This window comes from Suncus etruscus, chromosome 1 (assembly GCF_024139225.1).
Source record: "Suncus etruscus isolate mSunEtr1 chromosome 1, mSunEtr1.pri.cur, whole genome shotgun sequence".
Lineage (NCBI taxonomy): Eukaryota > Metazoa > Chordata > Mammalia > Eulipotyphla > Soricidae > Suncus > Suncus etruscus.
In genome coordinates this window covers 48,016,032-48,088,120 of record NC_064848.1, presented here as the reverse complement: position 1 = coordinate 48,088,120, position 72,089 = coordinate 48,016,032, and the positions used below count along the sequence as shown (strand labels likewise).

General features: G+C 37.9%; 2 protein-coding genes across 2 annotated transcripts in view; one reads left to right on the top strand and one right to left on the bottom strand.

The window, feature by feature from the left end:
* The first annotated feature begins 19,401 nt into the window (after positions 1-19,401).
* On the top strand, positions 19,402-48,031 carry HACD4 (3-hydroxyacyl-CoA dehydratase 4). Its single transcript, XM_049769388.1, is given in 8 exon segments — positions 19,402-19,439; positions 22,127-22,230; positions 25,466-25,593; positions 32,597-32,709; positions 40,070-40,097; positions 40,099-40,177; positions 46,406-46,531; positions 47,908-48,031. Coding segments are annotated over 8 exon segments (699 nt in total). The 3' UTR covers positions 47,991-48,031.
* Positions 48,032-56,026: 7,995 nt separating this feature from the next.
* The window catches only part of FOCAD (focadhesin), a 326,609-nt gene continuing 310,546 nt past the window's right edge, over positions 56,027-72,089 (bottom strand). Inside the window, 7 exon segments of the mRNA XM_049769400.1 lie at positions 56,027-56,191; positions 58,732-58,807; positions 61,067-61,318; positions 62,680-62,777; positions 65,280-65,457; positions 69,205-69,294; positions 70,090-70,341. Coding sequence (XP_049625357.1) covers positions 56,118-56,191; positions 58,732-58,807; positions 61,067-61,318; positions 62,680-62,777; positions 65,280-65,457; positions 69,205-69,294; positions 70,090-70,341 — 1,020 coding nt within the window. The 3' untranslated portion in view covers positions 56,027-56,117.

Genomic DNA, 72,089 nt, shown 5'->3' with positions numbered 1-72,089 from the left:
AAAGCAGGCACCTCAGCCCTTCAAGTTCCTAGCTGACAAGAATACATGTAATACAATATTCAGTAATACAAATAAAACAAAATAATATTTATACTATATTTCACTTCTATGAAAAAAACATGTAAAAAGCCTAGAATCATTGAAATAATAAATTTTCAATAAAGTTAAAGTGAGCATCTCTAAGGAAAACATTTAGAATAAGTATCTTTGCATGTTTTTCTTAATGTTTGACATGTTTAGTAGTAGGTAAGGATTATATAACATATATAAATTATGAAACATTAACATACATATTATATATAGATAAAGTACTGACAGAACTTAACAATAAAAAAATCTAACCTCATCAAGAAATAGGGAGAAGTAATGAACAGACATTTCCTCAAAGGAGAAATACAAATGGCCAAAAGGCACATGAAAAAAAGTTCCACATTACTGGTCATCGGAAACATGCAAATCCAAACTACTATGAGGTACCATCTCACATCATAGAGACTGGCACACATCACAAAGGATAAAAACAATCAGTGCTGGCAGGAATGCCATTTAGTCCAACCTTTATGGAAGACAATATGGGTATTCCTCAAAAATCTGGAAATTGACTTCCCATATGATCCAGCTATACTACCCCTAGACATATATCCTAGGAACACAAACCCACAATACAAAAAAAATGTTCTGCATGCCTATATTTATTGCAGTAGTATTTACAATATCCAGAATCTGGAATAAAACCAGATGCCCTACAACAGATGAATGCACACAATGGAATACTACGCAGCCAACAGGAAAGTGAAGTCATGACATTTTTATTTTCATGAATAGACATGGAAACTCTTATGCTGAGTGATATAAGTCAGAGGGAAAGAGATAGACACAGAATAGTCTCACTCATCTATGGAATTTAATAAAAATAAAAGTTATTATTGTAATAATACACAGACACAATAGAGATGAGGGCTGGAAGGACCGGCCGTGAATTTTACCACAAATAGTGGTGATTGCAGTTATAGATAAAAAAAACTACATGTTCAGGGTGGGAAATGTCCCTGTACTATAAAATGTGAGGGCCCTTATCCCTAGTAGTAAGAGTTTGTTTCTAACTTAAGATTCCCCCCCCCTTTTAGTATGCCTATGCAAAAGGGAATGGTGCCACATTACATTGTTGGTGCATTTGGGGGTATACAGGCTATACAATCTCTGTGCTTGTTTTTTACCTGAGCTTTTATCCCAAGCAGGACTTTTTCTTTTAAAATTTTATACTAAGCAGAACCAGAACAAGTGAAATTAACAAATATAGATAAATAAAATGATAAAAAATTAATAGTTAAAAAGGATGGAGGAGGCTACCTATTTTTTTTAAAATAAACACAATAAGAGGTATAACACTTAAGGCATTAAACAATCAAAAAAATATAGGGCCGGTGAGGTGGCGCTAGAGGTAAGGTGTCTGCCTTGCAAGCGCTAGCCAAGGAAGGACCGCGGTTTGATCCCCTGGTGTCTCATATGGTCCCCCCAAGCCAGAAGCAATTTATGAGCACTAAGCCAGGAGTAACCCCTGAGTATCAAACAGGTGTGGCCCGAAAAACCAAAAAAAAAGAAAAAGATAGCTATCCCCATTAAATCATTTGAGACATTCTTGCATGGGGAGGTCTAGAGCACATTTTTACCCCACACCGTAGTCTTACTGAGTTTGAGAAGTGGTTTGCAGCAGTAAAGAATCAGGTAGTGACTTTGGACTGGGGGTCCTTCTGGAGCTGAATCTGGTAGCATGCAACCATTTAGGGCTGAGGGTGTGGGGAAGAGAAGAAGGCCACATAAAATGAGTCAGCAGGAATAGTGGTTATAGCATCTTGCTGGGGCTCAATATTTGGGACCAAGAGGCTGTCCTTTCACTTTGGGAGCTGAATAATGGCTTATTGGGGCAGGAGGTCAGACTCGGTACCTACTGAGTTAAGAGCTGAGGTTAAAGAGGGTTAAACAGGGAGAGATAATGAATAAGGTTGGAAGGTTTGAGAGAATAGAGTTCTAAAGGGGGGAGGGATAATATATAAGAGGGGCTATATACACTGCAGGCATGAATTGTTTACAATATGTGGAGTCCATTGTATACAAACTCATGCCCAGACACTAGAGACACTAGTTGTTATTGGAGGCCTGACCATAGGATGGGTCTGAGCATTTAAGAAATAATTGAATTAATAAAAAATAAATAGTTAAAATATAGTTTAGTAGATAAAGGAAAAAGGAAAAAGCACAAGAGGTAAAAGATCAAAAAATAAGTGAAAGAAAAAGAGGAAAAAAAGAGAAAAAAAAAGAAAAAAATTGAGCTAGCATCTCAAGGTTGGGAGGTTTTCCATTTCTAAGCACTTTATCAATGACAGTGAAGATCACAATTTTTTTAAAACCTCTTGCTTTTAATAGTTCTAAAGCAAAATGATGTCACATATATGCACATTATCCATTATGCATATATACACATATATGTAAATATAAATAAATTTATATATATAGGTATCCTCATTAATTCAACACATATACTGTGTGATAATCTCAGACATATTTCTTATTTTTTTGTTTGTTTTGTTTTTTGGGGGGTCACACCCAGTGGTGCTCAGGGGTTACTCCTGGCTCTGCACTCAGAAATTGCTCCTGGCTGGCTTGGGGACCATATGGGATGCTGGGATTTGAACCACCATCTGTCCTGGATTGGCTGCATCAAGGCAAACACTCTACCACTGTGCTATCTCTCCAGCCCCACAGACATATTTCTTAACTTTTCTGCAGTTCAGCCTCATCACTTTGAAAATAAGCTACTAAGATAACTTTTAAAGATACCTTTTAAAATTTAATAAATGTGACATTATATCTGAATTGCTAGCACAAGTATTAGCCAAATGTTAGGTATTGTTATCATTGGTTGCATTAATTACTTTTACTATAATAAAGGAAGAACCCTAGTTATAATAAAATATATGATACAAAGAAGAGGAAGATTGAAATTATTTTTGACATACATCTGCATTTATCTGCAATATCAAATGTAAATGGGCCTTCATGTTAATAAGAAGGATAAATATCTTGATAGGATTAAAAACCTCCATCATTAGAATGTTCTGGGTACTATCAAAGTAGTTTTTAATACTAGAGAATCATCTTTTATTACCATTAGTAAAAAAAACAACAACAAAAAAAAACTATTTGTGTCCAAAAGTTGAATAGAAAATAGAAACCATGGCTTAAAATGCCCCAATGAAATAAGCTCATTTCATAACAGTAGCTTAATAATGATTTCATTAAAGTGTTTATTTCAGTAAATGTTGATAGATTTTTGTTCAACAGTATTCCTTAATAAATTATATTATACACTTTTACTATTCAGAGTAATGCAAAGATTGCCTAAAATTTCAGATAAACTGCTTTTAAAAAATAAAAATAAAATAAAACACTTGAAAGTGCTTTTGAAATTAACCCCCAAATTCTGAAATTCAAGTGGAAAGCAGGGGGTTTACCAAATAATGTAATGAAGAATCATGTTTTCATGTTCTTTCATTTTGGCAGGAACTCTTGTTTCAATTGAAAACATTCTCTTACCATTATGGAAACCCAGAGGGCAATCATGAGTTAAGACCTGGAAAATAAAACTGAGAGAAAAGACTGGAACACATGTGGTTATCATTTTCAAGGCCACAGAGAAGGGAAGTGGCTTTCCACCACTAGCTAAGCAAAGACAAGCGCATGTATTACATTAACATGGAGGCAGAAAGTAAAAACACAGAGATGGTGCTTCCCCATCCTCACTCCTGGTGAAGCAGGTGCTGACTCTCTAGCAAGGACTGCTTAGATTAGGAGCTTATGTAATTTCATATTTGAGGTAAGATTTTCTGTGGTTTCTCAAAGACTCTCTGAAAAGCTCTCTTTTTCACTCTGGTTTCTCTTCCAGATCTAAACATTTGTAGATTTTAGGACTTCCCAAATAGAAATTTGATTAAAAATAACTCTTTCAGAATTTTCAGTCTTACAAATTATTTGATCTGCACATGCTTTAAAAAAAGAAAGAATAAAGGTAATAAAAATAAAGAAGAAAAAAGTGTAAAGAAAAAAGAGTAAGGGGCCAGAAAGATAGCATGGAGGTAAGGCGTTTGCCTTTCATGCAGGAGGTCATCGGTTTGAATCCCGGCGTCCCATATGGTCCCCCGTGCCTGCCAGGAGCAATTTCTGAGCCTGGAGCCAGGAATAACTCCTGAGCACTGCCGGGTGTGACCCAAAAACCACAAAAAAAAAAAAAAGAGTAAGGAAAGAATAATGATAAAATAAATAAATAAATAAATAAAGGAAGTAAAGAAAGAAAAAAATGATAAAAAGAAAGAAAGAAAAGGGGAGGAAAGAAAAATGATGAAAGAAAAGGGAAGAAAGAAAGGAAAGAAAAGAAAGAAAGAAGAGAGAGAAAGAAAGAGAGAAGAAAGAAAGAAGAAAAAAAAAAAAAAAAAAAAAAAGAAAAAAAAAGAAAAGAAAAGAAAAGAAAAAGAGAAAGAAAAAAGAAAAAAGAGAAAGAAGGAAGAAAGAAGGAAAGAAAAAAAGGAGAAAGAGAAAGAAAAGAAACAAAAAAGAGAAAGAAAGAAAACAAGAAAGAAGAAAGGAAGGAAGAACAAGAAGAAGGAAGGAAGAGAAAAAGAAAAAGAAAAAGTTAGGGCTGGAGAGAGCATGGAAATAAGGCGTTTGCCTTTTATGCAGAATGTCATCAGTTCCAATCCGGGCGTCCCATATGGTCCCCGGAGCCTGCCAGGAGCGATTTCTGAGCATGGAGCCAGGAGTAACCCCTGAGCACCGCTGGGGGTGACCCAAAAAACAAAAAAAAAAAAAAAGAAAGAAAGAAAAAGAAAAAGTTGTTTCACTTCAAAAATACGTACAGAGCCTGTCGTTATACCCATGACAGTATACTTCAAGAGTGGAGAAACCCTGTATCTCTTAGGCCAGGGGAATTTTCTTTCTAATCTCCCCAATTTTTACTGTGCCTATGCAAAAAAAAAATAGCGCAAATTAATTTTTTTCTAATTGTTTTTGCTTGGTTTTTTTTTCTTTGCTATTTTCTTTTCTTTTTTCTTTTCTTTTTTTTTTTTTTTTCTGTGCTTTGATTTATCTTTATTTCGAGACTGTGGTTAGTGTTTGGTTGTTGTCTTTATTGCTGTGGTGCTTTTCAGGTTTTTTGTTTGTTTGTTTTGGTTCTTTTTGTTTTGGGGTTTGATTTCTTTGAATTATTTTTGTTTTCCTTCCTTTTTCCCTTTCTTTTCTTAAACTGATTTTTATAGTCTCTAGAAGGACTCCTCTCATATTTTGCTTGTTTGAATTTTTGCTTCCCCTTTTTTCTTTTTCTTTTTTTCTTTCTTTTTTTTTTTTTTTATCTTTAAACAGAACCACATAACTTGAACCATCTTGTTCTGCCTCACAAATTGAGGGGGAATAATGGAGGGCACCAAGACCAAAGAGTCATATGAACATTGAGTAGAAATAAAAAATAATCAGACTTAAACATCAAAGCCAAAGCCAACTACAACAGAATCGATACCCAATCTACAACAAGCTAGACACAGAAGGGACCACTTATACTAGCAGCCCGGGGGGGCCAAAGAAGGGGTGATATGGGATGCATGCTGGGAACAGGGGTGGAGGGAGGACATTGGTGATGGGAATGCCTCTGATTCAATGTCACTATGTACCTAAAATACTACTGTGAAAGATTTGTAATCCACTGGTCAAAATAAAAATTATTAATAAAAAAATAAATAAAATAAAGATTATAAATAGAAAAAAAACTAAGTTCCATCTCTGGCACCATTTGTTCTCCCAAGTACCACCAGGGGTTATTTCTGAGCACAGAACCAGGAATAGCCCCTGAGCTCTTCTGAGTGAGGCCTCACCTATAAATATAATTATATTAATAGATTAATATCAAATTGCATGAAACAATCTATAAAATTATACATAATCATATGTGGTTACATTATATAAGACATTTTTCTAATTTAATCTGCTTTCAAACATCTCAGACTTAAATCATGCTTCCTTCATGCTCAGTCTAGACACAAACTAAATATCATAATATAGACATAGATGACAACTCATCTACCATGCTTCTCACAGTCAATATTGTTGAGATTGCAGTACTCTCCTATCTGGACCTTGGGACACTTCTTATTCCAGAAGACCAATATCAACTGATGTGAGTAAACCCCCTGTCATCTCCAATTTAGAACATAGTCTCTATAATCTTGTAATTTATAGTCCTTCTCCTGGAACATTGTTTCTGTTGGCTATACAGTCTTTGGTATATTTAATCTTTCAGAGACTTGCTTACCTCTCATCCATAAAATGGGGGTTATTTAATTGCCCTATATTGAATCTGCATTAACAAAATGTCTGTAAAGCACAGGGAAAGACTTATTTTATAATAAATATTACAATTATTTTATTATGCTCATATTAATTGTTCCGATCATAGTTCTCTCTCTCCCACAGAGAATTCTGGCCTGTTATACACATAGTACTTTTTCTAGCACAGCCCTGCACAAATGTTAGTCTCAGTCCTGACTCATTTCTTATAGTGTTCCTCTGCATCCCACTTAAGTTTCCAGTATTTACACATTTTAATCTGCCCCAGTTAAGTAAAATCACAAAACGTATTGTCTCAAAGATAGATTTTCAAAGTGTCTTGACTGGTTTCACTACTCATTGATCCACAATTTTCTACAGCATTCTTATCTTTATAGAAAGAAAATAGATTGTGACAGGCAGTCAGCTCACCTTCCCTAATAAGAGTTGCCACTGCAGGAGACGAATGTAAACACTGACTGAGATCTTCCTTTGAGACATCTAGACATTGATCATGTATCTATCTAGTAACTACATACGATGTTATCTCCATTGCAGAGACCAGAAAATTGGCATACAGAGGTTAAACAACTTGCCATATGATCTATTATCTTGGTATATTTATCAGATGTTTCCAGAGAAATTAAAGCAACTATAGATATAACTATAAATGTAAGATATAAGTATACATGTAAGTATAGGCGCAGATACATGTAGATATAAGTATTGGTATATAGGTAAAGTTAAAGATACAGGTAGTATAAATATAGTAGATTGATTCACATTCCTGGAGTTCTCTGATTTGGAAGTTCCATGATGGGTCATCCTCAAGATGGAAAATCAGAAAAGTTATTAAATCTTTCCATCAGTATCTGAAGGCCTAAGTATGAAGGTGTATGAATGGTGGTGAGAGTACCTCACCTGAGTTTGAAAGCTTAAGAACCAGGAGTTAGGCTGATGGCTGAGGCAGAAGACAATGAACATTTCAGAATGTACAGTTCTTGTCTCTGTGGTCTCTTCAGAATGAAACCCACCTGCTTTGGTGAGGGCCTATAGCTAGATTATGATGTGCTGCGCTGCCCCTCTACTTCCACTGTAATTGGTTGTAACACACTTGTATCCTAGTGAGGTCACATTCACATCCTGAAGAGAAAACAAACACCTTTTTATGGCAGCTTTCAAACTATCAAAGCAAAAATACCAAGCTTCAACATGGTATATTTTTTGGAAGAACTTACAGTTTTTTTATTGGAAGCTTTCTGATGTTCAGGGAAAATCTAACACGTATTTGTTCTGAGAGGAAGGAACCTCACTCATGAACAGCTGAGCTGGATTGCCAGTCAACTTCATGCTTAGCTTGTGCATTTCCAAAAGTCCTACCCACGTTCCTATTCAAAACAATACTCATCTGAATTTCTCAGGGTAATTTAATCACTTATTCTCCACATCTTTCTCCTCTAAAGTCTTTAAACATGCAAAGTCTCTGATGTGTAGAAGAAAATTTCCATTGATACTTAATATTCTTTATTCTCTCTCAGGATAGGTTCTTTGCCAACCTCAAAGAGTATTTTTAGGAATTAGGGTTACCTCACAGCGTTTTCAAAAATAGGCAACTGCTTAAAATAACATTAAAATACAATTTCTACTCATTACCTGACATCATGCCAAGTTGGGGGAGAGAGGCAGACAAAATTTTTTTTGAGTTTATAAAGCTTCAAGGCTGATGACAAGGCCAACATATCTTTGAGTGAGAAAGATCTCTAGAGGAATAAAAAAGACGTAATGCAAGGTAGAGACCAGCAGAGGCTTGTGTCCTGAGGGATTTAAGAAGCAGGCAGTGGGGCTGGAGAGATAGCATAGTGGTAGGGCGTTTGCCTTGCATGCAGCTTGCTCATGGTTAGATCCCCCGGCATCTCATATGGTCCGCAAACCAGAAGTGATTTCTGAGTGCATAGCCAGCAGTAACCAACCACTGAGCATCACCAGGTGTGGCCCAAACCCCCACCTCCCAAAAAGAAGCAGACAGTGTCTGTCAATGGTGAATGAAAAAAAACTCAGGAAAATGAAGGCTGGAACAGCATGCCAAGTTGGCTGTGAACAGAAGAGGATGATAAGGCAACAGCTGGAACAAAAGGCACAGTCAAAGAAGAAAGGTCTATTAGTTGTGTCTGAACATGCCTTGCGGGTGATAGATTCAATCTCTTTAATATGACAGCTGCCATGGAAAATGTAATGGTGATGGATGGATATCTAAATAGCTTCAGCTATAATTAAATTAAGTTGGAGGGGAAAAAAAGTATCTTCTGGAACACAAGCCGGAATTTTGATTAGTGTAAAAACTGGCCCATGTTCTGTTTGTTTAGTAAATACCAACTTCTAGAGTTCTAAAGCAATTTTTAAAATTCAGCATGTAACAAAAGAGTATGTGCATAAATGCAGTGTTCCATTCCTGAGTTGCCTGTGCTCAAAGCATGGCTTTATTTCTTGCTACCAGTATTTACCCTGGGAAACCTGCTTAAATGATCTGTATTCTCTCCTAATCTGTAAAAATGGCGATAACTGTACATATCTGTTGTCACTTGGCTGAGGGTGAATTAGTTCACATAACTTGTTTCATTTCAAGATTAGCAATAGTCAACCCTTGATATTTTTGATTGTCATTTTTATTTTTGTTATTAGCAAGGTCTTTGACCTTATTTTAGTTTCAGTGTTCATAAATATAAAGTTTATTCTTGTTCTGCCTGTGACTTGTTCTGAGGCCCTCACTTGGCTAGAATTAGGTAAAACTTCCCAAACCTTTAATCAGATAAGGTTTAGTCACTGTTAAATATGAGCACCTATTTCTAATAAAGGCAGCACAGTTTCAAGGTAAACTGAAAATTATTTTATACTTAATGAGGCACTAAAATATTTAGAATGAAGTTCTGCTTATTACATCTGGACAGGCTTACAACAGATTAATAAACATTAAATAAAATTTGACTGCAATATAGACACAAAAATAGTGAAAGAAATTAAAAAGCAGAAATGTTAAAATGCAGTGAAACATCCAAATTCATGTCACACATAGTCAATCTCAGGTTTTTTGTTGCGAAAAGTATGACCAGTGCAGCAAAACAATACCAAGGTTTGATGCACAAAACAGATCACAGAAGCCACAGTCACAATTTTTCTTTTCTTTTTTTTTTTAAATGGGTCATATCCAATGGTACTCAGGGGTTACTTCTGGCTCTGTGCTCAGAAATCGCTCCTGGCAGATATGGGGAAACATATGCAATGCTGGAATTTAAATTACCATCTATCTGTCCTAGATTGGTTGCGTGCAAGGCAAATGCCCTACCACTCCGGCCCCACAATTTCCATTTTTGCTGAAGAACAACACTCCTACTGTTCCTTGAAACTACAGCCTTTAACCCCTTGTCTGGCACAAAGCTGGCCTGTAATATACATATGCTGGCTTGTTGAATCAAACCAGAAACTTTAAGAATTGAAATTTTTTGAAATTCCCCTTTGAAAATTGAGAGGAATCTGATGTCATTTAAAAAAAAACAGAAAATGAAGTGGAAATATTTAATAGCTTAATAATTTCTGACAATGGAGGTCACCATTAACAAAAGATAGAAATAAAAAATCATTTTGTTAAGTATTGGAATGCACCAAAGAATTGCAACTTGGAGAATGGATTTACTATTCATGCTTTTCATATACTAAAGGAAAACAGAAATACCTTGGTTTTACAAAGGCCAACTGAATTAAAAATGGGAGGAGAAATAAAAAAGGGACATAAATAAGATTTACATAGAGGAAAGTACTAAATAAAATGCAGTAGAATACATTCATATATTTATTCATAAATAACAAGTTCTTATTTCAGAGAGTACTTAGAATGTCAGTCTAAAAGGCCCAAGACATAACAAGTTCTAGATAAAAGCTATTATTTTTCATTTAACATTTAAATTTTGTCTTAAGAGTCAGGAAAGCAGTGGCCAAGGAGATATCTCCAAGAGTTATGCATGTTGTGCATGCCAGAGGCCAGGTTTGATCTCCAGGGCCAAATGTTTTACTGAGACATCACTGGGATCCATCCCTGATCCCAGAGCTGGAAGTAGCCCTAAACACTATAGGGTGTGACCAAAAAAGAAAAAATTCAGGAAAGTAGAGAAGGTATTTACATTTGGGGAGGTTTGTTTTGGAAGGGGGGCACACCTGGCAATGGTCAGGGTTTACTCCTGGCTCTACACTCAGGGATCATTCCTGTCAGGGCTTGGGAACCCGTATCTGGTACCAGAGATTAAACCTGGGTCAGTGCAGTGGAAGATCCTAATTGCTGTGCTATCACTCTGGCCCCATGATATTTACTTTCTATCACAAATATTTTTTTAAAGATTTCTATCATGAAAATCTAAGTTTCAGTTATACAGAAAACCAATCTGCATGACTAATTTAGAATTTGATCATTTTAGAATAATTGATAACTTACTGAAAGCATAGGACAAGTTTCACAAGGCTGGGTATGTCTCTGATCACTGAATAAAAGAGAATGCAAAAGTTAAACTACATAGTCACATCAACTCTGCATTGGCATACTTCTCAAACTGGCACAGGGACACAAGAAATCCAAGCAGAAAATTAAGTAGTCTTTCTGGGCAGAGAAAACAGAAATCTGGCTTCCCTGTCTGCACAGTGGACAAAACAAGAACATCAGTTTATAATAGCTATCTTTGTCCTTTCTGTAGCTGCCTAACTAGTTTAATAAAGACAGCCAACTTGGGCTCAGAACACTCTTCATGCCAGGATTTCTGGGTGTGTTTGACTGGTATGTTGGGGGCTCTGGGCAGGACAGCTAGCCATAGACCCCCTGGGCTGACCACTTAGTCCAGGGGACCGAGATTCCCCCCCATACCAGGCGAGTCTTCAGGGCCACGCCTGGTTAATTGGGCCCTGGGGGGAGGGGTGAGAAATTCCTCCCTATGCATCCAAAAACTACAGACCCGCGCCAGGACTTGCGCCCCAGTGCGTGCTTCTTGTATTAAGAGTATTCCTTATCCTTATGTTATGTTTTGCGTATCCAGAATGTTCATTTTGTATTCTGACCTTTCCCACACCCCTACAAAGCTCTTTTTACTCCTTAACTCTCTAATCCTTCCCCAAACGTCACTAACCTATATTACTCTTTTTAACTTCAGTAGTGTACAATCCTAATCACAGACCAAAGCCGTGCATTGTGTGTAACAACCCCAAACTGTTTCAAGATACATAAAATGGACACGTATTTCTTTAAAATATTTTGTGTTTTTTCTCTGACAGCTATAATTCTTACTAAATGTTGTCTTATACAGTGACGATTCTAACCACTTTTTATCATCTCTTTTTGAGCTGTTTAAGAAGGAATTTTGGTGAAAGAGTTCCCCAGTTTAATACTTATGATTGAACCATATCATGGGAATCATTGGAATTGTTCTTATGGCCCCCATATGTGCCAATAACACCACGTGGCATTACTCCTTTTTTGCATAGGCACATTAAAATGGGAAAATACTATACATACAAATAAGATCCTATCTAATAGAGATTGGAATACACAAATCTTGTAGTACAAAGGGACCTTATACCCTGAACATTGACATAACGACCTGACACAGACCTCAGAAGAAAGGGCATTTTCCATTCACCCCTGAACCAGGGAAGTGATCCACAAAACATCCAGGCTGGTCTATAACATCACCTGGAAGCAATCCTCTACCACAGAAGACCCTACACTGCTCAGACATAGACCTACTCAAAAGAGACTTCCCTTAACACTGAGAAGACTTAACAACAACAACGACCTGCTTACAGGACAGGGCTCCCTCATTGCCCCTTGATTGTGAGGTGAAACAAGAGGACGCTCCACATCCTGACTTCAATGTAGGATATGCAGATTCCAGGATCTTTAATACAGAAACATGATACCAACAACAGAGACTGGGTGAAAAATAAAAGTGTGTTGGCACTACAGACAATGTCTTGGATTGGACGATCTAGCTTGCCTGGAGCCTAGAGTTGGTCTTGTGCCAGGAAACTTCAGGGGTAGGGTCTCTTTGTATTTAGGCCAAGGTTATTTCTTTCCATGTCCCTCATATTTTGGTGGGCCTATGCAAACAACAGTTGCCACTCTAACACCATTTTTACTGTGCTCCTTTGACTATAATCCTTAAAAAGAATCCACTTAAAATTTGAGGTTAACTTAAGCTAATATGCATGTATATGGAAATGTAAAAAAATACTATGCCTGTAATGTTTAAGGAGTTACGTAAGTTTTATGGCTTTAGATTGCCTTGTGTGCTGTTAAGAAGTATTATAATGTGTTACAATCTGGGGACTTGAGGGACAAAGTAATTGTACATGGATTCTGTTTTATTTATCTTAATGTTCTTTGGCTGAAATTTCAAAGTTAAAATATCAGCAAGTGGACTTCTGAGAATTATGTTATGGGTGATTGTCCTTCCACTGTAACTTTACCTTGTCCTCTTTCTTTGCATCTTTGTTCTCATAATTAAAAATAAAAAATTAAAATAAAAAAGACAGCCAACCCTCTATATCTAGACTTATACTGGGCTTTTATACTAGGCCCATTGCATCTGAATCTACCTCTGTTCATTCCCTTATTGTACCTCTTCCACCCCTTTTCTGCATATGTTCTCCTGTAGAAATCTTTCCAAAAACAACATACAAAACCTTTTCAAACAGAACCACAAACTTGAACCATCTTTTTCTGCCTCACAAATTGAGGGGGGAAATTGAGGGGGAAATAATGGAGGGCATCAAGACCAAACAGTTGTATGACCATTGAGTAGAAATAAAAAAAAAAAATGGGGCCGGAGAGATAGCATGGAGGTAAGGCGTTTGCCTTTCATGCAGAAGGTCATCGGTTCAAATCCCGGCGTCCCATATGGTCCCCCGTGCCTGCCAGGAGCTACTACTGAGCAGATAGCCAGGAGTAACCCCTGAGCGATGCCGGGTGTGGCCCAAAAACCAAAAAAAAAAAAAAAAAAAAAAAAAAGAAATAAAAAAAAATGATAAGACTTAAACACCAAATCCAAAGCCAACTACAACAGAATCGATACCCAATCTACAACAAGCTAGACACAGAGGAACCACTTATACTAGCAGCCCCGGGAGTGGGGTGGGGGTGGGGGGCAAGGAGGAGTGATATGGGATGTATGCTGGGAACAGAGGTGGAGGGAGGACAACATTGGTGGTAGGAATGCCCCTCATTCAATGTCACTATGAACCTAAAATACTACTGTGAAAGATTTGTAATCCACTTTGGTCAAAATAAAAAATATTAATAAAAAAAGCAAAAAACTTTTCCTCCTAGATGTTTGGCTTTTGAGTTTTATTTAGGACGATATTTCTTTGCTGCTTAATGTCTCTAATCACCTTCCCTCCTCCGTGCTTCAGAGAACATACAGACTTTGTGTTCAAACAGTTGACTGGACTGGCTGGCCTCTGGCCTCATTCTCATTTGAAGCCTTACAATCATCCTATTTGATTCTCATATAGAAGGCAGGTTAAAGTCTGTAATCATGTTATTTCTAGGAATGGAGGTGGGCAGATTCTCCTTTCTGGCTGATAGCACAGAAGCCCAAAGATAACCCCAATATTCTCAGACAGAAAAGTCTAAAATTTAACCTTAACAACGCCACCAAATTTATTCCAGATCTATCTATAGATCTTGAACAGTATGACCACATCTCAAAATTTCATAGTACCATCATCCTAGTAAGGTCACAACATTCAAATGGGAAAGTTGCATAGTAGACCACCAAGCTCAGTAAGTCTAGATCATTTCATTTGTCTTTGTTCATTAAGTACCTTACTTTTTCTTCCAATGTTTTGTCTCATTTCTTTGTTGACTTTTTTGTTGTTTCTGGCTTGCGTTTTGTCTTTGAATTCATCCATACGATTCTCTATGTTTGTAATTCTGCTATTGTGGCTTGCTAGCATGTTTTTAGTTCCCTTAGTTCTGTTTGTATGGACTCTCATCTTCTGATAGAACTCTTCTTTGAGTAGGGTGAATTGTTCGTCTATGGATTTCTTAATTTCTTTGGTTATTGATTCTTTGAATTCCATTGCTAAGACATTAAATGCTGATTTTAGGTCTTCATCTATTGAGTCCATGAGTTCTGGAGTGCTTGGAAATCTGTTAAAGTTTCTCTCCGTATCTCCAGCTGTTGATGTCTTCCTTAGTTTCCCCATTGTTCTTTGCATAGGGCAGTGGTTCTCAAATAGTGGGGCGCGCCCCCCAGGGGAGGCGCGAGACTCCGTAAAGGGGGTGTGTGTTTGACCTCAGCAAACACTGTCATAACAAGCTAAACCTTGTGTTTATGTCTCTATATGTCTCTGGAGCTGAGAGTTGCTGTGTCCTGCTTCAAATCCCGCTTCGAAAAGCTGCGCATTGCAAAATGTGCTCATTGTAGCCATTAATCTAGACATCACCTCTGCTTAAAAAATCAGCTCAAATTATTTTATATATTTTTGTTTTTCAGGTTAAAATATTTTTAAATAAAGATCCTATTTACAGTCACGCAGGGGGGCAAAAATGTTTTCTTCTTCCTAGGGGAGTATGACAGAAAATAATTGAGAAGCACTGGCATAGGGTGAGTTGGGATGTTGGAATTTTGAAGTTGTTTTTTGTTTTTTTTTTCCCCTTTGGTTTTTGGATCACACCCGGCAGTGCTCAGGGGTTACTCCTTCCTTTATGCTCAGAAATCGCTCCTGGCAGGCTCAGGGCACCACATGGAATGCTGAGATTTGAACCACCGACCTTCTGCATGCAAGGCAAATGCTTTACCTCCATGCTATCTCTCTGGCCCCTTGTTTGTTTTGTTTTAAGTGGTCTGTGGTGGCCTGAGACCTCCTCTGCCCTGAGGCTTCTGAGTGGAATTATGGCAGCAGGAGCTGGGACCTGTCTCAGGTCTCTCTCCCTGTTAACTCACCTGTAGTGCAACCAGCACAGAGCTGACCTCTATCCTGCAGCTTCTGAGTGAGCTGCATTATGGTAGCCAAGCTCAGTGAATCTAAATAGTGGTAACATAGAAGACTCAAATAGCACTAACTACAGCTCAGTAAATCCTTAGATAATGACTTTAGCAGCACCATTGGCAGATATAATAATTATTACAAATGAACCCTTATTAACCTAAAATTTAAAATTTTCATTTGCCTTTATGTTGTAGCAAACAATATGAAGTAAATTTGTGCCTACAAAGGGGCAGATTAGAGTGATGGACAGAAAACTGGGGATACTGGTGGAGGGAAAGTCACGCTGTTGGTGGGATTGGTATTTGAACACCTAATACTTGAAACACTGTATTATTATCAGCTTGGTAAATTATGCTGTTATGATAACATTTTTTAAAAAATAAAAAAACTCTCTGAAATTCTTCTCTTTTTGGAGGTTGAGTATTTGGACCATAGATGGCTATGGTCAGGTGTTGCTCCTATAGTGGTCAAGGGTCCATGCTATGCTGGGATTAAATGAGAATCACATGCAAGACAAGCACCTTAATTCATGTACTAGGAATGTATGAGGCCTAGGAATTCTCAGGTCCTCGAAAACTTTATTTCTGCTTCTAAGAATTGCTAAAATAAAGGTGCCTAGTTTTTCTTTTCTTTTCTTTTTTTTTTTTTTTTTTTTGGTTTTTGGGCCACACCCGGTGACGCTCAGGGGTTACTCCTGGCTATGCGCTCAGAAGTCGCTCCTGGCTTGGGGGACCATATGGGACGCCAGGGGATCGAACCGCGGTCCGTCCGAGGCTAGCGCAGTCAAGGCAGGCATCTTACCTTTAGCGCCACCGCCCGGCCCCAGGTGCCTAGTTTTTCATGAAATCATTAGTACCTTGAAGATGGTAATTATGACCAGTAAGACCATCCTCTCTCAAATACTTAAGAAGGATTGAGCTATGATGTTTTTAATAAACAATCCCATAGAAAGTATACACACAGGGCCGGAGAGATAGCATGGAGGTAAGGCATTTACCTTTCATGCAGAAGGTCATCTGTTCGAATCCCAGCGTCCCATATGGTCCCCCGTGCCTGCCAGGAGCAATTTCTGAGCCTGGAGCCAGGAAAAACCCCTGAGCACTGCCGGGTGTGACCCAAAAAAAAAAAAAAAAAACCACACACACACACAAAAAAAGAAAGTATACACACAAGCAGAATAAAAATATTATACCAATGAATATGTATGAATATTAACATCAATTATATGTATCAATTATGCAATTTTTATGGGAAAAATATTTACAGAAAGTATTTATTTCAGATAGGGTAAATGATTGTATTACAGAATACTAGAACCAGATATTAAATGCTCATCAACAGATGAATGGATAAGAAAACTGGTGTATAGACTCAAGGCAATAATACTCTATCATTAAAAAGATAAATGTATGGCACTTGGAACAAAATGGATGAAACTTGAGATGATTATGTTAAGTAAAATAGTTTCATTTGGAACTCAGTAGATGTTTTCCTGCAGAAATACCCAGAAACTCTAAAGACTAGAGTTGGTGTTTAATTAAAAAAAATGGAGATTGGGCCACAGAGATAATACAGGGGTTAAGATATTTGCCTTGCATGTAGTAACTTACCATCACATGGTTGGTCACCCAAGAGCAGAGTTAGGAATAATTCCTGAATACCACCAGGTGGGAACCCAACTGTCCCATAAAAATAAATAAGTTAAAAGTTGAGCCTGGAGATAACATAGTTAAGCATTGTATATAAGAAAATATAGCTATGTGGGATGATTGTCCATATTAAAGAATAACATGGAAACAAATGGAAAAGAGACCGTTGAGGAAACATCAAGTAAAAGGGATCACCTAGAGAGACTGGAGTTGAGAAAAGTAGAACAGTTACAGAGATATAGGGAGAAAATATAAGGTTGGTAAATAGAAGAGACTAGCAAAGGAGAATGAGGATGTTCATACAGGGGCTGTATTGGTGATAAAGTGTAACTTCCTCTGGGCAGCCTTTCCGCCCTCTTCCCATATCACTCCAGTTCAGTCAGGACTTTCTTCCTTTCTCCTTGCTTTGGCCTAGACAGCAGGTTAGCTTTATATTTGCTAGTTAGACAGTTTCACCTTTGAAGCAAATGATCCTGAAGATCATTCTTCTAGCACAGGGGCCAGAGGATAGAGAGTTGGAGGAAGAAGAGAATACAGGTCCCTCACAGGGCCTGGGGGAGAGTACTATACTGCAAGGTGCTAGGAAATAGGAAAACAGCAAGCAAGCAAAACCACCTGGATAAGAGAGAGGGAGGCCAAGAAATGATAAGAGGAGAGATAAAAAAAAAAAAAAACCGCATCAAGAGGGAAGAAGATGAAACATGTTTTAAGCATGTAACACAGGAAAGAGCTGAATATGGTGAAAGCCAAGGTAATAGATAATGATGTGAGAGACAGTGGGTAAGAATTGACAGGTTATGTCTCAAGTACAGGTGTGGGGGGTAGGGAGGAGGGAGATCTGGGCAATTGGTGGTGGGAATGTTGCACTAGTGAAGGGGGGTGTTCTTTACATGACTGTAATCATAAACTATAATCATATTTGTAATCACGGTGTTTAAATAAAGATAATTATAAAAAAGGAAAAAAAAGAATTGACAGGTTAACAGGAAGAAGCGACTGTGGGGATGGGGTGGGGAGAGAGTCTCTGGGAGGGGGAGGCTTTGGCAGAAGTAGCAGAGAAATGCGGAGGTGAGAAGAGGGATGCCAGGTGAGATAAAAGGTCCTAGTGGACTAGGAAGAAGAACCAAAGACCCAATTGAGAATAAAATAGTTGTTCTTGCAGCATGAATATTGTTCTTTATTAGAGTCTCAACTGGAGTGACTTTTTTTTCAGTATCAATTTCCTTTTAGGTAAAATGAGGTTGGTACTTTACAACTGTTCCGCTTCCCCATTGTTATAGTTAAGGTAATATGTTTACCATAGTACTAAGGTTGGTGATCTTCATGTGTAACAATCCTGTGTCTTCACCACCACCAAAATGCCCAACACCTTCTAGCAATGTCCTTATGTCACTTCTATTTAGCCACTTCCTCCTGTACCTCCACATACTGCTCAGTAACATTTTGTCATTCAGGCCCAAAGTACAATTGCTAAAATATGCGGGGAGCGGGGAGTGTTTGAAAGAGATAGTATGAAGTTGAATAACTTGCCTCCTACTGGCAACTGAAGGCTGAGGTGGCTCCTTCTTAGTACCCTAAATGATTCCCTTCACAGTCAGAAGTGAGAATTGGCCAAAGCCAGGTGTAAACTCTGAACACAGACAAATATGGCTCTAAAACAAAACAAAACAAAAAACAAGCCCACCCTTTCCCCAAAGAAACAAATACCAGCATATGGAAGCAACTCAGTGTTTAAGGTGGGCGGTCCTGTGGCACATACTTGCCACTGCAGTCTGTCTCCCAGTAGAGAGGAAAGCAGGCAGTTCACTTGAAGATGGAGTCTGGGATGCTAAGCTGCCAGAGGTCAGAGCAAGAATATCTAAAAGTGTGGGGACAGCAAAAGTGCAGAAGGGTGCAGAACACATAAATGGACTTGCAAGTCTCAGGGAGACCTCAAGGACCACCAGAGGGCGGGATGCCTTATCTTTGAGAAATTTGGGCCCTTATGGAAAAGTAGTCTAGGGGAGTCTATGTTTAACAGCATCCTCTTAAAAAAAAAAAGGCCCATATTTTGGGGGTCTAAGCTTCCCACATCAGGAAGGAGACAGTGATGGAAGGAGCCAATTATTGCAAGGAGCTTTCAGACACTTTTCTGAATTGCCTCAAAGTCACCCACCCGCAGAGCAGCAGAAACTTTGGGAAGTGGATTTCCATCGCCCAAAGCACGACCTCGAGCACTTTTCTTGGTTGTTTTTTTTAAAATTGCTGACTGTGGAGGCCCCGCCCTTCCGTGTTGGCAGCAGCGGACATCGCCCGCCCGTGCTGCCCGGACCCTGCTCCTTCCCGGACCTGCCGGAGGGCCTGGCAGCAGTCGCCCATGGGGCCCGGGGCACTGTCCGCCTGGCTGCAGCCCAGGTAGGGCGCTCGGTCGAGGGAGGGAAGGGGGCGCCGCCGCAAGGACGGGCCGGGATGCCCCCGCCCCCCGCAGGTTGCGAGGCCTCAGATGCACTCCCTGGAGTCCGTGCATTCTCTGGACAATGTTTAGGACTGTTCTCTTTTTCTCTTTTTCCCCCTTTACAGATGAGGAAGTGAGGCGGACAGACTTCGTCGTCACCCACCTTGCTTTTGGGGCGGTCTCTTTATTTCTTTTCATCCCTACCCCGAGCCTTTCCCCTTTTCTTTCCAGAATACAGGTTGCAGGGTGATTTTTAGATGCACAAACGCCCATTGCATTTGCAGATTCCTGGACACAGGATTTAGGGAGATCAAGGCAATGATACATCTAGGGGGAAGGCCCCCCGGTCTGAGTCGAGCTAATCACTACCACACCCAGTGTATTCTGACGCTTCTCGGGCAGGAATTCCTCCTCCGGACCAAATATTACGTATATATTTTTCAAGAGGCTCTACATCTGCTTAGTAACAATGCTCAGAACTTTCACTTCTCTAACTGGGAGAAAACTTCATCTGTAGTGGCAAAGCCACTCCCACCGCCCTTGTGACCCCTGGAGGAACTCTGCAAACGATGCTTTTTTAAACTCCCTCAAAATGTGTAACCCTCAGTCGAATCTTATTTTAACCCCAGCTGTCCCCCCTCCATCCCCTTTTTTGGCGTCTCCCAACCCTTGCTCAGGAAGCCTGGAACCCAGCTTTGTCACTAACGTAGTCAGTGACTCACAAATGAATGGGCTGGGTAAAAAGGCTGCTGGGACACTTCTTGGTGCTGAGGGTTTCCAGGGACACACCCCTCATTGCTGCAGGTTGCTCCCAGCAATGCTGTGGGACCCTTAAAAACCAGTGATAATGGGCCCGAAGAGATAGCACAGCGGTGTTTGCCTTGCAAGCAGCCCATCCAGGACCTAAGGTGGTTGGTTCGAATCCAGGTGTCCCATATGGTCCCCCATGCCTGCCAGGAGCTATTTCTGAGCAGACAGCCAGGAGTAACCCCTGAGCACTGCCGGGTGTGGCCCAAAAACGAAAAAAGAACCAGTGATCAATGGGATCAGTTGCATGCCTTGTACCTTTAAAACCTGTACTGCGCTATAGTGGCCCATTAAAAAAAAAAAAAAAAACAGTATTGCCATACGGTTCCTGCTCTGGGCCACTAATCTGCTTTCTTTCAGTCATTAGTGAAGGGAATGATTTATCTTTGCCAAATATAGCAGGAGTCCGAGGATTTTTCTGTTTGTCTTGGACTACACCTGGTAGTGCTCAAGACTAGCTCCTGATTCTGCACTCATGAATTAATCCTGGTGGGAGGGGGATCACCTGGAATGTCAGGCCCACACACAGTGTGCCATCACAACAGGTCAGCCACAAAACAAGTGCCCTGCTTATTGTATTATTTCTCCAACCCAGTTGACCCCAATTACATCATGTATTCAAAAGCTCAAGTACTGGGCCCGGAGAGATAGCACAGCGGCGTTTGCCTTGCAAGCAGCCGATCCAGGACCAAAGGTGGTTGGTTCGAATCCCGGTGTCCCATATGGTTTCCCCCCCCCCCCCCCGTGCCTACCAGGAGCTATTTCTGAGCAGACAGCCAGAAGTAACCCCTGAGCAACACCGGGTGTGGCCCAAAAAACAAAACAAAAAAAAAACAAACAAACAAAAAAAAAAAACAAAGCTCAAGTACTAAGGAAAGGGAGATAGTACAGAGATTATAATGCATGACTTGCATTTCACCCAGACCCTTGGCACTACATATGGTCCCCAGCACACTCAAGGGTGGCCCTTGAGCACAGAACCAGGAATAGGCACGGAACATTACCTGATGCAGCCCAATTCTCTCCTCATAATATCACCCCCTGCCTGCCAAGTCTGATTACTGAGAGAACAGCTGTTTGGGATAATTCCTTCACTAGTCTCCTCTAAGTAAATCAGTTTTCTCTCAAGAGCTGCTTTTAGCAGGCTGAGCTACTGAAACACATAATGACCATACCAGGTCTCTCCTGCTATCTTCCAAGTATTCAAAGCAGTTTGCAAAGTGAGGAAAAAACTTTGTCAATGTGGAAAGAAATCAGTATCGGTTCAAGAAAGCAGATTTTGAAATAGAACTATAAGCATAAACTTTCCCTTTGAATGAAATAAAAATTTCCCTGTTAACAAATTGCATTTGCAATGCACCCTTTAAAAATCTGCTGTGGGGGATATGGCATTTGCCTTATACAAGATTGACCTAAGATCCACAGCATCCCATATGGTCTCCAGAGCTCAACTGGAGTGGTTCCTGAGAGCAGAGCCAGGAGTAACCCCTGAGCACCACTGGATCTGGCCCCAAAAACAAACAAACATCTGCTGTGGAGCCAGGGAGATAGTACAATGGGTAAGGCTTTTTGCATGTCGCAGACTTGATTTGATTCATGGCACGCACTCCATATTTCCCTGAACTCCACCAGGAGCAAACCAAATGTGGTCAAATGTTTGCCCTTCAAAAAAACAAACAAACAAACGAAAACTGCGAGTGTTTGGGGGTTATTAAATAAATATTATGGTATAGTATAATTTTCTCTTACTTGCTCAGATGGCCTATAGCTTGAAGGCTTGTGTACAATGCTGAAGATGAATAATTATGGAAGTGTTAATGATATTCCCTTGTATTTGTAGGTATATGAAGAATGCCTATCTTTTCACTTACTACTTAATCCAGTTCTGTGGCCACTCATGGATATTTACAAATATGATAGTCAGATTCTTTTCATTTGGAAAAGGTAAAAACTTTAGTTTGTTTTTATGTTTGACTTTTAATTCTTGTTCTTATCTTATTCTGCTCAATTGATTTTTAAACTTCTGTGAATTTCATCTAATATCTTACATTCTAAACTTTGATTGTATTTTTTTAGTAATAAGAATTTTTGCTTATTGCAAAGGCCAAGTGGAGGAGGAGAATGGAAGGAAAAGAGATTGGTTATCTTTTGAGGGGACAGTTTGCCTGGCAAATAGACCGTGGCAATGAGGTAGTGCTATTGCATTCCTTCGTTTGGATTCTGAATAAAACCTTAGCAGATATGGTGTATTTTGAGGCAGTCTAAATATCCCAGTGTGACATTAGATTAGCCAACTTCTTCCCATGTGTTTATACCCCAAGTTTAAGGTAAATGAAAATCTCGCATAATATCCCCTATACTGCTGTTTGGTTCCCTGAAAGAGTTGTTTGTCTCTAGGAAAATAATACACTTTGTAGGTGACTCATCCTATATACAAGCATTGCATTTAAGAGTTTGTAATAAGCTTCCTCCAGTTTCCTAAAAAGTAACAATTTTGAACAGCATTTCAGTCTTTTAAAAAGTGAATCACTAAATGACTGTCAAAATAATATTCATACTCCATCTTCACATGGATAAGTGTCATCACAGTTTACAACAGTTGGTGACTTGACAATTTGAGTAAGTGCTGGTTTCAGCTAAAAACAAACATGTAGAAGATAGCAGGGGAAAGTCATGCTGTGCTCATCAATTCATACTTCTGTATCATAAGGAAATGAATCTACTTGTATAATGAATGTACTATAGATAATTGTATGTTGCATTTTTGTGTGTATTTTTGGGCCACACCCGGTGATGCTCAGGGGTTACTCCTGGCTATGCACTCAGAAATCGCCCCTGGCTTGAGGGACTATATGAAACACCAGGGGATTGAACCTCGACCTGTCCTAGGTTAGCACATGCTAATCTTACCGCTTGAGCCTCTGCTCTGACCACAGTGCTCTGGCATTTTATTACTGAAAATGTACAGATAGATTTCTGATTTTGCTAAGACCCAGGCTTGAATTTCAACAGAATGTTTGGCTTCTCCTAGCAGAAGAGATCTTAGGCTATGGGAAATTTGTCTTTATGTTGTTAGAAAACAATCTTCAATTCTAGGCCTTAAAAATTAGCTGTGACTTTGAAAAAAATTACAGATACATTACAGGTCATTCACACACAAGTCACATGCATTGAACAGGTTCTTAAGCTTTTCTAGTGGGAAAACTGTTCTTAGTCAGCTGTGCACTGATTTCTTAATTATTATCCTGTCATATAATTATGGTTGCTATTATAAAAAGAATATAATCTATTCATATGAATGCAGACTGAAAACAACAAAACATGCAGTTTTGAATCAACGCATAAATTAAGTAGATCAACAGCAATCTAATCTAATTACCTGAACTAGTGATACCTTCTAAGTTTTCTTTCTTCACAGAGTTATATGCTCTGTTCAATAAATGCAGGACTCTGGATAAGAGTGTGAATATTGGAACTGAAAAGATAGTACAAATAGCATTCTTGCTTTGCATGCTCTGATTCAGGTTCAATCCTTCACATCACTATGGTCCTCATACTACCAGGAATATTTCCTTAGTGCAGAACCAGGAGTAACCCCCGAATATTTCTGGGTGTGACAACCCCTCAAGATCATGAGTATTAATTCATCATATATCACAAATTGCCTGTGAAATGGGGTGCTGATATTAGGGCTTACCTAACAGCTGCAGAAAAGCTGTAAACTTTGGGTCTTATAAATTATGTGCATGATCTTTAGCAGCCAAACCTTTCTGAGGAAAACATTTATTTTGGTTATTGGATCCTAGGCAGTACTAGAGATCAAACCCAGGGACACAAGCATACAATGCATGTGTTCTGTTACTTGATGGCTACCCAGAAATTTTTTTTTTAGCATGGAAACATTTAATTTCAAAAGCAATTTTTGTTTTTGTTGTTTTTGGATCACACTCTGCAGTCATCGTGGGGCTAGTTCTGGCTCTGTGCTCAGGAGTGACCCTTGGCAGTACCCAGGGGACCATAAGTGATGTGAAGGATCAAATATGTTGGCCACATACAAGGCAAGCATGTTACCTACCTCCTGTAACTATCTCCTATACTTCATTTAAAAATACAAACTAATTGTTGGGGCCAGAGGGATAGCACAGTGGGAGGGCGTTTGCTTTGCATGCAGGCGAGCCAGGATGGATGGTAGTTTGAAACTCAGCATCTCATATGGTTCCCTGTGCCAGGAGCGATTTCTGAGTGCAGAGCCAGGAGTGGCCTCTGAGTGCCATCAGATGTGACCCAAAAACCACCCCCCCAAAAAAAAAACCCGCAACCAAACTAATAACTTTATTCTAGTCAGAGAAATATTTGTTTGTGGGCCAGAGCAGTGGCACAAGTGGTAGAGTATCTGCCTTGCACACGCTAACCTAGGACAGATCACAGTTTGATTCCCTCCTCCCCCAGCATACTATCTGGTCCCCTCCCCAAGCCAGGAGCGATTTCTGAGCGCATAGCCAAGAGTAACCTGAGTATCACCTGGTGTGGCCCAAAAACTAAAAAAAAAATTTTTTTGTTTGTTTTCTATTTCACCTCTTACCAAGTATAGGATTTCAGTTTGTCTCTCTGCAATGCAAAACCGAAGTCTCCATCATAATACTAAAGCTCAAGTGTTAAAAACGAAACAAAACAAAAAAATCCAGAAACACTAATCAAATGTACATTTGTGTAGAGTATATAAAAATTAGTATATAGCTATAGGTTCTTGTTCTTATCTTTGTTGTTTTCTTGTCATTTGAAAGTGGGCATGATGGCTTTCAAAACAAGCTAACCTCCAATCTATTTTCAATTTATATTCTCTAGATTCTAAGCAGTGACTATTAATTGAAAATAGTTTTATAATATAATCTTTGGGGAATACTATAACTTTGGTCATAAATCTGTCTATACCTTGGGTATCTTCAAGTTTTTAACTTCTTTCTGGAGAGGCACAGTTAAATAAAAGGACAGAATACAAAGTGTTGCATTGTATTTGTTTGCATTTTAGTGCTCATACTTCTAGAAGTCTCAGTAAATTTCTTACATGTGCAATGAAGAAAGAAGTACATATTTCAATTTTTCTTCAGAAGGATACATATATTTAGAATGTGATCTAATTTTTACTTACAATATCTGTATTTTAATTCATTGGACACAGATTCAGTAGTTGACACTTTTTACGCGATTGGGCTTGTGATGCGATTTTGCCAGTCCATTTCCCTCCTGGAGTTGCTGCACATATTTGTTGGCATTGAATCAAACTATTTTCTCCCTAGATTTCTACAGGTAAGTTTTAACTTTATATTACTACTATTGCTATTGTATTATTATCACTACATATAATCTGTTTCCTACCTTACTCTCTTACAGCTTGACTTTATGGGAATTAAACAATCAATTTGTAATTCACTTTAAATAATAATTCCATGAAATAAGGCACAGAAAGAAATTTCAAGACAGCAAATTATGTATGTGGATCTGTACATTTCAGAGGTCCTCTCTGGGACAAGATTTCACAGTCATTGCCTATTCTCACAATGCTGTGAGATTCTCACAAATCCCTGTGGAGTCATTTAGATTTTGGGGGGCACACACCCTGCCTTTTTTTGGGAATTACTATTGTCTCTGTGCTCACAGATCACTCAAGTAAATGTTCAGTAAACCATATGGGGTTCCAGGGATCAAAATGAGTCAGTTGAGTTAAAGGCAATTTCCTTGGACTATCTCTACTATTCCCACTCCCGATATGGGCTTGATGTCTGGCTTTGTTACCATCACTGGGCTGTTTCATGGGAAGGAACCCACTCACAATACTTGGCACAATCAGGGGCCTGGGGAATGGCACAATGGGCTAAAACTCCTGCTGCTTGCCTGGCAAGGGCAAGTCTGCAAATTGAAATCCCTGTGCTGCGTGCAAGGGAAATTCATTGAGATAAAGTGAACAGCAGACAACTTTCTGGTTTAGGAAGAACCTAGGGCATCCTGAGCTTAATCCCCGAGGAGTGCATCCATGAACTGAAGAAAACCTCACCACTCCACAGTACAGGGTGTCTAGCAAAGGGAAAGAGTCTGCCAGGAGTAATTCCAGAGTGCAGAGTCAAGAGTACCCTCCAAGGGCCACCAGTTGTGGTCCCCAAACCAAAAAAAAAAAAAAATCCTTTGCTACTATCCATACAATAGGATCCTTCTCACTCATTTCTCATTAATTTTTACTAGTGTTAAATTGCTAAATACAGCTGGGAAGGAGAGGTACACGTGTTTATCTGCTATAACATCTCATAGACCTTGATTGAAATTCTGCTCTACCCTCTATGGGTTGCATTAATTTGAATTAATAATAAACTCAAAAATCACATTTTATTTGGTATGCTTTTGGAGCATTTTACTTTTTTTTTTTTTTTTGGTTTTTGGGTCACACCAGCAGTGCTCAGGGGTTACTCCTGGCTCTACGCTCAGAAATCACCCCTGGCAGGCACAGGGGACCATATGAGATGATGGGATTCGAACCATCGTCCTTCTGCATGAAAGGCAAACGCCTTATGTCCATGCTATCTCTCCAGCCCCTGGAGCATTTTACTTTTTAAGGATAAATTGGCTGATAATTATTTCATGTCAAAATATTGTTTTCAAAATTAAGCCATTTTATTGATCGACAATATAGAGAATACATGTAGGAAACAAACTAGGTGAATTTGGAGAATAAAAACAAAGACCATCTTAAATATGTATAGAAAATGTATACATTGTTTTATACTTTCCAGAATTACATAGATTTGCCTTCTAAAAGAAATTACTGTATAATTTAGAGACCTGACTTTTGAAGTTCCAAAAATTCCAGAATAGAGCTAGAAAAATAGAATAGCAAATAAGGGGCTTTTCTTGCACACATCTTACCCTGGTTCCATTCTCAGTACTGCACTTGTTATCCAAGCACAGTTAAGGGTCACTCCTTAAACAAAGAGCCAGCACTAGTCCCTGAGAACTGTAAATTGTAGTCTATACCTCTATCCCATCCTCAAACAAACCCATCACAGAAACCCCAGAAATAATTATTGATTAAAATTTGAGCACACTTTCCCAAAGTGGGTGATATCTCCTCTGGCATAGTAGGAATGATTTTGAAGGGTGGGGGTCCTTGGGTGTAGTGCTCTTTGCATTTGCTTTAAAAAGTGCTTTCTTTGTGTTTTCTCATTTCTAGGGAGGTAGTCTTTTTTTTTTTCTTCTAAAAGTTCGTGGTAGGCAACCTTTTGGGAAACTGCTGCAGAAATAGGATTACTATAATAAACTGCATTTTGGTTTGTTGATTAAAAATTAGGTTTTTTTTTTTAATCTGGCAGTATTTAGGAGTTATTCCTAAATCTCCACTCCAGAATCACTCTTGTGTTGCTCAGGGAACCATATGGGATACAGGGTTATCGAATCCAGTTTGGCTGCATGCAAGGCTAGCACCCTACCTGCTGTACTATCTCTCTAGATCTAAATATTCAATGAAAGTTTTAATTCAAATTGGAGAATGTAAAGTCTACTGCTATTGGGGCTCAAAATCTTTACATATGGGGCCGGAGAGATAGAATGGAGGTAAGGCATTTGCCTTGCATGCAGAAGGTTGGTGGTTCAAATCCCAGCATCCCATATGGTCCCCTTAGCCTGCCAGGAGCGATTTCTGAGCATAGAGCCAGGAGTAACCCCTGAGCACTGCCAGATGTGACCCAAAAACCAAAAAAAAAAAAAATAACCCAAACGTTACATATGTGTGATTAGAGAGATAGTGCTGGAAGTAATGTGTTTGCCTTGCAATACAACCTAACCCTAACACTTCCAGAAGTCACTCTGAACACAGAGTCAGGAATAGTCCAGAGAAACCAGGTCCAGTTTTTCTGCTGCCAAATTTATTAAGCATTGTTGGTGAGGTAAGTCAAAAAGGAAGAGACTAACATTCCCATCCTGGGCCAGTTATTGATATTGTTTTATCTTATGTCTTCCTCTCTATCTCTCAGACATTTCTGTCTTCTAGGTCTTTTATTAATCTACTGTCTCTTCTGTGCTTCTCATAAAAAGGACATGATATTAGAAAAAAAATCTCAGTCAGGGTGTCTGAAGTTTCGTTTTCATCTCCTTTCTCTTATTAGAATTCTGCAGACAATGAAACTTCTCATTATGGGATAACTCTGAGGCTTCTGTTTTCAAATGACCAAAAGCCCCTCTCAGGTTGTGTAACAATTCTTGGCTTCCTGTTTCCCCATTTTCAAGTGAAGTAAGAGTAGTTGAGAATGTGACTGACTTACATGGTGCTCACAGCAAACTGTATCCAATGTCCTAAAAATTGTGTGGTGTCCAGCTACTTTGCAGCGGGCTGAAAACCAGGTCGACTTATTTGGATGCTTTCTGAATGTTATTTTTGTGAGATTTCTAATTCATCACCAACTTCTCTTTTAGGGCCTTGGTCTCCCAAAATATCACAATAAGTTATTCCTAAAAGCAGCACAATTAGCTAGTGGAGTGTATATGTGTAGCAAATGGTGGTAGTGATGTACAGAGGAGGGACAATGCATGTTTTCTGTTTTGTTTTTATTTTTCCTGTGCAGTTTTTGTAGTGCCCATTCTCAAAGGAGTTGGATAGAGTGAACAGTTGGATCAGACGAACTGCACAACTGTGCTTTTCTAATACTGAGGGCTACCAGAGCCACACTTGGTGGTGCTTGGAGGTTCATGTTGTTCTGGGACTTGAACTCGGCCTTCTGTATTCTAAGCATAAACTCTACATTTCTCCTCAGTCCCTATACTGCACATTCTAGTTCCCTTAAATAAGCAAGAATTATTTTGTCATGCATCTCATCTTCCAGCTCACTGATTCGGTTCTCAGTCAGCCACTGTTATTCTGTTGGAGAGGCTTTCCAGTGAGATTTTCATTTCACTGTCACGTGTTTCAGTCCTGTTATTTCAGTTTGAAGTTTTCTCATTTCTATTTCCATAACCTCTTGATTCTTACTTGTGGTTCTTTCCATTTGTTCCATGCTTTCTTTTTTGTTTTGTTTTGTTGTTTTGTTTTTGAGCCACACCCAGTGACACTCCTGGCTTGGGGGACCATATGGGACACTTGAATTCGAACCACCGTCCATCCTGGATCAGCTGCATGCAAGGCAAATGCCCTACCACTGTGCTATCACTCTAGCCCCTCATTACTTTCTTTGAGTTCTGTGAGCATCCTTCATATTTCTTCTTTATCTGAGAGTTTATAGAGGTGGTTGGCACTTTTTGAGTCATCAAAGCTGCCATCTCCATTCTGCATGCATGGTGGAGGCCTGCTTTGTTCCCCATTGCCATGTTTGTAGTGTGGTGTTTTCTAGGTGTTGTGCTGGGGCTCATTGACTAGGAGATGTGCTAGCAAGAACCCTCTTGATTCACTATTATATATACAGCTATATAGAGCTATAAACATCTATGTATCTATGTGACTTCAGGTTTGGTTCTAATTTGGGCAAACCACTTAGTTTTGTTAGCTTTCAAATTCCTTATTTGTAAAAAGGTGGTGTTTGGCTTATATCCAGAAAATATAATTTTAGTAAGTAGTACCTATATTTTTTCTATCAGTATGTTAATAACATTATTAGAAATACATTGTATCTAGGTGCTCATTTATTTCCTGAGCTTATATTTTGAGGTACCTGATCAAACTCAGGTCTCATACATGCCAGGCATATGCATTATTGCTGAGCTTCCTGATACTTTTATCAAAAATTAAGATATTCTTAATTAGCAAGTACTGACCAAATGTGAGATTAAGTGGTGGCTACTTACTTGTTCACTGTGAAGATCTCATATCTAAAGTCTGCCAGGTGTTATGACAACAAACTTAGATTATTTAGTAAATATAATTGCAGTTACATATAGTTTATGATATAATTAAATCAAGAAACTGGGGCATTGTAAAGAGATGCTGAAAAAAGAAAAATAGCTACATGGATTGTTTCCATAGATTGACTAAGATTTAAATCATGTCTAATTCCCTTAGCCAAGCAAGACTTAAGCTTGACTCACTACTATAATCATAAACATCCTCAGTTTATATATCTGGATTTCTGATCATATCATGTGCTCCACTGTTGGCAAATCTTGTATTTCTCTGCATACAGTGACTTCCTAGGATTGACAGCTTATGATTCTAAGTCATAAATTATTATTGATAGGCTTTTATTTAATATAGTAATTTAGTGATCCTTGCTTTTATCTTAGCTTACCCACTCAAAAATATTATTTGACTTTCAAGTGTAAATTGTTCTATTAAAAATGCACACAAAATAAATAGTGTATAGAAAATATTAATACAATGTAGTGTTTTGTTTTATTTATTTTTTTCTACACCCTAATGTTTTATTTTTTATTACAAAATTATATTTTAGATTGGAGAAAGAGAAATACTTTATTTATTTTGTTTTTGGACCACACCCAACAGCACTTAGGGGTTACTCCTGGCTCTGCACTCAAATCACTCCTGGCAGGCTTGGGGGACCATATGAAATGCAAAGAATTGAACCCGGGCCATTCCGGTTTGTCTGTGTGCAAGGCAAATGCCCTACCGCTGTGCTATCACTCTGGGCCTGAGAGAAATATTTTTAGGGGGCAATAATTGGAACTAAACCATAACAGTGTGAATTCTAATTGTGTGCTTACTTGCTTGAAAAAAATATGTTAAATTCTTTGTATTTTCCAGTAGTTTATTGTTTTAATATAAATATGTAATATCTAAAATTTTAGTGTTGGGGTGAGGCCTTTTTTAGCTCGGCACCTTTACCCCTTCAGCGACGGGTCTGGAGAAGGGTAGTAAGGTAGAAATAATCACAAGCAGTCAGTTTTATAGGAGTCTTGGTTATTCCAGGTTCCTAACTGCCATGTGCATTTCCTCAAAGGGCTTCTTTGCTCAGCTTATTCCAAGCAGCTTCTTCTAAGCTACTCCTCCTCTGGCTCTCTGCCTCTCTCTTTCAGCTGTTCCCTTACTTCTTTGCTGCCTTTCTTTCTGCCTCCTCTTCCCCCATGCAACACCTAACATTCTTTATTCAAACCTTGACCTCTCCCAGGTGTGGGTATTCTGACCATCCAGGTGATATTAATATAGGGCATTGGGGAAGGGTAACCTCAGACATGGCGGTTAGGGTCATGAAAAAGAGCTGGTTGACTCCTGAAACTTTAACTGACTGCTTTTGATTATTTCTACACCCGTTATCATGAGCCTTCAGACTGACCAACTAAAGGGGCTATAGGCACCATGTTATGCTGAGGAAGGCCTCGTCCAACACTAGATTAGACTTTATATTTTATATTAAACTACAATTTATGGGGGGTTGTTTATATTAACCTCCCTTAAGTCTGCAACTTACTACCCCTTTTCATACTAAAGGCTGTTATGACTTCACTATGAATGAAATTGGAATATTTTTGGTATGGCATTTAAAATCTTTTGTAACCCAGCTCCAAACACATTTTTTAATTTTCTCTTTTATTAATCTCCTCTGTGCACTCAACTCCACCCAGGGTGGGTTTTTCTTTTTTTCTTTTATTTGCAGGTACAATCTGCATTTTCACACCTCTTTTCTAGGCTACCTTCTATCTTGAATGCCTTTTCTCTATCCAGTTGGCCTGCCAATACTTACCTGTTCTTTATTATTATTATTTTTTTTTTGGAGGGGGACACATCTGACTGTGTTCAAGGATTACTCCTGGTTCAAGGGTTACATAAGGGGTATCAGGGACCAAACCTTATTTCTCTGCTCCTTCTATCCATTTTTGAAAATCTGACTGAAAGTTGTTTGTCTTCAGAAATATCTTTAGATCTCTTTTTCTTGGCAGGTGTCTCCCTCCCTGGGTTTCCATACATAACACCTTCCTGTCAGCATTATTCACACTGTGTTAGTTTCTGCTCCACAATTTCCTCCCACTACTACTCTTTAGAACAAGCCCATGTTTTCATTACATACAAATAATGGTAACACTCAATAAAAGCTTGCTACAATAAGACCATGTGTGTATGTATCAGAAGAAGGGAAATAATCCTGATTTAGAAAAAACATGTTATCTTTTCATTAATCATATACAAGTAGGAGAATTGGAAAAATAAAAGGGAGAAAATGAAATTTATGCATAACTCTGCTCCCTCAGAGATGTTAATGTATGCACATTTCCATTTAAAGCACACTTTTCAAAAGAACTCTGGTTTTTAAAATTAGAAAGATATCTCCATGCTTCACAGATGATCCTAATTCTTGATTTTGCTGTTTGTTTTTATTGTTGTTAGCTCACAGAAAGAATAATCATCTTCTTTGTGGTGATCACCAGTCAAGAGGAAATCCAACAGAAATATGTGGTGTGTGTTTTATTCATCTTTTGGAATCTATTGGATATGGTTAGGTAAGGAGGCAAAATAATCTCTTAAAACAAAGCCAAATTGGTTTCTACAGTGAAGCTAGTAATAGCTGCTTACAGTTGGTTACTCTGCATGAGAGAAAAAAACATAACCCTTTTTCAAATATAATCTTGATATGAAAATGTATTTTTAGTGCTTTTGATAATGGGCATATCAAAGATAATGAAAACCTATCATGGTATTACAAGAGCAAATCAGTGCATTCAGGTTTCCAGCAGAAGACTTGGCATCACACCAATTTGGAATAAACCTCACAGCTGTTCGCTAATGAAAGGCATTCCTTGCAATCACTCGTACATGCTATTTTAATAAGCAAAGCGATACTTATAGAATATCAGAGTCTGAATTTACAGAGTTTGTTTCCGTAAATGCTAGAATATTTTATGTAGACAGTCCATGTCTTTGCGGGGAGAAATGCAGCTCTATATTTATACATTTTTTTTTAAATTCCGATTCCTTTGAGTTCAAATACTATGTTCTTTGGTCAACTCCCTGGAAAGCATAGGGTCTCAGGTTAAGAACACTTGTTCTATCTATTGTCTTCAGTTTCTAATTGCTATATTTGCAGTCAGATGAGTCTAGAATGATATCTACCAGTTGTGGTGTGAACTAACCTTCTGAACTCAGTGGCTCACTGAGGGTTGTATCATGATTGCTTCTCCAGTTTTCACAAATGACACACCTGACAAAATGAATAGAGTTAGGCAGGCAAAGACACCAGCAGGTTATATAAATTCTGTGATTATTATATTGTCAATAATTTAGCTGAATTGAAATATATCTAAATAACAGGCTCAGCTATCAAAATAAACTGCTTATCTTGCTAAATTAAAATTCTGTAATTGTGCAAGACAGCTTGCACAATTTTTGTTTATTGGGTAAGGCATTTGCCTTGTTACTGCCCACTTTGGTTCTATCTCTATATATCTCTATCTCTTTTGCTCATATGGTCTCTGGAAGACCACAAGTTCTGACCCTCTGTGCCCCAAATCAGGATTAAATTCTTAGTACTGTTAGGTATGGCCTATTCTCTCAAACCCTCCAAAAATTAATTAAATGATGAATTCTTTTTTAATTAATTATTTATTTATTTTAATTATGAGAACAATGACACAAAGAAAGAGGACTAGGTAAAATTACAGTGGAAGGACAATCACCAATAAACAGAGTTCTCAGAAGAAATCCCCTTGCTGGCACCTTAATTTTGAACATAAAGTCAAGGAACATTAAGAAGAAATAAAACAGAACCCATGTACAATTACTTTGTCCCACAAGTCTCCAGATATACAATAAAACATTTCTTAGTGGTACACAAAGCAATTTAAAGCCATGATATTTGTGTAACTCCTGAAACATTGAAGGCATAGTATTTTTTACATTTCCATGTATATGCATATTAGTTTATGTTAACCTCAAAGTTTAAGTAGGTTTTTTTTAATTTAACGTTTAGAGTCAAAGGAGCAAAGTAAAAACGGTGTTAGAGTGGCAATTATTGTTTGCATAGGCCCACCAAAATATGGGTGACATGGAAAGGAAAAGCCTTGGCATAAATACAAGGAGATCCTATTCCTGAAGTTTTCTGGCATAAGACCAGCTCTAGGTTCTGGCAGAATAATTTGTCTAATCCAAGTCCTTGACTGTAGTACCAATACAGTTTTAATTTTCAAACAGTCTCTGTTGTTTGCAAAAGATCCTGGAATCTGAATATCCTACATTGAAGTCAGGCTGGTGTTGAGCATCCTCTAGTTTCACCTCACAATTAAATGGCAATGCAGAGAGCCCTGTCCAGTAAGCAGTACATTATTGTTGTAAAGTCTTCTCAGTGTTAAGGGAAGTCTCTTTTGAGTAGGTCGATGTCAGAGCAGCAGTAGGGTCTTCCTTGGTAGAGGATTGCTTCCAGGTGATGTTATAGACAATGTTGGATGTTTTGTAGGTGGCTTCCCTAGTTCAGGGGTGAATGGAGAATGCCCATTCTTCTGAGGCCTGTGCCAGGTCATTATGTCAGTGTTCAGGGTGTAAGGTCCAATTGCACTACAAGTTTTGTGTGTTTCCACCTCTATTAGATAATAACTTATTTGTATGTATAGAATTTCACCATTTTAATGTGCTTATGCAAACAAGGAATAATGCCACGTGGCATTATTGGTACATATAGGGGCTGCAAGAACAAGTCCTACAATCCCCGTGACTAGGTTCATACATAAGCGATAAACTGAGGAAATCTTTCACCAAATTCCTTATTGATCAGTTCACAAAGAGAAGAAAAGATAAAAAGTAGGGTAAATAGTCACTGTATAAGAGAATATTAAGTAAGAGATATAGCTGTCAAAGAAAATAGATATATAAAATTCAAAGGGCATATTTGCTATTTTATGCTTTTGAAATAGTTGGGTGGGTGTTAAATCCAGTGTACCACGTTGGTCTGTGATTTTGGATGGTGCAGTGCTGAAGTTAAAAAGTGTAAATGTGGAGTAATGATAGTTTGGGATGAGAGAGTTAAAGAGTAAAAATGAGTTTTGTAGGGGTGTGATAAAGAGCAGAATACAAAATGGACATTCTGCATACATAAAAACATACTTAAGGATATGGAGTACTATTAATATATTGTCTTTGGAACATGTAGACTGGTATGAAATTACCAGTGACTGCCTGAGTACAGCCGAGCAACTATCTGCCACCCCCAGTTAAGCTCCTTCAAGTGTAAAAAAGGCCTTTGGCATAACGGAGGTCTGCCGAAACCCATACTGGCCGAGACTCCCGACTCCCAGGAAGGAAGGAGATCCTTCCCAAGCTGGAAGGCTGGAAGTTCAAAGCCCACACCCTAAGCCTCCCTCTGGAGCCGGCGTGGGAGTGGGGAAAGCCTAGGGTACCCCATTAGCTCCTCCCAGGAACCCACCTTGCTGGCTTGCCCAGGCATGTGGCCCAGGGGAAGCTCTGGAGCTCCGGAGGAAAGAGGTAGAGGGGTGCTGGGGTGACCCAAGTCCCGCACCCGGCCCCAGGCCAGGTTAAGAAGGCCTTTGGCACAACGGAGGTCTGCCGAAACCCATGCTGGCTCTAAATGATGAATTCTTTGTATGTATAACTGAGTAAACTAATTTAAAAATTTTAAATAATAGTTGTATTGAGTTGGGGTAAATTCTCTTCTAAAGCAGCTCTTGATTTCCATGAGACACTAATGCCTCATTTGGGACTGTGACTTTATCCAGTATTCCTGACTTTTTCAGTGTTGATTCCAACTTAAATGAGCTCAGTAGGGGCCAGAGCAATGTTATAGCAGGTAGGGAGTTTGTGGCTGACTTGGGTTCAATCCCTGACATCACATTTGATCCCCAAAGCCTGCCAAGAGTAAACACGGAGCACTTCTAGATGTGACTCAAACATCAAAACAAAAACATAACAGAACTCATAAATGAACTCAATAGATCCAATGCAAACAAGCAGTTCTTGCATTGAGAATGGTGTTGTGGTATCAGAAAAGATAAAGGTAGAACTCAGGATGAACCCTGCCTGTTACTTATTTACTTTAGGATCTTGGGCAAATCAATTCATTTCTTTATTTATTTGTTTTATTGACTTGTGGGCCATACCTGGCTGCTCTCAGGTCTTACTCTTGATTCTGCACACAGGGATCACTCATGGAAAGTGCTCAGGGTGACCATATAAAGTGTCAAGGAAAGAATCCAGGTTGGCTGCATGCAAGACTAATACCTTACATACTGTACTCTCTCCAGTCCCTGAAACCATTTATTTAAAATCACTCTTACACCCTTAAATGAAAATTCAAACCTTTAGCACTGATCCCTATACCTACTAATAGCCTCCAGCAACCACTAACACAGTTTCTGCATAGATATGCCTACTCCATATATTTCTTTGAAATTTCTTCTGAAAAAGAACATAAATAGAATTATATAGTCTGTGGATTTTTATGACTGGCTTCTTTTATTTAGCATATTTTTATGGTTCATCTACATTTTCACATGTACTGGTATTTTATCATTTTTATGAATAATAGTTCATAAGTTGGACACTAGGATTAATTTTGCTTTGAGGTAATGAAAAGAACACTATAAAGATCTTTGTATGGTCTTTTGTATGCCCATATGTTTTTATTTCTTCGAAACTGATAGTGATGTTTCTGAACACTTAACTTTTAAAACTCATTTTTCCCTAAAAAGTGGGGACTATATTTTTTCCCAATTTACCTTTGAATGAACTACAAACCAAGGATTGAGAAATTTTCTTAACTTGATAAAGACATCTACTAAAAAATCCTTAAATAACAAGACAAATCTGTCTATTTTAGCTGCTTCTATTAAGCTTAATATTGAACTCGAAGTTTTAGCCATGGCAATTAGGTAAGAAAATTATATGAATGTATCAGTGTCAGCAACACAGCTGTAAAAGTATGTTGGCACCTCACCTGATCTTATGAGAAAAATATAAGTGACCCACTAAAAATATAACTGATAAGCAAGTTTAACAGGTTATGGGATACAAGCTTAATCAATGTGTATACTTATATACTAGAATTACTTATTCTAAAATTAACAGGACATTTCTATTTACATTAATATCCAGATAAATGGGTCTGAAAAATAGTACAATCATTAAGGAAGAGCTTACTTTGCAATACCTAGCTCAAGTTTGATCCTTCACCACAGTTGATCCTCCACCAGAAGTGATCCCTGAATGAAGAACCATGAGTTGGCCTTGAGCACTTCCAGGTGCATCCCAAGCAAAAAGAGCAGATATTCATGGTTGATGACTTAATATTGCTAATATGGTAACACTCCCCCAAAATCATCTATAGACATAATGTAACCCTTATCAGAATTCCTGCTGATTTCTTTGAAGAAATTAATCTAGTCCTAAGCCTTGTAGAAACTCAAAATAAAAAAAAATTGAAGAAGAACATAGTTGGGAGATTCAGTTTTCTATTTCAAAATTTATTATAGAGAAAAACTAATGTAGGCACTAATATTGACATAGGATTTTATGGTAAAATAGAGAGTCCAGACATACTTTCTCACATTTTTTGAAGGGGAAGGAGAAGAGATTTCACCCTGTGATGCTCAGGGCTTACTTCTGGTTTTGCACTCAGAAATTTCTTCTGGTAATGCTCAGGGGGACCATATGGAGTGGCGGGTCAGCTGTGAACCAGGATTATTTGTGAACCTGGGTCAGCTATGTGCAAGGCAAGTGCCCTATCAACTGGATCATCTATCTTTTTGACCCTTTATGGTTGATTTTTAACAAAGATTCTAAAACTATGTAATGGAGGAAAAGAACCTTTTCATCAAATGGTATTGTAGCAACTTGTTATCCACATGAAGAAGTTGGGCCCCTACTTCAAACTATTATAAAAATGTGCCCAAAAGTTTTAAAAATCTAAATGTAAGAGCTAAAAATGATAACATAGAAGAAGAACATCGAGATAAATCTTTCTGATCTTGAAATGTGGTGATATATTCTTAAGGCATGACATCCAAAACCCATGATAAGCACAGACTTTATCAAAAGTGCTTTTTGACGGTAATTTACAAATAGCCAGACTCTGGAAACAACCAAGATGCTCTTCAACAGATGAATGGCTAAAGAAGCTGTGGTACATATGCACTATGGAATATTAGGCAGCCATCAGGAGAGATGAAGTCATGAAATTTTCCTATATATCGGATGTACATGTAATCTATTATGCTAAGTTGAAATAAGTTGAGGGAGAAGAGAGGACACACACAGAATAATCTCACTCCTCTATGGGTTTTAAGAAAAATGAAAAGACATTATTGAAATAAATTCCCCAGAGGTGAAGGCCAGAAGAACCGGCTCACCATGTGAAATTACCACAAAGAGTAAGACTATACTCTTAACAATGTCAATATTGAGGGAAGTAGAAAGCCTGCCTCAGATACAGGCATGAAGGGGATGGAGTAGGAGATGGGACAGGTTGATGGATGTGTTGCATCTGGGTGAGGGGGGTATTATTTTTATGACTGATACCCAACTACATTCATGTTTGCAATCACAGTGGTTTAAATAAAGATACTTATTTATTGTTAAAAATGTGCTTTTGATACTGTGAGAAGATACTTGCAGATGATCTTATAAGAAAAAGACAAGATAGTATCGAATTTTTTTTCCCACTTTGATTGGTAAAGGTTCAAATCATCATGTTTCCTCAAGGACATTTACTGTTTGTACATTGTGGTATTATACATAGGAAAAGTAAATGCAAAGCTTCTCTAATATCACATAAGTGAAACTGTGGAATTTATCATTGCCTTCTAAAGCAGGTAATTTGGGTGTGGAATATGAGATTTTTCTTTCCATTTGTGTCTTCAGGGATGGTTTGTTTTGCCATATGTATTGCCTATTCCATTAGTTTTCTGGACCCTGACCAGTGATATTAGGAACTTATTTGTACACAATTATCATGCTCTATTTCAGAACTATTGAACAGATGTTTGAGGGGTAGCACCTCAGAATTTAGTGAGTTTCATTCATAGCTTACATGGGAGAAGCACTGCCTGTTTAGAGAAATAGAGAAGCAGACTGCTTCATTTATAACATTCACAAATACATTGTTTAAAACCTACCTAGTATATCAAGACCAAGCTCCTGAAGCCAGTTTTCTGATTGTTGTTGTTTTTAAATTTGGCTGTCCGTGGGAGACCAAACAATGAAGTATGGAACCTACTGCACTAACCAGTAAAGTGTGTGCTCTAGTTTCCCTGAGCCCATCATCATTAAGGCCACAGAGGTCAGATCTTTGAAATAAATTATATATGGTAAACTACTACAGTAGCAGATTGTAAAATAAAATGTGGAAGTTGTCTTTTTATAAAAAACTTAGTTCATATATATAGACATTTACTGTCTGCCTTTAAATAATTAAGTGCTTGTGCCTAAAATGGATGTGGCTTTTAAGAGGAATTGAAAATTAGTTAGAATAGGAAACTTTGTTACCATAATTTCTGGGGTAAGACTTAATGTTTTTCTCTTTTAACTTCCACAGTTAGCCATGATATACTCCACGAGAGAAGCCAGTCCTTCAGATGATCACTCTCATTAAATTATTTTCCCTCCATCTTAACTCACAGGAAACTAAGTATGGATTCTATGCACTTTTGAGTTTAAAAGTGTCTTGTTTTTAAACCTTTGTGCCAGGAATTGAGTTCAGAACCTACACATGCAGTCAAGTGCTCTACTACTGATTTATATCCTAGCCCCACACTTGAAAGTTTTCTCTTTACATTTAACCATGTAATAAGGCGATTATATTCTGTTATTTCTAAGAGAACAGCAGCAGGGATATTTATGAAGCTTTTTTCTCCTTCACAGATACACATACAGCATGTTAGCAATCCTAGGGAATTTCCTATGATGTCCTGACATGGCTCAGTCAAACACTGTGGTTGCCAATTTATCCTTTGTGTGTTCTTGCTGAAGGTAAGAAAAGAGTGACTTGCAGTATTGCTCTCTGACAAAACAATCTAGTCATAGTGATTCACTAAATTTTTGATGATTAAGTTACTTTTCTTGCTATTGCTATATCTGGCTTACTGTAAAATTCCTGGCATATTTCTCTAATGCACAGAAATAAAGCATTAAAAATTAGTTTTTCTGAGTACAGGCCCTTACTTTCCATAAACTCACTGTATATGCATTTGGAGCATAGCATTAAGTTTCTCCAAGTTTGATTAGTCACTCCAAAAGTTGAGTCAGTGATTATTTCCAACACATATAACTTCTATTCCCTTGACGGAATATACATATATGCCTCTCACCGTTCTACTATGTCTACTCTTCATCAACTCCCCTTGCCCCCTGCCCTAACACACATACAAGTTAAGTACCTTGAGGTGAATTATCATGTTCTCAGGGAAGCATTCCCTAACCTTCGTGCAAGTCATTTCCCCCTGATAGCATCATGTATTTCTTTCTTTCTTTTTTTTTTTTTTTTTACAATACTCTGTTATTATTACACTATTGTATAATTCTTTTGGTTCTTGTACCCTGACTACATATAGGTTCTATTAGGTTATTTTTGTCTTTAAAAGTTTTATTTTGTTTTGTTTTTAGCACCATACCAGGTGGTACTGAGAGACTGTGTGGTGCTGACAAGAGAACCTTGTTTTTTTTCCTTCTCTGTGTTAGTACATTATCCATATACCTGTCCGTTCTTGTTTGTTTTTTTCCTTCCTCTTAAGAGTCCAATATACATACTCAATAAATAAACAGAAATTTATTGAGTACAATAAGGAGCAATCTAATTATTCTAAATGTAAACCTAAATCTTGAAACCACACACTAAACTCATCAAATTGCAAAAAGTTTAAGGATATTTGGCAAATACATGCTACTCTACAGATTTACTTTACAGATTTAGCAGTCAGGCAGGAAAATTTCTAAAACAGATATGAAGTAAGGTTTTGAAAGCTATAAAAGAAATTAAGAAAGCACATTAAGTACTGGAGATAGTACAGTGGGTAAGGCACTTGCCTTGCTTGCAGCCAATCTGTTTTTCATCCTCAGTCTTCTATATAGTCCCCTTTGAGGACTGTGATGAGTGATTTCTGAGTGCCAAGCCAGGAGTAATCCCTGAGCAATTCCCAGCGTAGCCCCCAAACAAACAAAAACCCAATATAAAAGCATGTTATCTAAAGTAAAATGTACGGAAACCAGATTTTACATAATAATGATGGTGATAGTTGACAGTAATTATACAGTTTATATTATACAAATCACATTTTCTATTTACTGATGAACTAGAGAACAGAAGCTTTTTAGAGTAAAATCAGATCTCAGAATTTCACAATTGGTTCTATGTGCAAAAGAAGGGCTATTAATTTTTATTTTGGAGTTACATCTAGAGCTGTTCAAGCTTACTCCTGGGTACTATGTTCGAGAATCACTCCTGACAGGGCTCAGGGAACTATATGTGTTGCTGGGGATTGAATTTATCTAGATTACATGCAAGACAAGTGCCCTAATTGCCTGTATTATCTCTTTGTCCCTTAAGGCGTTATTAATATTTGAAGTATGATATGACTAGAATCCTAGAGAATAAACTTGGGGCTCGAGATGTAGTCCTATGGGTAGAATAATGTCTTCCATGTCTTGTATGCATGAGGTCCATGGAACCTGAGTTCTAGGTATAACCTGTAGCTCCTGAAAACAACTACAAAATAGAATATCAATAAAATATTTGTGTGTGTGTGCTTGTGCCATAAACTGGCAGTGCTGTAGGATTAATTCCTGGTTTTTCACTCAGAATCAATCCTGGCATGGCTTGGGGGAACTACCCTGGAGTGCAAGGAATTAAACCCAGGTCAACTACATGCAAATGCCCCACCATTTGAAAGAATGTTTGAAAATATTTTAAGAATGAAATCATTTAGTCATTTAAACAATTAATGAGTGCATTACTTTGCATATCTTATATAAAAATATGTCCAATGATTTTCTCTTGGGACCATTAAAGAGACATTGGATTCGAACAGCCAACATGCCCAGAGCTGTAGTAGTCTTTTGTACATTATGCTTCATGGGTGGATACACCCTTTATCTCCTGTAGTGACCAAATGTAATTACCTTGCTTATTTCTCCAACATTTGTGTGCCTATGGAAAAAAAAAAAACTACATCAGCTCCTCTTCCTCCCTGTTTTTTTTTTTTTGGGTTTGTATGTTTTTTGTTTTTTTGGTTTTAGGGCCATACCCGGCGGTGCTCAGGGGGTTACTCCCTGGCTGTCTGCTCAGAAATAGCTCTGGCAGGCACGTGGGGACATATGGGACACCAGGATTCGAACAACAGCCCTTTGGTCCTGGATTGGCTGCTTGCAAGGCAAATGCCGCTGAGCTATCTCTCCAGGCCCTTCCTCCCTGTTTTTTTCTTCTTTTAATTTTATTTATATTCTAGATGAGGGCTCCTGCATCTTTCATAGAACCATAGAACTTGACTCATTTCAGTCTGTCTCATATTTTTATGTCTTCCCTACAAATTGAGAAAAGAAAACAAGGTGCCAAGCAGTCTTGGGAGCATTGAGTGGGGAATAAACAAACAAACAAAAAGAGGTCAGATCTAGATATTTTATGCCAAAGTCAATCAAAAGACCCCAAAACTACAACAAGCTAAATACAAAATGGACCTGTTGCCCTGGTAGTCCTGGGAACTAAGGATGGAGGTAAGAGATGCATGAGGGGAACTATGGTGGAGGCGAGGTTAACAACTGGTAGTGGGAATGGCCCTAATTCACTGTCACTAAATGCCTGATATAAAACTGTGAAAGACTTGTAAAAAAAATATATGGCCAAGAGAGGATTAAGTGGATAGCACAGTGGTAGGGCGTTTGCCTTGCACGCAGCCAAACCTGGATCGGACCCAGGTTCGATGGCATTCCATATGGTCTCCAGAGCCTACCAGGAGTGATTTTTCAGTGCAGATACAGAAGTAACCCCTGAATGCTATGGGATGTGGCCCCAAAACAAAACAAAAAGGCATAAAAAGAGACAAAGAATTATCATTATCACAATGATCACTGTGACTATGATGTGTCTTGGGGTGCTTTTTCTCTGGGTCCTCTTTTAGCTGGTATTCTTTGGGTATGCAGGATTTGGTTGCATTGCAGGTCTATAGCTCTGGGAGTTTCTTTGTAATGATGTCCCTTAACTGTTAATTCTTTCTGGGGATTTCTTTCTGGGTCTCCAGGATTCCAATGATTCTTATGCTATTTCTTTTTTTTTCTTTTTTCTTTTTTTGGCTTTTTGGGCCACACCCGGCGATGCTCAGGGGTTACTCCTGGCTGTCTGCTCAGAAAATAGCTCCTGGCAGGCACGGGGATCATATGGGACACTGGGATTCAAAACAACCACCTTTGGTCCTGGATCGGCTGCTTGCAAGGCAAACGCCGCTGTGCTATCTCTCCGGGCCCATGCTATTTCTGTTGAATTTATCAAAGACTTCTATTTTCATCTGTTCACATTCTTTGAGTACTTTTTTCCATTGTCTGACCATTTGCTTTAAAGTTCTTTTCCAGTCTCTTCTGCTGTATGGAGTTGTTCTGCATCTGATCTTCCAGCTTACTCATTCTATCCTCAGCTGCTGTTACTCTGTTGGAGAGGCTTTCCATTGAGGTTTTAATTTCATCTACTGAGTTTTCTGTTATTTCAGTTTGGAGTTTCTTGATTTCTATCTTTGTGGTCTGTTCAACTCAATTTATGCTTTCTTTGAGTTATCTGAACATCCTCCATATTTCTACTTTAAACTCCCATCCAGACTCATTTCTATGCTTGAAGGAAGTATACATAGCTGCACAGATAAACAGCAGCTTAGAAAACTTTACAAACTCAGATAAAAGTCTTAAAAGATAAACTGAAAAGTCTACTTTAAGACAAGACACCCTAACGACACACCAAACTTCTTCACAGAGATGGCTCTAAATCCCATGACAATGATCTCTCTCAACATCAATGGGCCAAATGCACCAGTTATGAGACAGAGTGGCAAAATGGATCAAAAAGCTGAATCCAACATTTTGCTGCCCTACCAGAAATACATCTGAATAGTCAGAACAAACACAGACTTAAAATCATAGATGCAAGCACACATCAGGAAGGAAAAAGGGGCTTACATAAATAGCTTAATGACACAGCTTATAAAATTACAAAACAATCAACAAAAGAAGCCCAAAATAAGTAGGCAGAAGGAAATAACAAAGCTTAGGGCAGAAATTAATGAAGTGGAAATCCAAAAAACAATCTGAAAGATCAACAGAAGCAAAAGATGGTTCTTAAATAAAATAAACAAGATTGATAAACACTAGCAAAACTCACAAAGAGAAACTTAAAGAAATGGATTAGACATGAAAAGGGGGAGATCACTACAAATAATACAGAGATCCAAAGGGTAATCAGAGTATTGAAAAACTTTATGCCATGAAACATGATATCCTGGAAGAAATGGGGAAAAAAAAAAAGAAAAATAAAAGACATTTGTTTTAATAATGCCCAAAGACAATAGAGATGAGGACCAGAAGGACTGGCTGACAATATGAAGTTCCCCACAAAGAGTGGTGAATGCAGTTAGAGAAATGACTACACTAAGAATTACCATGACAATGTTGATGAGTGAGAGAAGTGGTATACCAGTCTTGAATATAGGAAGGGGGTGGGAGAAAAGAAAGAAAGGGACATTGGTGCTAGGAATTTGCACTGGTGAAGGGGGTTGTTCTTTCTATGACTGTGGCCCAACTATAAACATGTTTGTAAGCATGGTACTTAAATGAAGATGTAAAAAAAATAAAAAATTTGTAGTACTTAGGGCTTAACTCCTAGCTTTGTATTCAGAGGTTAGTCCTGATGGGTTTTGAGGAACCCATATGTAGTGTTGAGGATCAAACTCTGGTTGTCTGCATGCAAGACAAGCGCCCTATTCACTGCACTATTGTTCCAGGCTAAATATTCCATAATTCTAAGCTTTCTCTTTTCCAGCCAATTCATGTTTCTATCTAATGCACTCTTTGGTTAAAATCAGTTTATTAAACTTATTCTTGTAATTAAAAGATAAAATATATGCAGAAAAAGTTGCTGGAAGCACAAATGACAAAATGTCACTAATGATTAACTTCTAGAATGTGGAATATAGACAACTATGATTTTACCTCTATATGTTTCCACAAATTTCAGATGTCACAACGTATAAAATATATGATTACAAAAAGAACTTGACTTTTATTAGACATCTTTTTAATAATTATAGTTTCTTATCTTAAAAAAGTAAAACAGAAACTAAATTTATATAAATAACCAAATCAGCTATTGCTATTGCCTAAATATCTAGGGACTTTGGTGCAGCTCATGACAATACTAGATGGAATATTCTGATATCATATTCAGAACCCATGTTGATGCACTGTCTCGCTCTAACAATTGTGAGCACCTGACTTTTTTTTTTCTTAAAATATTCCAATTTTATTTTGAAAATAATTTTAGATTCATTGTTCACATGTACCTTCACTCAACTTTCCCTTACATAATGCTATCATTTCATTCTAAAAAATGGGTATTAAAAATCTATACCTGGGATATAATTTCATAGATTTCTCTGCCCCCTCTCTGTTTGAAACCAGTCTCCTCCCTCAAAAATAATTCAGGTCTGTGCTTCACTCAGAGTGTCTGACAATTGTTATTAAATACTGTTTGGGTCTGGATCTAAAGACTAGGCAATACTTCCTAGGGCTGAGTGGCTGCATAAATACTGGGTTAAACTAGTGTCTTTATTGCAAAACATTTGAGAATCTCTAGTAATGTGTGTTGTGAAGCTGCAAGAGGAAAATATAGTCTTTTCTAAATTCATTTGTCACTCCTATTTTTAGTTAGAGACATATGTATTTCATTTTATGAAACACTGTATTCTCTTGCTCTGTAGCATTTTTCTTATGATAAAATATAAAATGAACAAAAACAAGAAGTCATAATGCTGTAAGGGCCTTTGCCCAACTTAATTATTCAGCAGATTTTCTATATTGAATAATAGCTTAAACTAAAGGATTCAACAATTGCCACCAAACTATTATCAAATTAAAGATATCCCTCAACTCTGCAGACATGCACGTACATCCCTGAAACAAATAAAAAAAGGGAAACCCTCATAAGTCTTTTTTTTAATCTTTAAACAGCATTTGCCATCTATCAGTCGCTGCCTTATTTTGAATCAGTTGGCACATACTCCACTATGCTGCCCTCCGCCATATCGATTTATTTTCCATATGTGCTGAAAATATATCTCATGATGCTCTTTATAGGTAAGTGGCTTTTCTGTTCTGTGTTAATTTATCCTACTTCTGTGTTTTTGTTCTCTGCTACCATCTCCCTTGTCAAAAAGGGCTATAAACACAGGGAAGATAAAAGCAGAACCATAATACAATGAATTTGCTTCTTTTAGTGAAAGACCTAGATCTACTTCCTCTCACCTCCTTCCCTCCCTCACACTTAATTCCCTCCCCTCTTCCTTCTTGTAGAAAATCATGACATTAAATATATCACTATGTCATTGTATGAACACAAAGTTTGTATGAAAACAAAATTGCATTATGTAAGAAATACAATTTTGTGGGGAGGAGGGCACTTGCATCCCATCAGTTCTGGGAGACCAGGTGCTACCAGGATTGAACATGGGACTTAAGTTATAATGCATATTCTCAGTCTTTTGAACCCTTTATGGTCCTAAAATATTGAAGTTATTTTTTATTTGTTATTTTTATATTTGTTGGTATTTACTTTGTGTTGTGAGCCACATTGGTGGAGTTCAGGGGCTGTTACATGATAACCTTGTAGTTATCTGAGCATGAACCTTGGGCATCCTGCTTGCAAAATATGCACTCCAGCCCACCAAGTTATCTTTCCACCTCAAATAAATATATAGGTTTTAGCCAGACTCTAGTATCTACAAACAAAATCCAGCTGAAAATAAATAGGCTTGGGACCTATGAGATAGTATTGTGGGTAAGGTGCTTGCTTTACATATTGCAAACCCAGGTTCAATCCCTAGAACCATCTATGGTTCCCTTGAGCTCTGCCAGGAGTGATCCTTGAGCACAGAGCCAGAGATAAGCCCTGACAATGATGGATATAGTCTTAAACAAACAAACAAATAAAGGAAAAGCAGGCTTGGGTGTTTCTGTTTTCCTCATTTACATACTTTTTTGTTTCCAGTTTGATGGGCCTCATGGATTAGAATTTTCTATGAGATATATAACATGTAGTAAACAGGGAGAAAAAATGTGAAAGAGCCAAGAAAAATGCATGGAACAAAAACAGGATGAGAAGATCTGATCAGTTAACTTTATCGCCTGGCATTACTCCCTTCCCACCAGGAAATTATGGGGGGGAAGCTTCCATGATTAAACTTGTTTCTATAGTTCCGATATTCACAAATCCCCAAGATATAGATGACCTCTATAAGGTAAGCCCTGTAGACATATAAGAAATTAACATATAAAGAGAAGATAGAAGTGAAACGTGAGAAGGAATAGAGAGTTACACTCTAAAGAAAAAAGAATTTCTTGCAATCAAACTGGTACTATAGAGATGCTAAATCTCTCTCCCTAAAAGAGAACTCCAGAGAATGAAATGGTTAATTAACCTTATTTATTTTTTGCCACTTCCTCCTCCACATTAGGTATGTATTTTACCTATAGTCACCTTTACTCAGAAAGAAGAGATGTTCTCAGAATCTTCTCCATTAAAAAGAAGAAAATGTGAATGGTTCCAATAAAACATAAGAAGAAAGGTTTGTGGATTCAGCTGCAGTAAAGAAGGAAGCTCTGATGGAAAAATACCAGACATTTGACAAAAACTCTTAACATTAAATAACTGCACTTCTTTCCCAAATGCTGTATATACCATTGTATACTGTTTCTCACACACTGTATTTGTAAAACATATGCCCAATACAACCTGCTTCAATTAAAGCTATGGACTTTGTACAAGTGAAATTATAAAGTATGAAGCCTGATTATTTTCCTGTCAGGTTAATAAGAAGTTGGTTAACTGGAGTAGATGCAATTAAATTGAGAAGCCCAAAGTTAAATTACATTGATTTATTTTTACTCCTGAGTTAACAAATAGCAGCAGACCTAGAACAGCAGAAATATGTTCCATAATTGTTTAGAATGGCATTCCTCTGTCCTCAGAGTTAACACCCATTGTAAACATTAGACATTTAGAACATTAACTAGTTCTCCCAAATTCTAAAAGAGTATTATATCAGTCTCTTTAATATCTTGAAAAAGAACCCAGATGAAAATTTGATAAAAATAAAAATAATTTACTATATTACACACACACACACACACACACACACACACACACACACACACACACACACACACACACACACATAAAAACCCCAACCATATCAAATCTTACAGGGAAACAAAAGGAACAATAATGTAATAAAATCAATTTTAGAAGGCAAGAAAATTAAGAGCCAGGAATGTTTCAGATTTTTTATTACAGCTAATTAATGTATCATAGTGTCACTTTTATAGAATTGAAAATGCTTCTTTCTTTGAAGATCTCAAATATATGTGAATGATCGACTAATAGAATCATTTTTGTACCATTAGAAGGTCATTTACTTCATGTAAAAGAATTATAGAATTTTATCCAGTAACAATGAACATATAAATAATTTGTACCTTAAGAACCAGGTAATAGAAATATAATATTAAAAAACATGAAACTATATTTTCACTAAAGCAAACATTAGAAAAATAATTGAGTACTAATAAAGATCATCAGTGTCTGTAAATATATTATTACATCTGAAATTTTAAAAATATAAAAATTATCTTTAATAAAAGCATGCTTTCTTTTGCTGTTGCTTATTTTGCAAAGCTTTTGTGTGAAGAGAAAACAGTATCACAATCAGGTGGCTTGATGTATTATTACAATACACATCTAGAATCACTAAAATGAAGAGAATGAGAGGAGATATACTTTACCAGGCAATTATAGGAACTTAAATTTTCATTATGAAATAACTTCCATTTTTAAAAATAGAACTTTTATCTTAAGTACCTTCATACTTCTTAAAAATAGAGGACCAGGGGCCGGTGAGGTGGTGCTAGAGGTAAGGTGTCTGCCTTGCAAGCGCTAGCCAAGGAAAGACTGCGGTTTGGTTCCCTGGTGTCCCATATGGTCCCCCAAGCCAGGGGCAATTTCTGAGTGCTTAGCTAGTAGTAACCCCTGAGCATCAAACGGTGTGGCCTGAAAAACCAAAAAAAAAAAAAAAAAAAATAGAGGACCAAAAAGGAATATAAATAAAATTTTAATCCTGGTAGTTTTAAAATACACACGCTTGTCAATAATTTGAGGTATCTGCAACAATTGTTAACAAAAAATTTATGATTACTTTTGATAATAGTCAAATAGTTCATACAACTGTATTTGTAATTGTCTATACTTACAATGGAAAAATAAATTCTATTAGACATTAGTGATAATAGGATATTATTTCCTTTTCTACTACTAAAGTTCATGTTTCTCATAATGATGTTGAAGCAGTAAATGTCCAGTTAATTAGATGTTACCCAGATAGCTATGTTGATTTCTTTTTCTATTTAACTGTACGTGCACCAAATTTTCATTGCATTCTGTTCAGTGTTGTTGAAAATTTTTTTCAAATTTAATGAAAACAAGGAGATAAAAACCATTAAAATTTTGAAAGCATAGTATATCCTAACTTTGTAAATAGCTTTTCATTAAGGTTTCAAATGCCAAGTTGCAATGTCCAATGTTCCATGTAACACAAGCTTGGGCATAATAATAAATATTGACAGTGTTTCCAGGATATGGTTCTGGTTGCCCTGGTATTGTTTGGCATTAGCAGTACTGATAGGCAGATCCAATTATGAAACTATCTGATCTTAATAGTTGGGTTGACTATCACCAGGAGTGTTTCCAAGGTCTCCTTAGCACTACATCTTTGGAAACGTAAGTGCTAATAAGCTACTTAAATAAAAGTCATTCTATAATGTTGTTGTTTTTATTTATTTTTGTTTGATTTTTGGGCTACACTGGTGGTGCTCAGGGGTTACTCCTGGCTCTGCACTCAAAAATTAGTCCTGGCTGGCTCAAGAAACCATGTGGGATGCTGGGGATCGAACCCAGGTCAGCTGCCTGTGAGGTAAATGGCCTAGTCAGTGTGCTATGGTTCTGGTCCTAGATGTTTGTTTTTAGAACTTATGATGGAACCTGATTTTTAATGTTTAAGACTTTCAAAACATGTCTTCCAAATGCCAGATAGGAATTATTAACTATCTTTGCCAAGGGTAGCTGGAATTTTGAATTTTATCTTAAAATTCTAGTATTTACTGAATTTCTTTGAGCCTCGTTTCTCCAGGTACCCCGGCCACAAAAAGTGAAATATGGTAAATTTAAGGATGGTGCACTGATTTACTCTTTCTGAATGTAAGTTCCCTGAGGGCAAGTATGTTGTGTCTTGTTCACTTTGTATTCCAGAACCTTGGAGGTATTGGATGATCCACAATTATAATGAACTATCTCGCAATTTATGGATTACTACCATCACATGAGGGCTGGGAGGCATCTATTTTAATAAATCTATCAGATTAATTAGGTGATACTTTACCTTTATTTGGTTAATCTTGAAGGTTCTCACATTTGAAAGACACAGAAGTTCCACTTCTGCGATAGTTGAGGGCTTCACCCTAGTCAATGAGCAAGAGTAACACCACGCAACCGTGTCATGCTAGGGGCTCTTATAGGCAAAGAATGTGCTCAGTCCTTTAAGCTATTTCTCTGACCTTAAGTTTTTTACTTATTTGCTCTTGAATGGGTTCACAGTTAAGGATAATTTTTTTTTCTTTGGATTTTGGGTCACACCCGGCGGTGCTGAGGGGTTACTCCTGGCTGTCTGCTCAGAAATAGCTCCTGGCAGGTACGGGGGACCATATGGGACACCGGGATTCGAACCAACCACCTTTGGTCCTGGATCGGCTGCTTGCAAGGCAAACGCCGCTGTGCTATCTCTCCGGGCCCAAGAAGGATAATTTCTTAAGTAATTTCCTTTCTCCTTCCCAAGTTCCAACATACATGTGATCAGACATGTGTGTAAACATTACAACTATTTTCACTGAAACATAATATAGTGCTTCTATTACGTGTTAGAATTTATAAAGTATATTCTGTATTATTTTAGTTCCTACATCTAATTTTTTTTTTTTTTTTTTTTTTTGGTTTTTGGGCCACACCCTGTGATGCTCAGGGGTTACTCCTGGCTATGCGCTCAGAAGCTGCTCCTGGCTTCTTGGGGGACCATATGGGGCACCGGGGGATCGAACCGTGGTCCATCCAAGGCTAGCGCAGGCAAGGCAGGCACCTTACCTCCAGCGCCACCGCCCGGCCCCCCTACATCTACTTTTTGAGGTGATGTCTTTTATCTTAAAAATAAAACCAAACTGGGGAGTCAAGAGTGTCATTATATTTTGGAAGGGACCACACCCAGCAATGCTCAGGGGTTACTCCTGTCTCTGCACACAGGAATCACTCCACGTGGTGCTTGGGGGGGGGGGACATATTAGATGCTGGGAATCAAACCCAGATCAGTGCATGCAAGACAACTGTCCTACCAGCTGTACTAACCCTCTGGCTTCTTAAGAGCATACTTTTTATTCAGTTTTATTCACAAGTTCCTTATGTTTGATGAGAATAGGATCTTTCTAAATTGCCATTTCAAAGAACTTTGTACTGTTTATAAAGAGGAACAGATCACACACATACTTGCCACTTCAGTCATTTTTTTTTTGTTTTGTTTTTTTTTGGGGGGGTAATACTCCTCTGCTCTCACGAACCATTCCTGGTGGGACTAGAGGAACCATACGGGGGTGGGGTGGGGAAGGTACTTTTAAACTTGGGTTGGCTGCATGCAAGACAATTACTATGTTTCTGGCACAAACACTTCATACTTTTTAAAAAGCCTAGAGTTTTAGATTGAGACCTGTTTACAGCAACTGAAAAAAAAAATTTCTTTTCCTCCCAGAAACTATCAAAGCATTACTAGCTAGGTTGGGTAAGTCTATACACGAAGGTGAAGCTGGGGGGCAACTTTCCAGAAAGTGATAAAGTGAGCTGTTCTACTGCACTCTCCCCTCTAGCTCCATATGAAACACTTGCAGCTATGAGTTGATTAGTCAGGTAGAGATACAAATTGACCAGAGACTGTTTTTTGTAAAGTCCAATCCTCATAATCAATGATCAGTCTGTCCTCTACAATAGCAATATATAAAAATGTTTACCAAAAATCTAAAGCTGCAGTTTACTTTCAAACTGTCTCAGTTATTTTAAATGAGTTATTCATTCTTTAACAACGTCTTACTCCTTATATTATTGTAGTACTATTATCTTTCATTAAAATTATCTTTGTGGGGCCAGAGTGATAGCATAGTGGGTAGGCCATTAACCTCGCATGTGGTTGACCCAGATTCAATCCCTGGCATCTCATATGATCCCCGAGCCAGCCAAGAGTAATTTCTGGGAACAGTGTGCCTCTTGAGCACTGCCTGGTGTAGCCCCAAAACAACAAACAAAATAATTATCTTTGCTTCTAATTAAAGTCAAACATCTGCTGAAATTAACTTGTGGCAATGAACTTAAGAAAAGATTACAAACACTATATTAGTTACAATGTGAGCAGTATATTAGGAGCTATTAAATTACAAATCAAACACAAACATATTTTCTCTTGCATCCCACATCTGTTCCAAATATATACTTTTCAAATCAAGGATCATAGTGTTTGGATACTTTTGAGACATATAACATGGTTTTCACCCCACATATTAATTTATTAGTAATACCAGCATGCTATTTATCTTGGCAACTTTTGATTTCAAAAACTAACAGAAGATGACTTGTAAGAAAACTTTTCCTTTAGTATATAGTTTGAAACATCTGGTCAGAAAATGCCGATTTCCTGTTTTTAGAGAACAAACTGATGGGAATAACTTAACTCATGCCTGAGCTCATAGAGGTTACTATATTATACAGGTTATTTCAGTGACCTTTTATCTTAGAATGCTTACTTAAAAAAAAAGATTAGATCTTCAGATTTACAGTTTTACATTTGGGCTCTTTAGATGTTTCCAAGAACAGGAAGAAAGGATGGAGACAAATCTTATTTCTTTCCTCTTGCACTCTTTTTTTTTTTTTTTTTCCCACTCTGGTCAAGGGCAAAAGCAGAAAGAAAATTTGAAAGAGAAAAAACTTGACCAAACTGACAAATGGCAATCTGAGTTTATTCTTCCTTTCGTTGAGCATTCAGCAAACTGCTGATTCAAGGTTGGGGGGGGGGGGAATGCAGTCAATCTTGAGTGCTTACTTCCTTTTCTTTCTTCTTTATTGGTACCCATCTCTGCAAGCTATCCCTGGAATCTAAACTTATTGAACCCATGAAGATGGCTCCTTTACACTAGTACTACTGAATCTCCCAATTCCTCGGACTTCAGTATGTGACATATCTTTTATCTGCCCTAAATAATCATTATTAAGCCTTATCTATAATAAAATAGCAAGAATATGTCAAAACAAGTAAATTCTATCCAAGTGTTGATTTTTTCCAATCCTTTTTTCTGTATCTTGGCTCTCTATAGAGTTCAGCAAAAGAAATAACTATGTCTCTGAAAAGGCATTAATCTAGACATTTGGAAAACAAAACTCTGTGTGTGTGTGTGAGAGAGAGAGAGAGAGAGAGAGAGAGAGAGAGAGAGAGAGAGAGAGAGAGAGAGAGAGAGAGAGAGAGAGAGAGAGAGAGAGAGAGAGAGAGAGAGAGAGAGAGAGAGAGAGAGTGTGTGTGTGTGTGTGTGTGTGTGTAGAAGAAAAGACTAGGGATCTCAATAGAGTTCAGCAAAAGAAATAACTATGTCTCTGAAAAGGCATTAATCCAGACATTTGGAAAACTCTGTGTGTGTGTGTGTGTGTGTGTGTGTGTGTGTGTGTATGTGTGTATGTGTGTATGTAGAAGAAAGACTAGGGATCTCATATAAGCAAGGCATTTACTCTACCCCTGACTCTCATCCCTCTTAGAGAGCTATTGGGAAAGTGCCACAAAAGGCACTTGGAGGTCACAACCAGTGGATCTTGGGGCAGTGCTCAGGGGTTGCATATGGTGCTAGAGATAGAATCCAAGTCTCCAGTCTTCTGACTCATCTTCCCAGTCCAAGTAGGGTTATTTTTAACCTAAATGGTAATAATACTTGATAGCAACAAGAAGGCACATGAGAATATTGCAAGTTGCATGGTAATTGCAAAGGGCCATAAACTGCTATAGCATAACAGTCTCAAAGGCATTTTAGACAGTAGCACCAATTTTCTGCCTGGTATTCTGTACCTACTTTCCTATCTACCCGGTACTCCATACCTACCTACCTACTTACCTCTATAACTATGACTATATCAGCTTATATACTTGGCTAGTCATCTCTAACTACTGACTGCCAAAAGGAAAGACAGTAAATATGTCAAAATTATGATGTTTGTTGATTCTCAAGCATACAGTAAAACAGCGTTTAAGGGTATTGTCATATATCTTTATTTACCTGCCATTAGGCCATAAGTAACTCTGAGTTAGAAACTCAGAGTTAGAAACTAACTAAGAGATTAGTTTTTTGAGAATGTATTTGCCTTTTTATTTAAAGGGGGAGGTACACACCCAGCAGTGCTTAGGGCTTGCTTTTGCTCAGAGGTCACTCCTGGGATTTTGAGGGGAACCATATGTGCTGCTAAGGAACTACACTGGAGTGGCTACATACAAAGCAAGTGCCTTATCCAAAATACTATCTCTCTGAATTCATATTTGCCAGTTTTGCTGGCAGAATATCCCGTTATCTTTCCTCTTGGATTGGAAGGCCCACTTTAGGTAGAAACATGGCTCAGGTCTGGAAGTACTTAAGTGTTATCTTCCTGGACATACTTAAGAGTTCAAGGACACATATATGAACTCAACTAGTATCTCTTCTTACAGCATCCCCCCCCCCCCCAAATGCACCACACATCCCTTTCACCATACCTGTGAGCAAAGATACCTAATTTCCCTTTGTGGGGAAGATTTTGCCAGATTGCAGGCAGCCCACTTTGTGGAGTAGTTTCTAGGGGCAAAGTCTGATGGCATTGATTCATCATTTTATCTAATTCAATTCACTCTTAAACTGCACTGTTCATAAACTAATATTATTTTTGGTTAAAGTTATTTTGAATTGGGTAACATTCACATGCATTCAAGAGACTCAAGCAAAATAATATTTAGGTGGCATCAATAAATTTGATTTATCTTATGTTCAAAAATACCATGCTTATTATTCAAATTTGCCTCATTCATAAAAGGTGCTTTCTCAATAAAAATAAGAAAATGTGTCAGGCACACGTAATGATTTTTCTGTAGACACTTCTTGTGAAATAGCTCACCATTAAATGGCTCACTCCATAGTTTGGTTCTGCTAGCAAACCTTCCTTGTTCTTGTAACAAAATGAAAGTCACATGCAACAAAATTCATAAGACTATTTTACTAGAATTTATGAGTGAAGGAGATAATTTAATGAAATTTTTGCAAAGAAAATGTTCAGATTGAATTTAGCCAAATAAAAGAAAATTTAAGTTCTTATTTCATCATCTCAACTGGATTGGGTACCAAAGCAATGCATCCTGCTTGTGGTATGTACATCAGGCTGTCAGCTACATGTCCACCCTTTTGCGACCCTTAATTCTCTTCATCATGTCTCAGCAATCCCAGACAGAATTCTGCAAAACATCTTCTGTTTCTGTGGTTTTCCTCTTCCAGCTGAGAATGCTACTGGCTATCACAAGACTCTTCACCAGCCATATGCTCTGGTCCATACAGCTTTCTTCTTAAATTCTGGAAGAGTTCTCAAGGACAGCAGCGTGGCTATGGGGACAAAATATAAAATGCACTCTATTGCATTTGGTTGAATTGTGCTTTAAAAAGTCATTTAGATCAAAAGGGTGTCAGAATAGGATGTCAGAATAAACCTGGCTTTTTCTCATATGACTATTAATCTTCACTAAGAATTCTTATCAAGGGTCCGAAGAGATAGCACAGCGGTGTTTGCCTTGCAAGCAGCCGATCCAGGACCTAAGGTGGTTGGTTCGAATCCCGGTGTCCCATATGGTCCCCTGTGCCTGCCAGGAGCTATTTCTGAGCAGACAGCCAGGAGTGACCCCTGAGCACTGCCTGGTGTGGCCCAAAAACCAAAAAAAAAAAAAAAAAAGAATTCTTATCAAGCTTTGGGCAGACTTTAAATGGCAAAACCTCATTAATAAAGGTTACTAAAAATTATGTTGTTGTTTGAAATGTTATCCTATAGCCAATTATTGGAAAATTATGCAGGATTTAAAAAATAGACTTCTATGTTGACAATAAAAACATCTACACCTTTATCTGGGTGCAAATTACAAAGGTATAAATGCATTTAAGTGCATTTATTATTTGTGTACTCTTCTATATAAATGTTTTTTTCTATTAAATGTGTAATTAAAAGGTTAAAAACCCAAAGTGTTATTTAATAAAGACAGGTTCAAAAACTCAATGGAGGGGCCAGAGTGGTGGCACAAGCTGTAAGGCGCCTGCCTTGCGCACTAGCCTAGGACAGACCGTGGTTCAATCCCGTGGTGTCCCATATGATCCCCCAAGCCAGGAACAATTTCTGAGCGCATAGCTAGGAGTAACCCCTGAGCGTCACTGGGTGTGGCCCAAGAAACCAAAATAAAAAACAAAACAAAAACAAAAACACAATGGAACCAACATAGTAATATTAAAATATATTTGAACATGTGTCCTCAGCCATCAGCTCCTTTGATCTGTCATAAAGTGTGAGTGTTCTGAGTACTTCCTCTAGGTACCTTCTGATATATCTTATTTTAGAATGTTAATATAGATACTGAGATAGTATTTAAAATATAATAGTGTGAGAAAATGTAGATACTGAGTCACACAATTATTATGTCATCTTCTAATAAATGCTTGATTGTAGAACATATATTTCTTGGACTTTGAAGAACTATTTTCCCACATCAGTCTCAGTTGAAATTTGTAGTTTGGGGCAATCTAAGGGATCATGAATTCCTAGCTATTAAGAATGTGCCCAGATAAATAAAGGAAAGTTGAGATGTAAGTTACTGGGAATGATTCAAACAAAAATATGCCAGATCTCTTGATTCTCAGTGAAGTTCTATGGCAGATCAGAATCATCTTCACATACAAGCCCCCATTCCCATATGGGGATAAAGAGGAGAACAAGACTAGATTCTTGCTGTCCTGGAGTCAATAAATTATTTAAAATATGGACATAAAAATGACTCCAACAGGCTTCATTAATGATCACTCAAGTCTACCAATAACTAACTTTCTTTGATGGAAGAAGGGCATATCTAACTGTGTTAGGGTCTACTCCTGGCTCTGTGCTCAGGAATCACTCCTGATAATGCTTGGGGGACAAAATTTGGTGCTGGGGATCAAAATAGAGTCAGTCACATGCAAAATAAAAGCCTTAATACCTGTATTATCCCTCTGAGGCTTTTCTCTTATTTTCAGTTTTGGAGCCACATCTGGCAGTACTCAGAGCTTATTAATGGTTCAGTGCTCAGGAGTGCTACTAGCCAATCTTGGGTATGAAGTGCTGAGGATTAGAGCTAAGCTGTCTGCATAAAAAATATGTGAACCCATCAGCTCTGTTGTGTCTCTGACCACTAATAGTGAGACTTTTCAGTGCAATATCAGGAGTATGACAGTATAACACTGGTAAACTCCATACATGAGTTACAATAAAGTTGTTTTAGGCCATAGAACCAATGCTAAAAGACTTCTCAATTTTGAATAAAAATTAAAAAATGACATAATTTTCACAAAAATTATTCTCTGTGGATCCTATAGTCACAGTTCAACAAAGTCTAAAGATAATAATAATAAAAAAAGTCTAAATGTCAGAAGGCATCTAAATGCCAGACTCTCTTGGCAAAATACTATGCAGCTATTAAAAATATGATGCAGGAAGCCAGTGTAAGAACGGGCTAAAAGTCTTTAAAAATTAAAATGGATGTTTAAAAAAACATGCACAGAAGAAGAAAGACTTCTGACAAATATCAAGGTTGTCATTAGGCAATGGAACCCTAAATTTCTCTTTGATTTTTTTTTATTTTGATGAATTCTTAAAAATTTCAATTAAAGTTATTTTTTCCTACCAAACTAAAATACTAAAATAATATTTACAGAAAAGTGAAATGTAAAGATAGAACTTTAAAAATGTACTTTCAGATTCAAAATGCCACATTGGTGACAGTTATAAATTACTTCTCTAAAATGAACCATGAAAAACTCTTTCAGGAACATAGTCCAGAATGCTATTCTATAGTACAAGTACCACCAGATGGTTTTCACTCACATTGGACATCAAGTATAGAAACAAATACCTTTTAAAAGGTCCCTGGATTCTGATGAGAGGGCTTCTTTAGGACTTTCCATGATGCTGAAGAGCCAGTCAATGAACTAGGGTGGAAATGAAGAAAAGTATTGTAAAGATACCCTACCTTCAGGAAGTGATAGTCAGATTCTTGGGCCTGCATACAGGCATTTCAGTGCAATAGTTTCTAGGCAATGCCTGCCTGGGCTCAGGGAATGGAGACAGGACAGAGAAAAGGCATAAACAATGGTGAAGTTTGGCACGGCCTCCATTTAGTCAGATGTCTCAAAAAGTCAAACCCGCTTTTCCTGCTACTTGCTATAGGTTTTCAGAGTGAGCTAGACATAGGCCTGAGATGCTCCTGTGTGCTAGGAACATAAACATCACACTGCAAGACCTAGAGAGGTTCAAGACTCTGCCTAAGTTCCCTTCCAAAAAAGAAGCCCACTCAAGATTAGAGTACAGAACAAGTAGCTTCAATGCCATATTCATTTTTTTTCCCATTAGGCTGCCTCTCAGCTGGGTCTGTGTGTATTAAGCATAAGAACAATTGTGTCCAAAAAGGCATAAAGTAGGAAGATGAACTGTAAGGCAAAAGGGACAAAATAATTTATTAGGTAAAGCCAAATAAGCCAAGGATGTTAGCTCCAAACAAATCCCACAAATGATGCAGAAACATATTTGCTTTTGAATTAGATACAGAGCAATATTATGATGATAGAATGTTATCAATCTTGACATATTAAAAATCACATATATTAGTTATTGGTATTGGGCATTCACTTTGGGCATACAAACAGGGTTAACATAAGGTATACCATTTTTTATTTGTATTTTAAAAAATGGAAAACGTGAAATTTTTGGCAATAATACTAAGCGTATCAGGTTTAAAAAAAGCAACGGTGTTGAATGAAGATCTCAGTAGCATTGTAACTGGTAGGCCACTATTCAGAAATATTTTTTAAAAAGAGTGGTGGGTTTTGAGAATAAGTCACACAAGTCAGTTTTAAATTTTCTTTCCTTTTTCTTTTCTTTTTTGGTGACACTTAGGGGTTACTCCTGGCTGTGCACTCAGAAATCACTCTTGGCTTGGGGGACCATATGGGACCCCAAGGGATCAAACCGAGGTCCGTCCTGGGTCAACCACATGCATGGCAAATACCCTACCACTGTGCCATTGCTCTGGCCCCTAATTTTAAGCTTTCAACTTCAAAAAGATCCTCTTTTGATTAAATAGGATTTAAAAATTAATCTTGTTAACCAACTAATATAAACAATTCTGAACCTTGAATGAGATGTGCATGAAGTCCTACAAACAGCAGTCGTTGGAGTGAATCCAATATCAAGAACCATAAGAAGAGAAAAAGAAAGAAAGTAGGAAGGAAGGAAGGAAGGAAGGAAGGAAGGAAGGAAGGAAGGAAGGAAGGAAGGAAGGAGGAACGAAGGAGGGAGGGAAGGGAGGGAGGGAGGGAGGGAGGGAGGAGGGAGGGAGGGAGGGAGGGAGGGAGGGAGGGAAGGAAGGAAGGAAGGAAGGAAGGAAGGAAGGAAGGAAGGAAGGAAGGAAGGAGGAAGAAAAGAGGATATATATAAAAAGAAAAGGAAAAAAGAACCACGAAAATTCCTAGTTTGTATTTTCTTGGGGGCCATGGTGATAATATAATAATTTTTTAGTCTGTTATTGTTTTTGGTCCACATCAGACTGTGCTCAAGGGACATTCTCGGTAATGCTTTAAGGGGCCATATGCTGTTTTGGGGACCTAACTGGAGTGGGCTTCATGAAAGGCAAAAGCTTTGCCCCTCCAACTCAAAGATCTGAAATCTTTACTGCTGTACCTCTGGTGCTTAGCATAGGCCAAGAGAACAGTGGGTGCCATGAGCTTGGGAAGCTTTACTGTGGAAAAAACTGGACGCTTCCTACATCTTCCTGGCATTGGTATCCTTCCCAAGGTTCCTTCTTACCATCGCTGTCCAGTCTCAGGCTTGCCATTTTTTCAATCTTTACTTTGAGATTTCAAGTTCTCACAGACAGATTAATTCACCTTTCCACCCCAGGACCAGGATACATGTAGCTTTGTTAAGTCTATGCAAGTTTAAACATTTTTTTCCACCTCACCCCTAACTCAAGAAATGTTGTTGCTGTTGTCATTACTGTTGTTTTGTGGTCAGCCATTACCTAGAGTCAGGGCTAACCTCAATCTCCGAACTTCTGCCTTTGGTTGAAATTTGGGCTGAGTATGGAAACCCATGTGATTCAAATATCCTTCACTCTCTCCCAATTCTAAACTGAAAATAGTGGAAGAGAAAACTGCTTTCTGCCCTTATCAGCAGGAAGTTGACAGCCTCACCTTTTGGGTTTGTTCCTTCCATGGCTCTTTCTGCAGCAGAAGAGGCATACTACTGGGCAGGAGAGTTAGAGTCTCCTGCAGAGTGACCCTGTGTATTGGACTCCTGCCAAAAAAGCTTGATGCTGGACCAGCTGGGCTATTCTCTTGATGCCATGGCAACCAACTGGCACTGAGGCCAAGGAGAAGAGGGGCAGCATGGTCTGCCCATGCAACTACTGCGGTTGCAAATATCAGCAACAAGAAGTCCAAAGCCTAGGGGAAATTGAAACAAGGTCAAGTCACATGTCTTAACAGTTCAAAGAAGCACAGTGTGATGCAATGCTGTCTTCCCCTTTGCCCAGCCGTTCTCCTGCCCCGTCCCTTAGTTCAGAAGAGGAAGTGGACTGGACAACAAATTCCACTGCCAGGTTTACAGAAGAGACAGTTTAGGGATTTTGGTACATTTTTGAGATTCTCTTTTGTGAAGATAGAGAGCTCAGAAGTTTCCTTATCATTGCTCTAACATTCCAAAAGAAACTATTTAACTTCTCATCAGAATGAGATCTAAACACACTTTTTTTTGGTTTTGGTGTTTGTTATTAAAGAGTATTAAGTATTATAATGATGTGGAAAGAGAATTTTAGATTTATTATTATGATTAAAAAAAACATGTATTCCTGGATTCTCTTTCTGAATAGCAACTAATTGGAAATCTATCTAAAATCCATTTATTTAAGATTTTAGATTTATCTAAATACTGGTAAAAGTGTCTATGAGCTGTTCTGAGTTGTTAGAGAACTATGACTTAAATTACCCTTCTCTGCTAATTTTTATTTTCTGAGTTTTAATACATCTTTGTAAAAAGAAAAAAAACAACAGATGGCTAACTAAAAACTGAAGGTACATGAAGAGGGTAGATTTTGCTAGTTTAGAGAATAAAAAGTCAATAAGTACGCCTCGATTTTCCACAATTCCTAATTTTACTAATTAAATTTTGAAAGGCACTTAAGTTCAGAAAACTGAATTTAAATTTATATCCCAGGAGAGGCATATGTATTCAGACAACAACCAGGATAACTGTGAAATACACTTAGAAAAAAGAATTCTACCACCAAAGAAGTGTACAATGGCTCACTTGGTCAAGAAAGTGAAGAGACTAGGGAAACATTGTCTTTGGTTTATTTATTAGCTCACATAGAACCAGTGGCTGCCAACTTTTGGTGTTGTAATACACTTCTCTCCAGTTTGTATACATACATCAGGAACCACTTCAAATCAAGTGATTGAAGCCATACTCAAGGCTGGTGTGGAGGTCAGAGGCTTGTATCCCATATCAACTGTAGAATAATGCCCAAGTACATCAGACTATAAGTTCCTTCTCCTTTGCATGCTGCCTGATAAAAAAAATGTGTTCACTGAAATTGTTTTTCTACAAGGCAGCCCTGGGTATCTCCAAAAGCCTGGCAAGAACATCTATTTCCCTGTGACATCAGATTTGTAGCCTTTACTACTTCCACATTTAGGGTAAGAGAGAAGGAAATGCTGTAAGTGGCAATATAGTCTTCTTTGGGGAGGAAAAAAAAAATAGAAGTTCTATGTTTTAAGGGTATCATAAGTAGCTCCCCAGAGAATACCTCATCCAGAGCCACGTTCTGAACAGATGTTGCCTGGTAAGCCACATTTCTGATGTAGCCCATCACTTCTAAGAGCCATTCCATTCTTTTCAGCACACCTAAAATGAAAATAACCCATTTTTTAATTGTTATTTTTTTTAGCAGACCAAGATTTTCTTTTGAAATACAAAACAGATAAACAATACTATAATTCAAGCAGAGCACCTAGTGGGGATTCCACAAAATAGTTTTGAATTCTCTGGTGACTCCTTACCTTGTCATGGCCTAGGAGAGAGTTCCTAAAAATATGCACATTTATAACTTCATCTTGCTCTTTGTTTCAAAGCTAATGATATTTTTTAGATTTATCCCTAACTATGACAAAGTTCCTTTAGCAGTTTCTTCTCTCGATGTTAAATACAGCAGAAAAAACTTCCTAGCATTGTTAAATCTTTCTTGTATAAATAGTTTTTATAATTTTCTTTTGCTTAAATGTTCCCACTTTACATGAAAACCTATCCCACAGATATAAATAAAGTTAAAACAGACTATTGTAGGATAACTGCAGAATAAACATCAACAAAATATATTTTTTCCTTAGTCTTGCATTACATAATTAAAGATGGGGCTGGATGGCGGTGGATGGCGATGGATTTCTTTCTGCCATCCCAGGCCATGTGGCTCCGCATCCCCATTTAGCCAGTGGGTTCCAGGCCCAGGTAATCGGCATAATCACTCACAGGCAGGCGTCAGGAAGCAACAACTTTATTCATGCCCTATCCACCACATGTGTGTGGCCTACTCATAACCTTTCAAGCATTCAGCCATTCTTGGCTAGCCCTGCGTCTTAACTCACTTTAGCCATCTTCAGGGCCAAAGGAAACGGCCAAAAGGGCCGAATTCCCTCGGTCCCAGCCTTATCTAACTTTTTCAAGACCCCTCCCAGGAATGGGAGGGTCTTGCAGGTAAGGTTACACCTAATATTCAGTTCCCAAGACCCCTCCCAGAAATGGGTGGGTCTCAGGTACACTACACCTTGGTAATTTTTGATTGGATTTCGGGCCACACCCATAGGTACTCAGGGGTTACTCCAGGCTCTGCATTCAAGAATTTTCCTGGCAGGCTCGGGGAACCATATGGGATGCTAAGGATAGAATCCAGGTAGGCAGAGTGCAAGGTCAATTGTCTGCCTGCTGTGCTATCGCTCCAGCCCTTCCATTTTTAATTTTTTTAAATGAGGATTTAGAGTGTAGCAAATTACTTGGGAATATTTACAAAACTTAGTAAATAAGAGAAAAATATCAATAAAATATTAAGGGCAACAAATTAGAACCAAAGACAATGTCAAATTCATTTCATTATAATTCATGGATCTCAACCTTTGTCATCTATTGGAAGCAAATACAAATTTGCTTCTTCCTGGCAAATACAAATTTCTGTTTGATTGGGAAAAAAATCTAGTTGTCAGAGGCTCATTTTTCATAAAATAATCGTTGATATAGTTATTATACAACTATCTCAAATGCCAAAGAAGAGGAAAAAAACAGATTTTCTTGTCTTTATCTCTTTTTGTTCTATCCAAAATCAACTTGAATTTTTGAGAAACTCGAATAGATCCTCAAGGTCACGGTGGACCAAATACAACACAACACAAATACAACAGAAATGTTCTTTTTTTTTTTTTGTGGTTTTTGGGTCACACCCGGCAGTGCTCAGGGGTTACTCCTGGCTCCATGCTCAGAAATAGCTCCTGGCAGGCACAGGGGACCATATGGGATGCCGGGATTTGAACCAATGACCTTCTGCATGAAAGGCAAACGCCTTACCTCCATGCTATCTCTCCGGCCCTCAACAGAAATGTTCTTAAATAAAGTTATTTCCAAATGGTAATAACTGCCCATTTTTATTCACAGTGCTTCTCTTCTCATCAAAATCAGTATTTTCTGTTTGCTTGCTTATTGTTTTGGGGCCACACTGGGCAATACTCAGAGATTACTCCTGGCTCTGTACTCAGGAATCACTCCTGGCAGGCTCAGGAGACCATATTAATGCCAGGGGCCAAAGTGGGGTTGGCCATGTACAAGGCAAATGCCCTACCCACTGTATACTCGCTTTGGCTCTGAAACCAGTGTGTGATTAGGCACAGATAAGTCACCCGCAGTGGAGTTCACTGGGACCAGGAATCAAACCTGGTGATGCAAAACTGAAGATGAGTGTTGCTTAGTGGTGATCAGGGCAACACTATTTGGAGCAAGTGGTAGGGACATGTGGTGCCACTACCTAATTCAGAGCCTGGGGCACGGCAGGCAAGTACTCTATTGTATGACTCTCCCAATCTCATTTTATTTTAAATTATTTTTTTTTTTGTTTCAGGGTTAGCTAAACCCAGGTATGTGCAGGATTTATTCCTGACTCTCTTCTTAGGGATCACTCATGGTAGTGCTCAGGGAGATACTGGGGATAAACTAGGTTGGGCTAGACGAAAGGAAAATGCTACAAATAACTCCTGTATTATCTTCCAGCACTTATTCTATTTTGAAGTTGAGGAAACAGTTACAACTGAAAAGGGGTGGTAGACAAAGCCTGCTGTGTTTATGAAGTCTACACCAGACTGGCCTCACCTGTGTTGGCATGGCTCACAATTCGTGCCTGATATAAACTGTGAAGGATCATCCAGGCCAGGGTGTCTTTTCCTTGGTGCTGAACAGCAACACACAACATATCAGTCAAGCTCATCAAGGGGAGTCGTCCTTGAGAAACCAAGTACAGCTTGACAAAGGCAGCCTTTTCTATGCTGCTCTGCAATAAAAGCAAATTGTTCAGTTACTATTAAATTAACCAATGTCATAAAATCTCAGGGCAAGGGCAAAACAGAAAGGGCGAACTGGAAGTTGATTATTATTCCAATTGCTAAAACTGCTCATTTCCTGCAGCATATTGCCTGTCTGCTTTCGTGCTATATTAAAATGTACATACAGATAGAGGGCTGTAATGTCATCTCCTGTTTTCTCATTAAAAACCATAAATAATTTCAGGAGTTCACTGGTGAATGGTATTTCATAAGACTACACAAATAATAAAAATAATAAACAAATATAACCCTTACCATGTTCCAGGCACCATTTTAAGTACTTAACATGTATTATTTTAGGAGTTCACAAAGTGTGCTACATAGACCTCTGAGGGACACCAAGAACTATGGCTCTGTGAGGTCCAACATTGTTGCTATATAATAACAACAAACTGTAGGAATAATCATTATCTTTTTCACCCCACTTGTGATTTTTTAGGAAGCTAATTTCATTTAAATATTTTGTAAACAATGAAACTTATTTCTTTCATTAGACCATTTAAATATTCTGTGATGAAATGGGATGTATGAGGAACTATTGTATTCCTTCTTTATTTTTCTGCCTACCCATGTGAATTATCTCAAAAAACTCTCAAAAGACTAAAGTTAGAGCTGAAAGGGACACTATTCATGGAATAGCTTATACTTGAAAGAATAACAGACAAAATATGGCTATTTCATATTAATTTTAGCAGACTATTTTCTCAAAATTAAAGAAAGTTATATATCACTTCAAATAAAATGCTCCTTAGCATTTTTTAGGCTGATGATAAAACTGGAAATTTTAAGCAAAGATTCAATTTTTAGAAAATTTATATTTGTTACTGTAACTTGGCTGATTCCCAATGTAAACACACTCTTTCATGATATTACCCAACCAATCTGATGATTTGATATTGCATAATAAAATGTATCAACATTTAGAAAAATTGAAAAACTGTGACTCAGTACTTTCATAATATAATTACAAAACTGTGCCCTAGTAAAATACCCAGAGTGCAAGATAATCAAATAAATTTTGATGAAACAGAGTATGTGAAGTTCTCTGATATGCTTACAAAACATACATTGTAATTAAACATTGTAATTACTACTTTTTGAATATGGATATAATAGGAAAGAAAAAATCCACTAATAGAACCAGAGCAATAAAATATCAGTTGGCCTTGCACACAGCGAACTGGAGTTCAATCTCTGGCATTCCATATGGTCCCCTGTTCAATCGCCAGGAGTGATTCCTGATTGCAGAGCCAGAAGTAACAACCCTTAAGCACTCCTGGGTATGGTCCCAAAACAAAAACAAAAATAAACAATAAAAGAAATCCACTATTAATACCCTCTTCCCCTTTCCACCTACATAGCTATATGAGCTTGGGCTTTTTTCAAATATTTTGCAAAATAGCATCACAGTAAATTGAATGAAGAAACAGCTATGAAAATGCTGCTTCTATTAATGTTGTTTCCTATGAAGAACTAAAGAGATTTGCCAAAACATAAAATAATGCTATTTCTATTTTTTATCTATTGCATCTTAACACTTTTTCTATATATTGTTAAATAATTAAACTAAAACTTCCAAATTTTAATTTCTCAGATGGTAAACATTGATAAATAAGACACATATAAATTAAAAGATTGGAGTGCTTAATAATTTTTAAAACTCCAAAGTAGCTCAGAGACCAAAAGCTTAAGATCTCTGCATTAACTTTTATTTTCGCTCTAACATTCTACAGTAAACTACTATTATCTGCCCTCCTTCACACTTGAAGAAGCTGAAGCCCAAAGGTATGTACTGTGCTCAAGGTCACATAATTACAGATGATAGAGTGAGAGCTGGAGATCAGCTACCCTATTCTTATTTTTATTCTTTACAGAAATGAGCAGATAATACCGAGCTAGTGGAACACACCAGCCTTCCAAATAAATAGCATACTTTAGCAACAATATTCTGAATGGTACTTTAGAGGCCCTAGTGAATGTAGTAACCTTCAGCTCTTGGTACTATTATTTCAATTCTTATTATATATATAATAATAGAAAATAACAAATTACACGAACACATTGTAATAAGTACTGTGTACTTGCCACGGATCTAGCACTTTCAAGAAATTAACATGATTAACTCCCTTTACTAACAAAACAACCCAAGGAGATAAAGGTATTATTACCTCTCTTTTACAGATAGATTAAAAACAAAGATGTTATGACACTTCATTGAGGACACTGCTGGAAAATTAGAGCTGAATTTCAAATTTCAACAAAGAGGTTCCAGAGTAAAATCTCCCTTGCTTATCCTTTCTTAAAATAAATTCATCCCCAGAAATGCTCTTATTCCTTCCATAAACTGTGGTTCTCAGATTTTAAGAAGCACAAAATCATGTGGAAGGACTGCTAAAACACAGATTCCTAGATTCCTGCTGCAGTTTCTAAGTAGGCCCTAAGTAAGTACAAAATTTGCATTTCTAATCAGTTCCCGGGCTGATGCTGATGGTTCAAGGAACCATATTTTGAGAATTAGTATTATGTAATGCAGAAATGCAGAGATTCAACTGAATCTGCTATAGAGTGAAATAAATGCCAAGATAATAAAGTGTGGACTCACAATTCTCTAGGCCTTATTATTACCTGGTATGCAGAGTTGGCATTTAACTAAGTATGTCCACTAGGATGTACTAATACTAAACAAAAATTATCTGCTGCTTATTTTCCATTCAAATGTAATAATATATAATACTTGGTAAAATTGGAAACTTTAATGATATATGATGTTTTGACTCATTCACCTGTCTGTCTGAATGTAAAAGTGACGATAACTTGTTAGTTATCTTGTGGATTGGATAATGTTACTTGAAACTAACGGCACTTTCCAGTCACCTTTCAGCATTTAAAAAGAATAAGTACTGAGGACTGGGGTGCTAGTACAGCAGGTAGGACATTTGCCTTGTACATGGCCCTCCTGGTTTGATCCTCAGCATCCGATACAGTTCCCCAAGCCTGCCAGGAGGAGTAATTCCTGAGTGCAGAGGTAGGAATAACCCTTAAGTATGGCCAGATATGACCCCTCAGCCCCAAAAGGGAAAGTACTAATTTAAGAAAAAGAATGTGATAAAAAAAAAAACTCTTTATTTATACTTCGATGTACCATAAAGTTTTTTTGGTAAGAAATTCCCTTTCGGGGCCGGGAAGGTGGTGCTAGAGGTAAGATGACTGCCTTGCAAGCACTAGCGTAGGATGGACCGACCCCGGTTCGATCCCCTGGCGTCCCATATAGTCCCCCCAAGCCAGGGGTGATTTCTGAGCGCATAGCCAGGAGTAACCCCTGAGCGTCAAATGGGTGTGGCCCAAAAACCAAAACCAAAACCAAAAAAAAAAAAAAAAAGAAATTCCCTTTCTTGGGGATTATGTATTAAAGTCATTATCCTTTATTTTTTTCTCTATAGGTGACACAGAAATGTTCTTGAGATAAAAAAAAACAACTAAGAATCAGGCCAATGTAGTATGCTAGTGGATAATGGATAAATAGAAGTTACCCAACCATATTTCTAAGTCTGGAGAGAATTTCACAGAGAGACATTTCTAATATTGTGGTAAAGGAGCAACAACAACAAAAAAATAAAGAGCTACAGCCAAAATATCTCTTTAACTTTAATTTTATCCTCAATAATGATAAAAATAATACATAGATATATTATTACCTCTGTAATCTGGGTAACCCGATTGACTTCATCATCTGTCATTTCTGAGAGGCATTTTGCTACACTGATATACAGCTCTAGATCAGTTCTCTAGAAAAGAAAAGTTGGAAGTATGTCAAAATATAATGTAAGATAACAAATACATTAAAATTCTGAAAAATTCTCATATTTGCTTATCTCCACAAACAGTACCTGATGAAACTGTAAAATGAATCAAAGCAATATGTAGACTTTATCATTCTAAAAACCTCATTCCTATTATTTTCTGCATTTGTTTGGCTGTCTTTCTTTTCATCATAGCTTACTATTCCAAGTAGATTTTAAATTTCTTCATGAAATTGTAATTCAAAGATCCACTGGGGGAGGGGAAAACTGGTATAAAGGCAAACGATATAAATGGTATACTAGACAACATTCTTTGTATTCTCTAGGGTTACAGAGTTTGCTCATGTTCTTTTAGTTTGCTTGTTTTTGGTCCATACTGGTGGTACTCGAGGTTTACCCCAGGCTCTGAACTTTGGAGTCACTCTTGAGGAAGGACTCAGGGGAACCAGATAAGGTGCTGGAGATTGGACCTGGGTCTGCTGTATGCAAAGCAAGTGCCTGACTTGCTGTACTATCTCTCCAACCTTGATAAAAGATTTAAAAGCAAAAATATAGTTCAGTACCGAGTAAACTACATTTGAATTTGCTCAAAATTTTGGTTCGAAATATTCAACCTCAATTTAGATCTTAGAAACAACACGTTTTTAGTGGGGAATGTGGTCACTTCTTGCTAGCCTTCCCACCACATTCTTAAAATATACAACTACCCACTTTGCCAAGAAGGCTTTAAAAAAACCCTAAACATAAATCGTCAGGAATGTAAATATTTTTGTTCCTCACCCGAATCTTATTTGGCAGAAGGTCAAAAATGTTCGCAGTAGCTTTGCAGAGCAGACTCCAGAGGTGAAAGGAAGGGCTGGGAAGTTTCATGGCCTGGCTAAGACCCTGTAAGGCACTTGGACATAACTCAGGATTGGAAGATGTCTTAAAAACTGCCACTATAAAGTTTTCAACAAAATCCAGAATCTGTTCATCAGAGACGTGTTTTATCCACAGAGGTGCGGATACCAAGAGATATTTCTTGATATTCAGCTAGATACAAAACAGAAGAGATAAGATGTAAACAAGAAAGTCAGGGTTATAAGACTCAAACTTCTGGGTCATCTTTGCGTTTTGGAGGAGGCTGAGAAATAAAAGCTGTAAGCTACTTCCTGGGCCCTCATTTTTCCATAGATTTACGGTCCAATGGATGATAAATGCATGCAATTCTGAATGCTGTGCTAACTTCTGATCCGAGGTGATGTATGTATGGCAATTCATCTGTAAACTACTCAATTTAAACCTTAGAACTTTTCAGGAGAAGAAAATGTTACTTCAACAAAACTACATGACAGCTATTGTTCAGTCTTAAAGGTTATACACTCTAGCAAAAATATCCCCTGAAGAGAAAAGGCTCATCTGAGGAAAATCACCCAAGTAGAATGATGGAAATTATTAATTTCTTCTTCTGAGAAAGCACAAGGAAATAAAAAAGAGTGATCATTACTAACCAAAGACTCAGTTGAGCATGTGGAACTGATGGCATATTAGCACTCAAAATTAATGAAGGAACACAATTAGGGAGCACTTTCTTGGGTCATAGACTTTAAAAGTGTGGGCTTCAGACATTCTAAGTGCATCAGAGAAATAATCCTAGGTTAAGATGCTTGCTTTGAAATAATCTTGCAATCAATCCCGAACACTGCATATGTCCTCTAAGCACTGCCATGAGTAGTCCCTGAGCCCAGAGGCAGGAGTAGGGCCTAAATATATCAATCAAAATATTGATAAGAACAAAAAACACTTAGAAATAAAAATACACGGGCCAGAGCGATAGCAGGCAGCTTTCCTGGTATCCCCAGGGTCCCCAGAGGCTGCCAGGAGTGATTTCTGAGCAAAGATCCAGGAATAAACCCCTAGTATAGACAGGTGTGGCTTCCTGAAAAATCTGACGAAGTCTATGAATTTCTAAAAATATTAATGTACTTGCTTGATCTGAAGAGCTCGTTTTTGTTTTTTTTTTGCTTTATTTTGTTGTTTTTTTGGGTCACACCAGGTGATGCTCAGGGGTTACTCCTGGCCATGCTCAGCAATCGCTCCTGGCTTGGGATGCTGGGGGATCAAACCCAGGTCTGTCCTGTGTCAGCTGAGTTCAAGGCAAGCGCTCTACTGCTGTGCTATCACTCAGGTCCCTAAAGAGCTCATTTTAAATTATGTCACTTCCTATCCACCTATCATTTTTTTAGATTGAAGGTATATTATTAAGAAAATAAATCCACAACCTTAATTTGTTAATAAGAAAGGTACATAACCAAGTAAGTATAGAGAAAGAGTATTATCAATCTAAAAGAGAAATGGAAGGATATTTATAACTAAATCCCAGGAAACTTCTATATCCTGTTAGAATTTCATACAATGTATGTAAATTTCATACAGTTAGAACACACTGATACCTGAAGAATGTTTGGAAGCTCTCCTTCCAAAACAAAAACACAAATAGAAACTGACAATAAAATACTGAGTTTATAGAGTTATATATGAGTTATAGAGTTTTCTTCTACCCACCAAGAATTAAAAACCTTCCAGGAAAGAATAACAACACAGAAATATTATTCCAACTTAAAATAAATTAATTAGTTTCTAAGAAATTGTGGCATGTGTGCATGTGTGTGTGTGAGAGAGAGTGTGTGTTGTTTCTAATTTAAAGTATACTGAAAATTAAACATCTTTTAGCTTGAGTACAATGGACAGAGAAAACTTGTCTTGCACATGGCCAATGGTCTCCCACGTCTGCCAGGATT